At 42.5% G+C, this 72,089-nt stretch overlaps 2 protein-coding genes across 3 annotated transcripts in view; both read left to right on the top strand.

The window, feature by feature from the left end:
• Nucleotides 1–4,050, top strand: part of npm1b (nucleophosmin 1b) — a 13,473-nt gene extending 9,423 nt beyond the window's left edge. The window contains exons 9-12 of the mRNA XM_079268293.1: nucleotides 2–103; nucleotides 202–276; nucleotides 1,642–1,703; nucleotides 1,849–4,050. Of these exons, the coding sequence (XP_079124419.1) occupies nucleotides 2–103; nucleotides 202–276; nucleotides 1,642–1,695 (231 nt within the window). The 3' untranslated portion in view covers nucleotides 1,696–1,703; nucleotides 1,849–4,050. The remainder of the gene's footprint in view (nucleotide 1; nucleotides 104–201; nucleotides 277–1,641; nucleotides 1,704–1,848) is intronic.
• A 15,390-nt stretch (nucleotides 4,051–19,440) lies between these two features.
• On the top strand, nucleotides 19,441–30,124 carry fgf24 (fibroblast growth factor 24; the record flags this gene model as incomplete). 2 transcript variants are annotated; one of them, XM_079268686.1, is made up of 5 exons in its annotated part: nucleotides 19,441–19,785; nucleotides 19,972–20,008; nucleotides 24,927–25,104; nucleotides 28,110–28,216; nucleotides 29,846–30,124. In XM_079268686.1, the coding sequence occupies exons 1-5, from the start codon at nucleotides 19,754–19,756 to the stop codon at nucleotides 30,122–30,124; spliced, it is 633 nt and encodes a 210-aa protein (XP_079124812.1). In that variant the 5' UTR covers nucleotides 19,441–19,753. The 2 variants fall into 2 exon arrangements, with proteins under 2 accessions (XP_079124812.1, XP_079124813.1); XM_079268687.1 differs by lacking the exons at nucleotides 19,441–19,785; nucleotides 19,972–20,008 and adding an exon at nucleotides 21,404–21,493.
• Nucleotides 30,125–72,089: the final 41,965 nt, after the last annotated feature.

Raw genomic sequence — 72,089 nt, 5'->3', positions numbered from 1 at the left:
GACACCTGCCCCAGGAAGAGACAAACCCCAGGCCGGCCCGTCTAAATCTCCGTCTCTGACGCTCTCTGAGATTAAGAGCAAGTTGTCAACGGCAGCCAAAGAGGTACGGCTGTCATGCGCTGTTGTAAAGGACCACTCTTAATTGAATGTGTGACGCGCGGGTAAGCTGATGATTTAATGGACTTTTTTCCTGTTCATTAGGGAAAACCACAACCGAAGACCGAGCAGAAGTTTGAGAATTACGTGAGGAGTTCTTTCAAAATCTCAGACAAAAAAGTAAGTAATCCCGAGCTGTTTGATGTAGCATGTAGCCTACATATCTATTGAATGCACTTGGCTTTGAGAGCCCTGATTACGAGACATCTACGAAGATTTTTTCAAAATGCAGTTTTGTCACTTTCTAGGTTGTTGTTTTTTTGCGATCTATGCATTTAGCCTCATTGACACTGAGCGGCACGTTTACTTCAACCTTCGTTTTTGAGCTTTAAGAGCTTTTTGCCGTGATAGATACGGAGGAATGCGTGATTGTTCTCACTGTGTCCCCGTACCACACTCTGTCCACTCGGCCTCAAACGTCTCTCCGGCGCAGTGAGTTCACTTTGAATTATACTCATTTTGTGTCAGCGGGCTCTTTCGAGATGGAATGGGAGTACACCTGCCAAGGCGAACTCTTTCTCTGATTTACTGGAGTGAGTGTCTGTTGTAGCCTTAATGAAGGGACTGGGGGTATGTGGATGGTACCAGTCTCTTTCACATTCAAGGCCTTTGACCAACCTCTTTCTAAATGCAGGACTTAAATCTTTTCTAATGCTGCTTGTCATTTCAGAGGAAAAACAACGGCCCCTGCACTTTGTTTGGTGGAGCACGAATTAATCACCCAGAACCCTTTTAGATGATCACCACAGACTAAATGATTGCAGGCAGGGTGTCACATGGTAGAGCTGTGTTCTCTGTGTTTGTAAGAAGTCTCTTATAAAGTTCTATTTGAACATTATTCTGTGATCGCTTTGCAGTGTTAAAGCGTTAAGTGTGCAGTTGTGAGAGCAGGTGAAAGCTCTTCAGGCCGGCACTCGGGCTGGGTGGACAGGGAAAAGAGTAGAGGGGGGGGGGGGGTGGAGTTGGGGAGAGCTTGTTGATCCCAGTGTGTAGAAACATCTGTGGAAGTGCTTTGGTTTCATCAGCCAAGGCCTGAGATCTGTCAGACCTGGAGCACCTAGTCATACACTCTGGTATGTGCTGCTGCCCCCGCCCAACCCCTCGTCGTTCCCCAACAGCCCGTCTACGCTCAGCGTTCCCACAGGCGAGACGCACAAAAGCATGCCGTAGTAAAAGTGAGTCATATGTCAAATGCTCTGCTGCACTTCATTTGTAAGATTTATAATTTCACGTCTCTTTTCTTTCCCCTCTCTCTCTCTCTCCCTCTCTCCCTCTCTCTCTATCCCCCTCTCCCTCTCCCTCTCTCTCTCTCTCCCTCTCTCTCTATCCCTCTCTCCCTCTCTCTCTCTCTCTCTCTCTCTCTCCCTCTCTCTCTCCCTCTCTCTCTCTCCCTCGCTCTCTCCCTCTCGCTCTCTCCCTCGCTCTCTCCCTCTCTCTCTCTCTCTCTCTCTCTCTCTCCCTCCCTCCCTCCCGTACCTTCCTCAGGTGGTGAAGGAGCTTTGGGGTTTTGTACAAACACTGAAGATTGAGAAGAAGTAACAAACCTGGTACGTTTTGCGTCCTGCAAGACATTTAAAGGCACAGTCAGCGAGATTTCCTACTATCTTTGAGTGAACAGGAGGGCCGAGTGCTGAAAAATGGGTAAAGCCATTCCTGATGCAGGTGCCATTGTTTTGTCGTTATTTGTTTTAGATGCGAAGCACCTCCTGGAGCTTGTTCGGAACCCACTCACAAAGTCGCTCGTTCCCGTTTAGCAGAGTTTTCCACCAGGGGGATGCTGTCCACCTTCATCGCATGCCAGTCTGCACCACCTACAGGGCAGCGAGGTGATGGCACCAACAATTAGGCCCCGCAGATCCGTCTTGTACAGAAATGTCTGCTGCAATCTTAACACTGCGCCACCTGCAGGCAATAAATGCACCTGCAGATTTTTTTATAGCTGCAGTAACTTAACAGATATGTAAATTGTCAACAAAACAAGTATTCAGAGCAAACGTGTCTTTTTTTGATCAAATCTTACACACGATGTAAAATCCTCAAGCATCAGCTGTAAAAACGAACTGCTGGTGGAGTTACATCCATCCACGGTTACATCCATATATCTACGTACGTACTGTCACACGTCTTCTCCAGTCAATCTATTGAGTTTTATCATATTTTTACTGGAGACACACCCAAGAGTGTTATTTGTCTTTCTCTTCTTTTGTTTATTTTAATCTTTAACACTCTTTCAGATATGACAAACCTGCTGACTCGACTTATTTCGGATGGTATTTCTGCGCAGCGTGAATTCATATCAAACCCGTTAACATCTGTGAGTTTTTATTACATCTAGCAAAAACAATTATCATAAGAGCAGTACAGAAAAACATTCTGAGCTCTATAAAAGCAACACAGCTGGCCCGACTACAACGTGTTCCTTTTAAAGTAACGTACAGTGCATACAAAAGGTTCAAAACAAAGCAAAGAGATTGTTAACTAGCTCCAGGAGTGTGTTGTGACATTAACACCGTTTTCAATGCACTCTAATGCCCGAAAAGCTGGTTTCAAGAGTGTGAACACAGAACAGCTTATTTAAACATAATCATAAAGTCAGAAGATCACGTCACCTTCACAGAAACCCCATAAAGAGCTCAACCCCATAACTGTTAGCACTCTTGTATATCGGTGCTCTGATGACAATAAGCATACAATGGCTCTGTGCTTGTGTGTTTACGATCATGTATCCGGTCCTGATTCTGTATTTACGAGCCTTTTATGAGCCGAGTGTTGGCTGTTAGACTTTAACCAATCAAATTGCTCGGTTCAGCCCTCCTGTCGTCTGCAAAGGATAGTTTAAATTCTTTGGCTCTAAACTTAACTTCTTCAACTACTTCCGGTTTTTAAAGTCACCCTGATAATTCACCTAAATATTACATTTGTAATATCTTTATTGTCCTTTTTGTAGCGAGGTTTCCGTAGGAGCAGGAGACTCCAGGATTTATTGTTGGCGTGCCCATGAGTTTATGATTGAGTCCTTTAATAGTGATTTTTTTTTATCTTATACTTCCCTTGTATCAAACTTAATGTACTTTTTATTTCTGTTGGCGAATCGCTTGCTTTTATTTCACAGTGCGGCAGCTGAACAGCTATATTTGTACGTGTACGCTTAATCCGCCCTCGCTAACAGCTGGTTCTGCAGCTCTGTTATGGTGGTCTTTGTTTGAAGTGTTGTGTTCTAGTTGGGTATAGAAGTGTTTAATGAGTGTAAACCCCCTTTTTCAAATGTTCAAAATACCGTCCTGTTTTTGTTAACTCTTGATTTTAGTCCCACTGTTTGTCCTTCTTTTGATCATGTCATTTTGAAGCCAGTACCTAAATATGTTCACGTGGGGAAAAAACAAAACATTGAGATCTTTGTTGATAACCTGATGTGTGTTTAGGGCTCGTTGGTTTTAGTCATTTCATAAAAATGTGGTTGAAATTTGGCTTTTAAGTAAGTGTCTACTGTAGTATCAGACTAAAGAAGTTCTGTTTGGACCCATGAGTGATCCTTCTGTATGTTCTTTATTGCCTTTTGTCCGACCTGAACAACCTAAAGTAAAACATCATGCGTTAAAAGGCATCTTCAACTTGAATTGACAACAAACAAGGCTCGTACGTATTTACTGCATATGTCGATGCGAATGAAATTGTAAAACACTGAAACACAGTGGCTGGGCTGACTCAACATGTGTTGAAAGAAGGTGCATTTAGTCCATTTAGTCAAACTTTATCGATTAGTTTGTGCATGACTGCTCATGGTGGATATGCATTCATTCATGGTTTGTTGAGATGAACATATCCATCCATTGTTGTTGGTTTTTTTTATTCTATATGTATCATTTGCCTGAATAAAGTAAATCCCAGCTGGTTTTTTTGTGTCACACATTTTAAAGTGTTTTTTACAGGTAAACCAGGGCAAAATATTCGTCCTCTGGATAATTAGACTTTAGTAACATTCAGAATATGTTCAGGCAAAGGGATTACTGACATAATAATCAAGAGGAAGTCTTTTTATTTTGTACGATTATCGATATTGTGAGATGACATCTGAGTGTTCTGGTGTTGCACAGTTTGTCGGCTGCATCTTTCTGGTGGATACACTTTCCACGTTGAGTCACTGTGTGACTGCAGCGTTAAAAAACAAAATGTCAAAAAGCATCCTGGGCAACATTGCCTTCTGATATTGCCTGTTGGATGAGTTGCGAGTAGATTTTGCGACATGGTCATTTAGCTTTGACATGTTTGGCAACGCAGAATCTGTTCTCATGTTCACAGGATTATCGGCCGACATCTGGTCATTGAAGAAGACATTGAAGACATTAAAGACCAGGATGTTGGATGCGTTTCCCTCATCATCAAAATCCAACAATATCCTTTTTCCTCCAATTTGTTGTCAGACAAAACTTGCAAAACCACATGTCCATTGTTTGCCGTTATTGTTCATCAGTGACATCACTTGATGTTTGGTTGTTCTCTGCGAGGGGAAACGTCAGACGCCGACCTTTCATTCTTATTTTCATGTATACAGACGGTCAAAGAACAACTACTCAAAGACAAATGTATCGGTAGAATTGTGTATGAACCATGTTCCTTTCTAAAGCAAATTCAATGCAAGTGATGGGAAACAAAATCCACTTTCAGATAACGATTTGAGGCTTCAACGATTTTGAGTTCAATTCAAGTGTGTCATCCAAAGTTTTCACAGACAGTTTTGCTGAGCTGCGACGCAGGAATAGTAACAAATGATTGCTGTGTCTCTTGTCGCTGGCATTAAAATTGCAGCCACTTTGGACTGGAGGAGCAACAGGCCCCTTTTCACATCATTCATTTTGACATGTCATTGCAGGCTAAACACCGGTGCAATTAATTGCATTAATTAAGGCCTTGTTCCATTTAGGTGGCCCAGGGCCGAGGTAGTGTGCATGCTGGCTCACTGAAATGCTGTGGCACGCTCAATCGAATGGAACCAGAATTGATTTTTTGTCAATTACACCTGTGTTTACCCTGCTGTGTGACATCTCAAAAGTGCTTTCAATCTACTTATGGGCATGTGAGTTCTGTTTAAAGCGTACATGTGAACCCGAACCCTTTGATTGTAACCACCACTGGATGGCACTGAAGGCCAGTCGTTGACTTCAAAGCGACCATTCGTAACGATATGAATTGATTAAGCTTTTACCTGAAGTGTGGGGGGGGGGGGATTCTTTCATCCGTAGTGAATCACCTCTTTTGTTTTGGCACAAACTAAACATAATTTGCGTGTGATTTTTCTTGACATTAAATCATGAAAACTTCCAGGGATGCTGGAAGTTTCTGTTGCTGCCGTTACAAGTTAGATCCAGTGGCGTCAGCCCGCTCGCGCTCGCTGACTTCGACTTCTGCAGGGGTCCAACGGGGGTCCGTCTGCCGCGGATGCGGGTCGTTTCTTGTTTCTGCCATTTTGGATTTAATCCAAGAACGTAAAATATAGGCCGGTGCCACAGTGAACATTCCAATACAGCAGTGTTAGTTTGACTGTATCGAAGAGTTTCAGCAGTTTGGGCAAATTTGGTGTATCCTTGTGTTGCTGTTAGCGGGACTACATGTTGTTTTTGTACATTCAAACTGTTTTAAGAACCTTTACACTTCTTCAAACACTTCTCGGCACTTTATAAAGTTGGTTACACAAGTGACTGAGAAAATATGCTCATCCGAAGTGGAGTTAAGAGTATTTTTTAAACTCCATCCCTCTTCATCACTAAACTTTGTTTGCACCCTGTTTTACACAATCTATTTCTCTAGACTTGCACCTTTCCTCTATTTCCAGCAACACCGTGTTACAGCCTTCACCTGGATTTACCTGGTCAATGAGCCGTGACAGAATTATTTGCAAAACACTGAAAATATGCAAATGTACATGCTCCAAATGTGTTCTATCTACCAGGATATATTTACACGCATTTCTACAGTAGCCCAGAATGGCCATACCAGATGCTCCAGATACAACCATGCATGTTTCCACATCTTCCACATTCTCCTCCTCGATTTTCACACAGAAGAAGTTTCAGTTGGTTGCAATCTGAAACTTCACCACCACATGCCACCAAATCCCACGCACATAAAAACATTAAAACAGTGTTTCTATGCCACTTTTTACCCATGGAATACGTATATTTATGTAGTTTTGGAAGGAAATGTCAATATTAACACCAGAATGAATGTGTCTCATCACCATTCAGTCGTACAATATAGTTTACAGCTTAAAAAACAAAACACATTTAAGTGTGCCCTTTAAGTTTGTATCCAGATCAAAAGGTCATTTATGAATAAAATAATAATAATCTTAGAAATCTGTTCACATGGGCCTAAAGAAACAAATTCAGATTGATGTCAACACTTCATCGCCTCCTTTTGTTGGTACGGCTTGTAGCAACTAGTATCAATTAAGCTACAAATTTCTATTTGATACGATCACTTGTGTTGCTGCCAAGAGTATTACTCCACACGCTTCTCTCCAGACGTCTTGGAAGTGTCAGTACCTCTTTCTGAGAGACCGTGCACTCTTTTTCATGAATCTGAGGCACAGATGATGCAACCTCACCCTACACTGTTCTTTAAACTGCCTTCGGGGAATGCCGACACCACCGTCAGACTGACTATCGCTCCACTCACAACGCCTCAGCCTGCATTTTTACTGCTCCAGTTTTGACAGCGAAAAGCAGTGGCAACTAAACCTAACTATTGTTGTTGTAAAGTAATGTCACCTTACATGTATTTAAGTGTGAGCTCTCTTGGTTCTGGGTTTTTTCACTACACTAGAAGTTCTGCAAAACGTCAGCAAAATCATGTATCAGTCAATTTGTCTTTCTAGGGTTTACCTGCAGGACGTCTAATTGAGGACGATATTTTCACTCTCATCTCTGCTGGAAAGAAATGTAAGGTCATGTCTCTGCAGGCATGTACATTTCCGCCCTCTTTTTTTTTTCTTCTTCTTAGGACCCACGGGGATATGTGATTTTAAACACATCTGTGCATCTACTTTTGAAAGAAAGAAAAAAACTCATGTTATGACAACAGGTGTTGTTAACACGTGTTAATACGATATAATAATTCTGTGGTTAAGACATGTGGTCAGTGCTGTAACTGGTGATAAGCGTCATCAAGACAAAGCTGGGAAGCAGCTCAGTGTTTTTCCTCTGGAATGGGACATGCAGATGTGTTGGAAAAGAAGCATTCTTCTTAAAGCTGCGCTGTCAGATCTGCACTTTGGCGGCTCCAAGTGGCAACGGAAGATAACTTGGATGTTTGAACTTAATTACCCGTTATCGGCCATGTAGTGTGACGTTATTGGGCAGTGACTCACCTGTTTGTGTCCTCAAACAAGCCAGCTGATTTTCTTTAAATATGCAACGAAACTCTGCGTTAAAGCGATCAAATAGTTTTCTCTGCATGCACAGTTTGTGATTTAGACTGATAAAGAATGTTGTGTTTTCATACAAAAACAAATCATGAATCTCTCAGAAAAAGCCTGCCAGGACATCAAAACCTCTGTCACGTTTGATTATGTTAACAATGTCTGTTTCCTCGGGTAGTTTGTAACGCGTCAAACTAAAACTACTGAGTGTGGTCTTTCAACCACCACACACACGCACACACATGTACACGCCCATCCCTCCCATGACAATTGTTTTGACCTTTGCTCTGAGGAAATAAGGCAGTCTGTGCTTGATGTGACAGGTTGGCACATCACCTGGATACAAGCAAATAAACGAGCAGAGGGAAAAAATATCAAGGGAACATTTCAAGCATTCGCAGAGAGCTTTCAAAATGGAACAATGACTTTGCCCTGGGGGGAAAAAGTGATCATGCTGGTATGTTTATATTAGACGGAAAGGAAGCCATCATTGTCATCACCAGTGATTTTCTCTTTCAGGGCAAGATTTTGACAGTTGACTGTATCTTAATAACAATTCCTTATATGTGTAAGTCAATTGTCACGGGTGATGCGCTTATGTAAACATTTTTCTGCACAAAAAAAAAAGCATGGCAATACTTTCCCTGTCAGGATTTGTGAACTCCGTGGCGTTCATCACAGTGTGAATACTCAACAGAGCTATTTTTAAGTCTTTCAGTGGTACACTAAGTCCTTGCACTTTGTTGTTTGATTTCTTTTCATGCCGCAGTCACATTGTTTCTGCTGAAGTCTGCTCTTTGGCATTGTGAGGGGATGACGGGGTGTGTGAGTGTTGTTCTTTCAGCGATTGGGAACATTTCAGCAAAACAGACACCGGGGGAAGTAATTGTGTAAATTAGAAGAAAGAGGTGGGGGGAGTCCATCATCTATCTTCCCGTAAGCAAAAAAACACCCTGGCCCAGTAAAACACAGCCCAGTTGGTACAGCAATAGGACATGCGGTTATTAATACAGAAGAGGGAGGTGCGCTCACCTCGACAAGCGCCAACATGCGAGCGCATTACCTCTACGCCTGCTATGGCAAAGATGTGAGCTGCATTCCTCTGCCCACAAACTCAGAGCTTTTTTTTTTCTCTCTCCCCCGAACATAGAGGAGAGGCTCCTGAGAGTCAGGCTCAGGTCTGGGGGAGTTTCAGGGCTGAAGAAACACGAAAGAGAAAACTCACCGACACTCTGTGGCCTCGTCTCACACATTATTATCTCTCTCTCGCGTTATACTTGCGTGGTGATTTTGGAAAAGTACTTTACATTTTATTCGTTACCATTTGCCTAAATAGTGGCTGAGACAACTGTGTGGAAATGTGAGGAAATATGTGTCTGTCACCGGTTCAGTAAAGGTGGAACTATAGCGTATGACTTAAGAGTGATAATGACAGTTAGCAGCTGATTCCAGTAAAATTCTATAAGACTCTGGTCTGGTTACCATCACAATGACTTGGTGCACTGGTTCAATGTCCCATGCTCTGAAACACTTGACTTAAAACAGATTAAACCAACCCATAGCGTGAATAGTTCAATTCAAGCCAACTAACTGTTCAGAAAGGTAAAACCTGTAAGGAAATCTTTTACGGTCTCGTCAGATTACTGGAAGATAAAACAACTCGTGTTTAGATACAACCGAAATGTCAAAGATACGAGAGCCTCGTCGGATTCTGAGATACTTACTGCCAATCGGTTATCTTGTAAATCCAACCCGATATAAGACTGCAAGATTTTTGCCATGGCCAGTTCACCTCTGTAAATAGAATGCGTCTTCACATGCGTCTCGAGTGACCGCTCCTAAATGGATGGATGTCACCTCCCTGCTCTACATACAAACGTAGACAACATCTTTTCAGTTTGCAAAGACCAAATGTGTTTTTAGACGGTAATATCCGACATCTTCGGGAATTCGGGTACATTTTTATGACCATAAATGTATAAGGTTGTCTAGCGGCCCGTTGCCTGGCGGACGGGGGTCACATCTGTGTGAAAATCATCACAGACAAGCTATGAATTTATGACTATATGTTAAGCTGTTCTGTTGAGTTGCCCCTCGATGCAGTGTCTAGGGGGCTGAAGCAGTTAACAATGCGACCGGATCTCAATGAGTCTTCAATGAGTCTTGAGTGCATTCACACTTGTACTTAGTGCTGTCCACTTGTGATCAGATCACCCAAGGTGCACGTTAATGCCGGGTCGGAATACAGTCGCTTGAACCGTATTTCCTCAACGTCCTTAAGGAATTCATCCTCGCTATTGCCTCCAGCTTGGTCTTAATTATTAACAGTGGCATTATTAAGTCTCTTTAACCAACCAACTAACCACAAGACGCTTTGTTACAAGCTATGTAAAGCACTTAGAATACTGATTTCTGGGCCCTTCCCTGGAGCCAGGCCCACTGAAGCCCAAAGACCCAACAAGGAGCTGCTACCTTGCATAGGCTCACCGACCCCGGGGGTCAGGTGCCGGATTGGTTGCAAATCTGGTAGCAGGCACAGCTGGTGGGCCTTGGTGGTCATCTGGCTCTTTGTAGTAGCTCTGTGTAGTATGTCACCTTTGTGTGAAAGGTTGAGCAACACCACCAAACCAAAGTTTTGGTTGCTTACTGAAGGACTTTTGGTCGACCTCACTGTAGTTCTGATAAACTGTAAGATGGCTACGGATGGGTGGAAAGGTCTGATGTTACGTGACCAAAAGACCACTGTGGAGGTGCAGAGCCAGACGACTGTGGAGAAACCGTGCTCTTCTTTCTGGCGGAGGTCATGAAGGCAGTCCAAATGCTCTGCAGTAGCAAGGTGGCAGTGGTGGATGAGCATCTCCCTGAGACGCTGAAGACTCTGGGATATGATTATTGGTCGACACGCCTTTCCAGTGTTGTAACGAAGTCGGAACAGGGCTCATGAAAGAAGAGGCTATGGTGGTGATTATTATTTTTGTAAAAGGAGTACTTACCAATTATTGTCGTAATACATGTCTGAGCCTGCCCAGCGATCTTGTGCCAGGTCGTATTCAACTGTGACCATGGTAGATTGCCCCTTAAAGAAGAAGGTGCAGGTAGAGCCTGGGCTACCTTGCTAACCCTGCTGCTACGACTCGGACCAGGACCAGGACCAGGACCAGCAGGGGGAAGTTGATGGACACGCTAAAAATAGCAGTTCTCGGTAAGTAATGTTAACTATTGAGATCAATATTTCAAATAGATCATTAATCATTGACGTGTAACTGACATTATTGATGTGAAGGGTTAATCTGCAATCCGTCTAACCGTCAACTGCTCCCGTTGCTGTCATGAAGAACTTTTCAATAGTTGCCAGCAATTAAGTGGTGAGTAACACGTTTTCTACTTGATAGTAATTGTTGACAAATGTATTTTCAGCTACCTTGTGGGGACCACAGGTAGAAGTTTGAATGTATCTTGCATTTGAATATATGACTACGACACAAGTTTACTCTGCTGAACACACATTTATCTGTTTCACACTTTATCTGTCCAGGATCAGCAGCAGCCTGAGGCAACACTTTTATCCGATATCAGTGTGGTTCAACAAGGTAATTTGTCAGTCCCCAAACTTCAAAAAGCTGATATCTTGTAATGACTTCAGCCCCGGAGCTCTGTGTGAGGCCGTTATGCACCTTGCATGTTTTCCCACTTGACATCGTTTACAGCTTTCCTTATTCTCTCCAGTTTAACAAGGTGTAGGCTTCCATTCCAACTAACACTACAGTGCTTGGTTGGTTTTAGAGGGGAAAAGAAACACTGAATGTCAAAATAATACATCATATCCAATTTGTCATTGAGTCCTTAACCGCTCACGTAGGAGGAAGAGCAGGAATAGGATGTTATACACTAAAAATGTTTGAACCTATAAGAAGTTCTAAGTGCCTCTTGAAAAACACACTTTATCTCAACCATGTGTTCCTCCCCTGCCACAGGTAAGCAAAGCTGCAGGGCTACAGGCAATTATGATTCACATTTATAAAATGGATTTCACAAGAGGAGTGCGGAGGAGGGATGACGTACAGCTGGCAATGCAAAACATCCCACGCTTCATTTGGGTTGAGCGAATGCATTTCTTGACCTGCAACACAACGCTGCACTGGGCTACAACCTGATTTACTGGTTTAACTGCTTTCATTTGAGTGCGGCTACTCCTTTTCTGTTTTCTGAACGTATTTATTAATCCTACCGATTATGAGAAGACACAAATTGTGTTCACAGTCACTTATTAACAAAAGGCAAAGCTAAAATATGTGTGAATATTTGACGTGTGAATTAGTATGTGATTATGACCGGTAATTACGAGCGTTTGCTTTCTATCCTATTGACTGCTCAATGCATGAACACTGTCAGGGCGGTTTGATTAAAGGTAACGTCAGTGTTTTTCATTGTGGACGCAATTTCATCGTGTTTTTGTGTCCGAGTGTTATTGTGACAACAATTTTGTGCAAGAGCGCTACAATGTAATCCTTCATCGATGTACGTCCACTCAGTCCTTGATCAGGCCGCCAGCCCAAATCCACTTTTGGGGGATTTTTGCAAATTGGATTCAAACCACATTTGGATGTGTTTTGAAATATGATTCCAGTCATATTTCAGAAGGAGACTTCTCCTTGAGCGGGACTTGGTAAGACAAATCTAACAAAAAGACCGGATCAAGCGAAAGGTAAAGAAAACATTTATTTCTCTGTTTCCGTAATGTTGTGAGACACTTCTGATAACAATCTGCCTGTCGGTGGCGAAAAACAAATACTTTTAGTGGACGTACATTGACTGTGTGCAACTGGATTACATTGTAGCCCGTTTAGGGACTGCAGCGCCCTCGCTCAATACCTGACATTAAAAAAAATTGTTGTCCTCATTATACACTTATAACAAACAAAAGAAACATGGGAAAATAGTGTCCCTTTAACTTAAACGACATCAAAATGTTCTGTTCTTTTGGGAACAAAATAATGGATTTAAAAACAAATAAACCTGTTTCTTTGCAGACGACTGCACCCTAAAGCTCTGTACAATAAACCACCTGCATGACTGACCCATGTGAGTTTTGTTTACAGTCCAGGATTTGTTTATTGTGGTGCAGAGTGAAACTAATTGAACCAAATACACAAGTACAACTATTCCACCCTCGTTAAGCGCGACAGTCACCTAATAAATGCAGACACTCAAGATACCTTCGACCTGACAAACTACTTTTTCAAGCTGTTGCAATGTAATGCATGACTTGAAGCTTGTTCTACGGTTGGACTTATAAGTAGCTCTAGATGAGCTGAAAGAAAAGCACACGTACACAATGCAAAGCAAACCGTTGATCCGTTTTCTTAAGACCTCTGATCCAAATAGGAAATATCATTTCAAGGTTCATGAATAAAAAAGACATTGCTCTGAATTTCTAATAACAAAGCCTTTTTAAAACATCTTGTATCATTAAAAGAGATTCTACGCACTATAAACCCATTCATATGAATATCATAGGAATAAATGATCCAGAAACATTCCCAGGTGAAGTTCAGCCCCGAATGATCCAGTAAGATCTCGGCGTGCTTCGACGGTGAGACTGCATCAATCACATTTTATTTTATCGCTCATACTGTCTAAATGTTGTGTAAGGTGACGCAATGCATCACATAGTTCTTTGAAGGAAATGGCGTAGGCAAGAGCAAAAACATCAGCCGTATCAAAAGCTGGATGGGTGTGGACCGGTCCAGCCCTTTTCTCGGTGGGTGGAGGTACCAGCCTGCCTTCCCTTTGTACATCTTACATCTGGAATGGGCACATTTTTTCCCCTCTTTTTCCAAATAACATCTGCAGCTAAAAAGCCAGACAGGTAGTTAGAGTTGATTGGTCATGGATGGATTTTCTCTCTCTCTCTCTCTCCTCTCTTTCTATGTTGCTCTCTCTCTCTCTCTCTCCCTCCCTCTTTTCTATTCTACAAAGCCCAGAGGCTAGTATTTCACTGATTACAGAGACCCACCATTTGAATGGTCGTTTGTGTATTGTCAGAACAAAGGGGCGAGCGGCCTCTGAAGAGGTGCTAGACAGGGGAATGGATTGGGCTCAGCGATTAGGATGAGTGGACCTGCAGGTTCAGGCTAGCTTTACCAGAGCGGAGACCGCTCAAGGAGGGACTCCACTCCAACTGCTGTGGGACCTTTCGTGACTGGGAAAAAAGAGGACTTTTGTGCAGCAGCTGCACTCCGGTGCGACTTATTGTTGAAGTTAAATTGTAAGGGAGAGCATCGGGAGTTTAAGAGGGGCCCGACTGACCCCTTGGATTGGTGTTGTCACTCTGTCCAGATGCTGCAAAAGAGAAACCTCTGTCTTTAATTCCATGTACAATGCTCATTATAACCTTAAAGCAAACACAGAGTGGCTAATGTTAGCCTTAAACAAGAAGTGGGCCAGCAGTAGAGCAAAACACCTCACTCTGCCTGAATTAGATGCCATGTATTTGTCCTATTAATGAGGCTGTGTTCGAAGGTTTTGGACGCTTTTCATCAAACAGGAAGTGATTGATTAGAATGACTTATTTCTTATTTTCCAATAAAAATGCCTCTAACTTGCTGAATCTAATTTTAAAAACACACACTTTAGTCTGACATATATAACAAATACAAAGTAAGTTTTGAACAAAAAGGGAGATTAATTCCAAAAAGTTGTAATTAGATAGAATGATGTGTTTTCTTAAACAATACATGTCTCCCACCATTTTTCCAAATGCCATTGTTGTCATTAAAATGTTCCTGAATATCATAGAGTTGCACAAGATGAGACCAAACTCGTGTGTTGCCACAGCAAGCACACAACAGACCAGTTGCACCTGAGGAAGTGCTTTCCAGACAGCTCAGTAATCAGATAAACATTAGCCTGACAGGTTTCGCCTTTGAACACTCACTTAGTACCTCTCACCCCTAGCATGAAGGTAATGACTTAAAATCAAAGTCCTCATCAAATTATGCGGGGGAGTCCGGGTCACACTCTTGGTGGGCTTCGACATCCTTTTGATTGTAAAGCGCCACATTTTCAAAGCTGTTTTTAAGCCGATTTTTAATTCACTGTCGAGCCTTTGTGCCGTTAATGAGATCTATAAACGGCCATTCATCAAGGGCTGAAGATGCATTCACCAGAAACACAGCAGCGCAGCTCGGTGTCGTTTTAATAACTGTCAAATAATCGCACATTTTGTGTGAATGAGTCAAACCTTCTGGCCAGTTTGTGAGTCTCAGAGCAATTTTGTGCCACATTACAAACAACCAGCCCCTTAATTGGGTAATTATGGCAATCCAAGAAAACAATTATGGGGTCGTTCAATTCAGGGAGGAAAAACAAATTAAAGAGCTGACAAAAAAACACTTACATCATTTGACTTCCCACTCTTTCACCGCCAGTCCACCCAGCTCTGACGGCTTATTATGTCATTAAGGCACTCACATTGTTCGGCAAAAGTGTGAGAAGCGAGACTTTTTGATTGCCACTGCTCGTCCAAGAGACTTGACATTTATCTGTCAACCACGGGCCAAAAAACCCAGAACACATGGGGTCTGTCGGCTGGTTGTTATTCAATTGCTGCACTGTAACACATTCTGGCAGTTCCTCTGTACTGAGCGACGGCCAAAGAATTCGTCCAAGCAAGAATCGTTTAGTGATGTCTTCAAAACGCATGCAGTCACAAAGTTATTTCACGTGTTAGCAACTAGCAACGAGAGAGCAACAACCCTCGACTCCCCGCTGGACGAGAGGGAGCGAAGTCGTCACTAATGTCAAACAGGCCACCGAATTCAGTGGGAACGTTTAATATGTTCTGCACGCGGTGCGGCGCTCAGAGATGATTTGTCGAAGAGCGACGCTTTCATTTTCACCCTTCACGGCCTCCCCCTCCCCTCCCAAAAAAAGAGCGCCCGCACCCAAATTCTCTGGCTTCCTCCCTCCGAGGCAAAACCTAAATGGCCCTTAATGACTCCGTGCAAACAACGTGTGACGGGGGACAAATTACTCAAACACTTTTTTTTTGTTTTTCTCTCTCCTTCAGGTGATACTTGAAAGGTCTCCGAGGTAGCCGGCTGTAGCTTCACCCTCCCTCCTCTGGCTCCTCTCTCTGTCACCCTCCGCAATGTCAAGGTGTCGCGACCCCAAACCCATGTTAGCCGCCGGACTTCAGTAGCCCGCAGAAGGGCACGGCCGACAGTGTGAAAAGGGATGTGTGTTTGGAGAGAAGGGGGGGGGGGGAGGGGTTGCAGGGTCAGCACATCCTAATGGGGTGAGGCTGATTTCAGTGAGAGGAGAGGAAGAGGGCCGTCCCGTTTGGGTCTCACACGCTTGTCGGCCTGTGACTTCCAGTTGAAAAAGGGCTTCTGGGTGGCTTATATGAGTCAGTGGTCACCCCTCGGCATCAATCGCCTCACCTTGGGAATTGAATGGGACACGCACACACACCCTCTCCGACACACACCACAACTACCCACCCCTGCTCGGCGGCCCTGGCACCCCTCCTTTCCTTTAAGTCAATATGTCCGTGTCAGAGATGAAAGTGCAAAGTGGGAGGGACGCGGAGGGGGTCCTGACACTAATGTCGTACATTGGGCTTCACTTACTGATCTGCCAAGTTCTTTTGTCAAGCCCTAAATGCCTGCTAGGGCCCTTTGAACCGCTGAGCGCTCGCCCGCCTTCAGATGCCTCCTCCTTTAGCTTCAATGAGATATCCGCGGTGACATTCCCACAGTCCCGTCGCTGCGGACAGACACGCATAGCTGCACGGGGACGCGGCAAGGGTTCAAACTCAAAAGGCTTGAAAGGAGCCCCGGAGTCGTCTAAATAACATCATCCGCCGCTTCGCGGCCTCTCGACTTAAAAGTTACATTTCTTTTCATCCAAATTGAAATAGAATTGGCAAATGTGGCGGCGGAGCATCATTTCAGGCCCCGTTTGAATCTGTGGTTCAAAAAGCACTTTCATTGGCTGCCAAGCACATCAAGCCAGGTAAACTAAGACCTTTAGCTTGCTTGCTTGTTTTTCTCACTCCCTCACTCTTGTCAGCTAATCTCTGTGGGTAACCTTATCCCAACTCCTGAGTGGCTGCTCCCCCCCCCCCCCCCCCCCGCTCCCTCCTCCGAGCCTCAGAAACTGGACTGTGAAACAGCTCTCCCCATTCATAAAGCTCACTCTTGTTATTGCTCGACCAGCAGCATACTGCACTTGATTGATTCTTGGTGTTTTATCTTTTCTTTTTTACTTTTTCCATATAGTGTCAGCAGGCAATTTGTCGGAGCACCAACTCTTTTGACTGATGGTGTGAAAATGTAGTTTTCAATCCACATGAAAGATTCTTCCTTTTTAAAGGGCCGGTTCAACCAAATTGAAAAAAAATATATATATATTTTGTCTTTTACCACAACAGTGTTGTGTTGTGTAGACAGTCTGGATTTTAGTTTGGCGGTCTTTGTCCTGCAGAAAAGCGTCAACCGACCCTTCAACTCTGCAATGTGTCCTATTAGACATTTTGTTTAAATGTCTGGCACCTTGCATTAGACCTCGTGCCACTTTATCCTCCACATGCAACACTCACGTGCAGAACCTCAACAGTTTAAAGATTAAACAGAGATATTAACAAGATAAAATGACAAGTGGGTCCTCAAAGTGGTCATTTCATTGAAGTCATTAGAAGTCAGATTAAGTTTTCGGGCTTTTTTGTCCACTTTCCTTCCTTTTGAGCCACTTGTTAGTTTACATTTCTAGAATAAATCTGTCCGCCTGGCTCCTGATTGGCCAACTGCCAACATGTCCAGACAAGTGCATGGCAGAAACCATCCAAAAGGTGGCTTTTAGCCATTGTGTATTTCCCATACTCTTAGGACTGACACAATGATAAAAGTACGGTGATCGTCCCTTTTTGCCACGAGCAGAGATACGTTTCCTCCTCCTCGTGACTCCCAGGTGGCCACGTCAAGCGTGCTGCTGCGCGCTCTTTCCTAGGTTGTGGATTTACAGTCATGCTCCGAGAAGTTTTGTCACAAACACGTGCTTAAGAGGCGATGAGTGACTCCACGATGCTGGCTCCATCACAGGCAGTGTGGTAAATTGCTGTTTATCGTGCTGCTGTCTTTAAATCAGTTGTCAGGTGCTTTTGTTTTGAACTTTCAGAGAAATCTCGATCGGTGGTGAGCGGCAGCTAACCTAAGCCTCGTTTGATCAAACAGCAACCGAAAACCTTGTATTTGTAAAGAAATGATCTTCCGCGATAATTACTATTTGCCAAAGTCTTGCTGTGGTTTCCCTCCCTTAGGCACAGCAAATTAGTCATGCTTTAAATGACATTATACATCGGTTGTGTTACAGGGCTTATTAAAGTGCACTGTGGTTGACAGGATCAAGCCTTCTTGTTAGGCAGACAGCCATGAATCACTGGTAAACCCACATCAACCCACTTTATCCACATTTGTACTTGCTCACAACACAAACGATTTAACTTGTCAGTGTAAATCATAAACACTCAGATTAAGTCTTCTTAAAGAAAAGCCATCAATTCATATTATTTTCGGATACATTATGATTTCTTTTGTTTATTTTTTGGTTGTTGATCTGCAGCTGGAGCTCTTAGTCAAACACTCCCGTTCATTCTCCACTAAACTCACCACAAGAGGCCCTTTGAAATCCCCAACATGGGAAGTTTTGTATGTAATCATGTAGATTCATTTTGAATATCAATGGGACAGGAATGCCGAGGATCCAGTTTTAATGGGACAATAAAGGCGAACCCTCTTTTTTTTTTTTTTTTTTAATGGCAGCGGGGATGTGGACTCGCTTTCCTGCTGCCAGCTCGTAAACACATTCACACCTCTCTTTCATTTAAATGCGAGATAAGTTATAGCACATTATTGGAAAAAAAAATCGAGGTCGACAACAAACTGCATTTGAATGGTGTCTGGGAGAGCCGAGGCCAATCCACAAAGCAGCGGCACTTTAAAAAGCGCGAAGAACAGAGAGAGACAACAGCAACTGTGTTCATATTTCACTCTCATAACAGCAATATGTTCATTGTTGTAAAGGCCGCTGAAGTAATAGAAACTGAAAATGTGGTTTTACGTTAAAGTTAAGGTCATTTAAAAAATGGTGTAATAAAACGTATTAACTACTTTGTTTGCTTATTTCTATAATCCCATGCCTCCAATTATACGTAGCTCCTGTAAATCAGGTTATCTTTGTAAACCAATTAAATCATTTCCCAAACTCTCTTTAGGAAAAATACATTTTATTAATTTCAAAAAGCAGTATCTTGTTCTTAATCGACTTTGCGCCGCGCTTTGCCCTCCGAGAGGAGAGAAGGAAAAAAAGTCTGCAAGCTGATGGTCTCTCCAAGATTACCCTATCAGGTGCAAACCGCTGACATGTTTCCACCCACCAACAACAAAAAAGCCTCTCTGTGCCCAAATCTCCAGCCGCAGACGCACAAACACCACTGACAGGCACTGCTGCGCCATCACCAGCCTCCAAACCTCTCCAGGGATCCGCTGCGATTCTTCAACACTGCTTTTTAAAAAAAAGCACAACTCTTCTGTTTGCCTGGATACGTTTGTTTGTCCACTCTTAGCGACTTGTTGTTCTTGGTAGAAAGGCGTTTAATTATTCAGCGCTTTAACTTTTGCCACCGCAGCACTTGGTAGAATAAAATGACCCACGCAAGGTGTAAAAATCCCCCGCAGGTACGGACGGAGTTGAGGAGCCTGTGATCTCTGGAGCAGCAGGATTTGGATTGTGTGCGCAAAACTCGAAGGATATTGTATTGAGCGAGGGGAACATTTCTTTTTTTTTTTGAGAGGTTGAATTTTGAATCCTTTCCACGCTTGGCACCGATTTACGGAGACGTTGCGGGATATCGGGGAGCAGAGGAGACTGAGATGAGAAAACCCCCCACATCTTCTGGATACTTCCCCGCCAACAAGGAAACACCTAATGTTGCGCTCCGTGACTCTGCTGCTGCTCTCCAGTGATCTATCCTTACGCTGGGATTCAATCTCCTACTTACCCCCGGAGTTGTGTGCGTAAAGGACGCGCGGGGGAGCGAAAGCGAGAGAGGGGGGCGATTTCGCCAACCTTTCCTGGGGCTCTAAATCTGTGGAAGCAGGTGTATTTCTGCGAGTCAAGATGTCTGTGCTGCCTTCGAGGTTCATATACCTGTAAGTGTTCCGCATCTCCGTTTGCCTTTCGCACATTAAACCATGCATTCTTGCCAATAGAAGTCGCCAAAAAGCTTCGTATCTGCGCGTTGCTTTCATCCAGGTAGGCTGCGGTTATTCTTCATGTAATTGCCTGTGTGATTCACTCCCCTCCTCTGCCTTCTCTCTCTTTCTCCCTCCACATAGGTGTTTACATTTTCTGGTCCTCTATTTCCAGCTACAGGTATGTTTACTCCCTCGATCAACTCCATTTGTCTGTGCGTGTGCGTGTGTGCGCATGTGACTGCAGCTTTCTCTGATTTCTTTGTTTAATGCTGATGATGGGTTTAAGGTTATTTTCAATGCGGTCCCTACAAACTCAAATGATTTGCTTACATTAAATCCATATTCATTGATATTTCATTTTAGGAAAGCTTGTGCTGTGCAAAAAAAAATCAACGCTAAAATCAAAAAGGACATTCCTAAAAAAAGGGGGATGACAATAAATGGACAGAGGAGATGTGAGCTATTATAGAGATACACAATGAAAAAAGTACCACAAATGTGAGAAAGAAAGTAACCAAAGTCAGTATTGAGCACTGCAATTCACATTACAGCAGCAACTTCACGAGATACAAATGCAGTTATCGTAGTATATTCACTATAAAATGACTAATTAATGCAAAAATAATACAACCTGCAGTTATGAAGAAATATCTTAGGGAATAAGGCAGTGAGGAAACTCCTATCTGGTGCTTATGTTGCACCCAGGCTAATCAATACATATCCCCAATCAGTTTGTGACTATCTATCTGGCAGATATGAATTAAAACCAGTTGTTTTTAATCTGGAGTTCAAGTAGCAGTTTTGCTGTTTTACAACAGAACAGTGTAATAAATGTTTCGATCCCTGGGGTTAAAAGTTGTTCTCTCAACAGATGGGCTCGTTTGGCGCTCGTTGCCTCGGTTTTTATTAGTCGCGTCTCACTTTGAACAGTAATGATTTGCAGGCATCCACTCACCTAATTGCGCGCTGTGATTCAGATAAGATGCAGAGAGCACGCTCCTTCACTCATGAAGCTATCCGATCACTTTATTGCTACATGACGTGTTTGATCGTAATGTCCCACGTGCTGTTATGTTTTTAGATGATGCTCTCAGTCGTGCTACGATCTTGAATATTAAAACAGCATTGACTGATTTAAAAAAGAAAAAGAGCAGGTTAGGTTTCCATCTCTCTTCCACTTCTGGGACGCATTTTCATCCACATATAGCTGGTAACATGCTGGGTGTAGTTTTTATGTAATTATATCTTGAACAGATTACAAAAAAAGATGAACATTTTTTGACATTTGACCTTGTTCGATGGAAAGTCTGACTATTTAAAATACATTTTATTTGTTGCACCATTCTGATATTTTACTTCTTCAGAGCTGCTCGGATCGCCTTGTCCTGGTCGGGTAGCCAGTACGTATCTCAGCAACAAAATAACTGGTCGAACTCCTGAAGTCCATTTTCTGACCGAGACCTTTTTTTTATAATAATTTCTCAGAGACAAAATATAAAACCCTGAAACCTCCCCCAAAACTAGAAAACTGCAAAGTTATATAAGTTTATGTGCTCCGATTATTCCAACAGAGCTGGCACAAACAAAGCCATAGTGTCGACTGACCACTCCTCACTGCGACAGGATCAACTTCATGCAGAATGTGGCCCAACAGACGTATGAGGTGCACCGATGACCGACGTTTTATGTTTGTTAATATGTGATATGCATGTTTATTGTGGCTTAGAGAAAAATTCTGATCAGATAAAGGCATTTATCGAACAAAGGAAATGCATCGTGGCTCTCTTGAGTGCCACCAGGACAATGATCAAGCTGAAGATATGCAGTAATAGCACTTTACTGCCCTCTTTTCTCATCGCCTCTCCGTGTTGTTGGCCCACTCTGCTTCTCAGCGCCGCTACGCACGGCTAACGGCTCCTACGTGTCGTGCTGCGGTTGTGATTTTCATGAGGAAAGACAACAGAAGCAACCACAGTTGGAAGTACACTTTGAATGCACTGCCAGCATGTGAATGTGTGTCTCTGCCTAGTTGTGTGTGTGTGTGACCCTGTCTGTGTGTGTCAAGCAGATAGCAAGGTGTATCTTAGATGGATGCGACAACTCAGCTTCCTGGGTGAAGATGAGTGCCAGACTTTTGAAGTTTCAACCATATCCGTTTTCATGCTGTGTCTTTGAAGAAAGGCGACAGCGTGATAAAAAAACAAAACTGTTGTCGCTAGCGCTCACCCCGGCCATGTGCTTAGGCTTGCCTTTCCCTTGATGCAAAATGCAACTGTCTCCCAAACACACCTTTATGTTTGTTTAGAGATGGGGAGATTTGGGATAAATCCCTCAGCAGCCCGGTTAGGCCAAGTTATGTTGTGTGTTCAGGTCTTTTTTTGTTTTTTTTGTTCCTTTTCTTGCTCGTCAGCTTTGAGGTTCAATTTGAGAGAAAGTTGACAAATGCTGATGTTCGGCTTTTGAAATGGACGCATCATTTTCAACACATTTGTGTGCAGTTCTGGATGAGCACTTTGCTGTTGCGTGAATGTTTCATTTTAAACCGGCATGGAGTGGTAATCCAGCGTCTTTCCTTTTTTTTTTGTAGTATCTTTGGTTCCAAGCGCTCTAGTCGTGCTCTGTGAAGGCCGGTAATAACTTGTCAGTCATACGTTTAGAGCCTTTTTCCTTGGATGAAAAGTGCTGTAGGTGCTGCTTTTGTCTTTGTTTGTTCAGCCGTTGTGGCTGCTGCTGCTGCCGCCGCTCATGCTAACTGCTCAGCTTTTAAATGCATCATTTTCTGGATCTTCCCTTGGGAGCATTTAATAGATGCTGAATGTTTTAGAGCATCAAATGTGAAAGCTTCCGTGAGTCTCTGGAGCAGAAGTTAAAAAAGGTTTAACCAAGAACATCTCTTTAATTTCAATATACAGCAAATGTAGTCTGGCACATTTTGTCGATGTGCATTTATTGACGGGGCGGGGCGGCTGAGTCTCAGGGGTAAGAGTGGGTTCGATCCCCGGCTTCTCCTGTCCGCATGTTGAAGAGTCCTTTAGCGAGACACTGAAGCCCGAGTTACAGCGTCCCTCTGCTCCTAAAAGCTGAGGATGGGTTAAATGCAGAGGTCAAATTTAATGTATGTGACGATAAAAATGCAGTTTCAGTTACCTGTGAGGTAACACAGATGTGCATTGTTCTGAACACTGGTGTGTTGAAATGACAAATCCTTGAATTGAACAGGTTGCATTGCGTTAACAGTTCCCTGGTCTGATGTTAATGTGCCTCAGTGGAACTGTAAATCTCCTGGTTGAGGCCTGGTTGTCCTGGTCTGAGTTTATAGGATTAAGGATCTGGTTGAGGGCGACTATAGGTATAAGGTGATCTTTTTAGTGCCCCACAAGGTACTGGTCTTGATTTTTATTTTTATTTTTTGCAATGGTTTGTTTACTGTAGTCCAAAAAAAACATGTTTGAGGACAATGTAACATCATGGTTGTCAAGGCTGAGCATTTTCATGCGTGTTGCGTGTTGGAATACTTCCTTAGAATAAAGGAGGAATTGCAGTGACCTAATTGGGGGCAAAGAATGAGCCAATAGAGCTACAACTAATTTTGATACTTTTATTTTTAAGGAGAAGCTTACTGGCCATAAAAAACATCTCCGAATAAAAATCCTGTTGCGTGATGTAAAGTCATCATCGTTCTTAGGTTTTGATGCCTCGCAGTCAATATTAACGCCACAAATGAGTTGCATCAATAGGCATTTCGATATCCAGCCTCTCATTTTCCACACCGCCTGAATCCAAAAGTAACATTATGGGCGTGTTTCCTAAATGTCAAGATACAGAAGCTGTGTCCCAGTTCGGGGGGCTGGATCCTCCGAGGGCCACATTTCTAGACCGAATACGTCACGATGAGGCAACAAGTCCTTCCGCCCAGAAATGCTGCCGATGTCTCACAATCTATTGGGCATTTGAGAGGAAAAATCCTTGAGATGACGTTAGAAGTTGACGTCCAAACTATTGCTTCACGTAGCCCCAACATGAAGGACTCATCTTCGTGGACATTGTTCTTCTCAGGATTATTATATGGCACATCTCTCTTAGTTTAAGGATTTGTTCTTCCAAAGCCACAGTTTCCCATCATGTTTGCTACATGTCGTTAATTCACTGAAGTTAGAATAACAAGGACTCTGGGTATGTAATGTGTATATAATTAGCCACCTGAGAACAGTCACATAAAAAGCCATTACTCTGCAATTACCACACCATACAGCTGGGGAAGTGGGATCTTGGCGTGAACTGAGATTCCAGGGCTTCTGAAAGTATACGTTTCCTCTCGCGCTTCCACGTGTTGGGTGACACGGTTGCTCTCCTGACGTGCCGTCGTCTTCTGCGATTTCCTCTCTTTTCATGGTCAGGTCTACGGTGACTCGCAAACAGCCGGCGAGTGAATTCTGAAAGGTGGATTCGGACGATTTGATCAGAAGGTCCTCCTACAAGAGTGTTCTTGTGGTTCAAGGTGCCTCTTGCCACCTCTCAGTCTTGTCTTTCCGCCTGCTGCATTTCCTAATTTATGGACCCTTCTTGGCCTGCAGGCAGATATTTGTTTGATGATAGTGCAACAGGTCTGGATGCTTCAGGTGTATAATTGCTAGTGGCTTGCTTGCTTGTGGAAATGGAGTAAAGGTTTCTCAATATCGCCGGGGGGCACATAGTATACGGCTGTCTCAATGTGAAGCAACAGAAGGCTGCACTACAGGCTTTGCACATGTTCTGGGGGTTACGGTGACTTCATTAACGCACCTTGTACGTCGTTATCAGCTTGTAAACGCAACGCATGTAAAATGTGCCAGTTAAAAGCGAGAAGAGAAAACACTAAAATGCTTTCCCGGTTGGTATCTCGGATTTGAGCCCTGGAGGCACAATGTTTTCTTGACACAGGGCCCATAAAAGCAACAGCACACATCACTATCAACACCTGTACCGTGACAATCTCTCACTGTCTTGTCTTTCCGTCTCTCTCTCTCTCTCTCTCTCTCTCTCTCTCTCTCTCTCTCTCTCTCTCTCTCTCTCTCTCTTTCTCTCTTTCTTTCCTCCTGTCTCACACCTCTGTGCAGGAATCCCAGCAGACCACTGCTGATTTCAGGTTTTACATCGAGAACCACACGAGGAACCCGGACGACCTGAGCCGCAAGCAGGTCCGGATCTACCAGCTCTACAGCAGAACCACGGGCAAACACGTCCAGATCTTGGGGAAGAAAATCAACGCCAACGGAGATGATGGGGGCAAGTATGGTATGGGAGAACTCCTGTGCATCTCACCCGACACGTTAGCCAGTTTGTTCTAAGAGGATGAGAAATCACCGCCACCTTCCTGCCAGATGTTGGTGCTTCTTTCGATTGTTCTTTCCCTCACTCCTCACTCTGGCTGTTTTCTAACCATTGTGTGGAGGTTGTTTTCCATGCTCTGCGTTTGGCTTGGGCAAAGTGGATGGTGACTTTTGTAAGCCACCAAGTACTGGTTGGGGTGGCTGGAAACATTATGAAATTGCTGACCTTGCAATTGATGTTGACTGTAGCATCTGGGTACCCAGAGCAAGTCTATGTTTACCTCGATGGATTTGTAGGCCAACGGTGTGAATGTTTGCCAGAATGACTTATATGGACCAAAACGGGTTGGTTTGCCATGCTGCAAAATATTATATGTAATATATAATATATATATATATATATATATATATATATATATATATATATATATATATATATATATATATATATTATATATATATATCTTTACTGTTTTCGGTTGTGAGCTTTTAAGGTCATGTAGGATGAAACTCTGTGGTTTTACTCAACTTCATTGTGTCTTAATTTATCTGTAAATGTGGGTGTTTTTCACTTCATATGCGCCCATATTTGGAAATGAAAATTGGTGAAGTCTCAACGGCATTGTCCTTGAACTTGAAAGGCCAAGAGAAAGTTAAATTTACGATGTTTCATTTCCTAAACCACACAGGGATCATTTTAAAGATTCCGTTTTATTTATTTTCAGCTGTGCTCCTATCAACCTGACATATAACATCTCTGTGTGGTCTTGTTGACAATTTGAAATCAAAAACAACACGGCGGATGAGTAAATCGACGGTCAGCGAAGCGCTCTTTGATGCGGCGGCACAAACAGCAGGACTTGTTTTGTGCTTTCCTGCAGGTATGTTGCTCACAACAGCTGACTCACGGCTCTGAAATTGCGGGTCTTGAATGCCTCTGAGTTCGTGTGTTCAGTCACAGATGCGCCGAGGCGAAGTTTCCTCACTGCTTGTTAGAGCTTGAGTGGAAGCAGATCCAATTTTTCCCATGAGGCCATGCCAATTCTCCCCTCCACCCCTCCTCCTCCTTCTCCCATCCCGCACCTCTTCCTCCTCCTCCTCCTCCTCCTCCTCCTCCTCCTCCTCCTCCTCCTTCTCCTCCCTCCTCCTCCTCCTCCTCCCCATCCAGCTGCAGTACCTGGCACCTGTGAACTCCTTTGCACTCTCTAATAACGCTCAGGAAGACACTCTGATCCACTCTCAGTCACTGCAGCTTCACGGAGGAATATATTGCTTGGATGTAGAGCTTTATGTCCGCTCGGTCCGTATCTGCACAGTCAAAGAGCGGGCGTTGTCATTCTTCTTAGGTATTAGCGTAGCACATTCAAACAATCCTTTTCCAGAACAATCTGTCGTAAATGATGCCTGTTGTCCACCCGGAGCAGACGGTGGGTCACTGCAAAGGCTTTTAAACTGAAAAATGCTGCAACATGGAATTAAAGCAAGAGTTTCAGCTATTTTGACAGATGACCCCCATGCTGAGGTTAATAAAAGCCTGTGGCCCCTCATTGTTTATACCGCCCCGAGGAAGAAAACACTTCGCCGGTTAAGAGATCACTGCAAGTGGTATTTAATGAATGCATTGATCAGATGTTCAAACATTTCTGTCAGAATGCCTTCATTTTAATGCCAGCTATGGCTGCCAGCAGAGTCCCGAGCCTGAGAATTGTTTGAAGAAACACACAGTGTTAATATACAAAACATCACGGTGACCACTCACTGACTCCTGAAGATATTTGCTTGTGGATGCTGTTCAGACAAAATGAAATTACTCCATTCCTTTGTTGTTTAACTGACAGTGCGGAGGAAAATGTTGTTTTATCTGCTGTTCTCGGTCGAGGCTTCATCGCTGAGGTTGAATTTTGGGTCTCCGTGCAAAACCAGCAAAGACCGAGAAGGCCAAAATGACTCCTGATGTGACTTGCAGAGCTGACGTATCTTTTTAAACATCATTCACTTTCATTTTCCCTTCGCAAGGACTCCAAAGGGTCCAGACTGGTCTGGATGTACAAACAGAAATCTCTCAAAACAAGAGAAGGAATAACTTCTAAAGTTTCACCTTTTTGAGACAGGTTTTGTTCTTCCCACTTTCCTCCCAAGGTTGGATTTAAGGGGGAGGGAGGAGGAGGAGGAGGAGGAGGAGGAGGAGGGGGGGGGGGGTTACTTCTGCCCTCGAGCCCGTCCCGTCCCCTTCGCCTATTCTTCCTCTGCTCCCTTGAGCGCCACTGAATGGCCCTGTGTGTTAAACAAATGGATCATCTTAACTTTTTGATTGAGTGAGCACAGACTAAAGGGAACTTGAAACCTAATCCTGAGGGGCACATAACCGCTGCACAAATGTTTGGCAGATCTCTTTGCTGGTCGAGGGGCGAGCAGAGACAAAGGTGACCTCGCAGGGGTTAACGTTTTGGAGGTGGGGGGGGGGGGGGGATAAAAGAGCCGCCGGGATGCGTCTCGAGAGTGGATTACTGCTGTGTCGGGCTGAAGTGGCGGTGGCATTGTTGTTTTGGTTCATATATGGTATTGTGTAAAGAAAGTTATACTCTTAATATACCTTAAAACAGAACTATGTGCTCTGGGGTATAGATGTTATAGCCTCGAGTGTTTTCAGCTGTTCAAATAAATGATTTCCCGTAATGCTCGATGTGATTAAAGGCAATCTAACCTCTGGCACAACTAATATTGGGGATTGACTGGTTTGTGATGGTGTATGAAGAAATATAGCAACTTAATAGTTCAATTAAACACAATCATTTGTATGTCTTCAATATGTGGGAACTCCAAAAAATTGAGTGTTGAATAAAAGTACAGGACGTTGTCGACCATTGGCGAGAACAAGTCTTGTGTAAATGTACGGGGGTCCTTGAAGCTGGCGGATGCGAGTGGAAAGACTTGCCCTTAACAGAGGCTTCTTTTCCTTCTCTATTCCAGCTCTCCTCGTGGTCGAGACGGAAACCTTCGGGAGCCACATTCGGATCAAAGGAAAAGAGAGCGAACATTACATTTGCATGAACGAGAAGGGCAAGATAGTCGGAAGGGTGAGTATCTTTTGGATTTCATTTTAGGGATATTGTTTAAAAAAAGTAAGCTCATTATTTTCACTGACAAGAATAAAAGTTGCTCTTTCTAACATCAAAATGAATATCTTAATATGTTAAGGGGAGCTCTTAATCCCGGCGGACTTGAACGCAGCCTCAGATCTGCTTTCTCCTGCTGTTTCTGTACACCCTAACAAAACCCCTTTGATAACTCGCAGCCCTTCTTCCATTACGTAATCGGCCTACTCCTTTGACACCCGATCAGTCAATTACGGACTGCAATCACCACAATGCATTGAGAGACTAATGGTCACTTAGGAGGAATGCCATTGCAATTATATCACTTAGTCACACCAGGTGGCCACAAAGCGCGGGATGACTGCGGACGGCCGGTCTCGATATGGAAAAGGAAGTCGATGTTTGAAAACGCTCACTGTGGAGGCACACGCGTCACCGTGTTGCATTTAATAACTCACTCTGTCGGCATCGGAGGGGCTGCAGCAATTCACACACACACGTTTTCACTCTCTCGTCAAGGCCGTCTGTTAGAAACATGCATTTTTTATGTTGTTTTAGTTGCTGGGGCTTCATTTGTTTCAAAGAATGGTCTTTGACTTCCTCCTTTAAACCACCAAAGGATTATTTTAACAATCGGACAAGACAACGTTGAATTATTGATCGCTGGTTGTGTTCAGCTTCCTTCATAATAACAAATAAGTTGAACTGGAAATCAAAGACATTTCGGACAGATTTGATTAAACTAAGTGTCTTTTCACCCAAATTATGAATAAAAAAAGATTTTCTATTTTCGATGCAAATTGTTTGTTTTCTATGGGTCTATATTTCAATGTGAGATATTTACTGCCACCCTATTTTACAATGTTCAAATTTGGTGTCAAAATCCTCCAAATTTCCATCAGAATTTAACCAGCATGTTTTTGAAAGAAATTGTTTGATGAATTTGTAGCTCAGTTAAAAGCAATAGTTTGACATTTTGTTCACTTTCTTGCTGAGAGTAAGATGAGAAGATTGATAGCACTCTTTTAGCATTCAGTTAACTGTGAAGCCAGTCTTTATACTAAGCTAAGCTAGTCGTCTCCTGGCTCGAGCTTAGCTTAGCATAAATATTTCGCTACATATTTAACATGCAGACATGGAACCTACAATGTCAAACTATTCTTTTACAACCGCTACAACTATTGTAGTGTGGTACCTGTGATACTTTAGTGAACGAGTGTGAAAAGGAGCAACCAGACAGGAAGTAGTTTATATTACAGTATATTACAGTCGTGCAGTAGAGAGTAAAGGTGTGCAGGTGAGGCCACTAGTCATGTTAAAGTGAAGACATTTAACCTTAGTGTGCACTCATGGGAAGACCTTTTCTTCTAAACAGTTTTTATTTTCAATCGAAATGTATCTGTTAGCTTACCTTTTTAGTGTTAAAAAAACATGTTCTTGACACATAACCTTATTTTATTTCACACTAAGCCTGAAAATACAAAACTCAGACAGCAAAGCAAACCATCCTGAGCCCGAACACACTGATTAAATGGAGATAAGCCAGACTGTTAGCTGGAAAAGAGGTCACGCTGCTGTTACGAATGAACTATTTCCTTTCCCGTCTCTCAGCCCGATGGAAGGAAGGAGGAGTGCGTCTTTGTCGAGGAATTCCTGGAGAACAACTACACGGCTCTCGTGTCGGCCAAGTACAAAGGATGGTACCTCGGCTTCAACAGGAAGGGGCGGCCCAAGAAAGGCTCGCGGACCACGCAGAGGCAACAGGAAGTCCACTTCATGAAGCGCCAGCCGAAGGGCAGGCCGGACCCGCTGGAGGAGTTTCGTTTCACCACAGTGACTAAGCGGACACGGAGGGCTCGACGATTAAAACCCAACTCCAAGAAGAACTGATGGGGGCCAATGGGACAGCACTAATTATCCTCGGGGGAGGGGGAGAGGGGGACAAAACAAAAACTAACTGAAAATCTCAAGCTTCTTGTCTTAAAAGAATCACCTGAAAGACTTCACTTCTGTAAAAGTAAGACGGACAAAAATAACAAAACAAAAAAAGTCAAAGATGTTTTATTTTTGTATTTCAGGATGACTGAATATTTCCTAACTCTTGGATTCTTGTGGGTTGATGTCATTGTGCTAACGTGTCCGTCATGTTATTTATACTGGATAAACTAAAGGACCTCTGAGAGAATTCCTGTCGCCGTCGTCCTCAGCGACGTCTGAACTGCAGGCTGAAGGCCTTACTTTCTTTTTGACAATGGGGGCTGAAGCGTGGAGCTGACGCAACGTCATAAAAATCAGCCAACTAGAGATTTATTGGAATACCTGTTGGTTTTTGTTTGTGTTGCCACCTGACAACGAGGATCCCATACTTTCCACTGGAACCAGATGCCATGGAGATGAAACGGACTGAGGTGGCAGTCGCAAGTGACACTGTGCTGCCGGGATAACTGTGTAGCTTTGAGTGCAATATTTTACAGGTCTCTCTCTCTCTTTCTCTTCCTCGCTCCCTCTTTTTTCCCCCATATGTCTCTCAGCTCCACTCGTGGCTCCGGGAATGCGTCGAAGCCTCAGAGTACTGTGTGTGATTTCCTTGACGTTTCCATGCAGCGTGTGATTCAGCTAAAAACACGACATGCTTTGACTAGTCGGGCACCGGCCGGGGCTTTAGTCTTGTTTAAACACCTAGAAAAAGAAAACAATACAAGCGAAAATATTACAGCTCATGTGATTCATAATTCCACAAATGTCTTCCAGCTTCATCACATTTGGGAGACGGATGTTAATTCCTCTCGTGTCCCCTTGGATTTTGTGTTTTTTTTTAAAAGCTCTTCCTCACGCCTGTTAAAGTCGCTCCAGAAAAGGATGCCTTGAACCTTCTGAGTGTGAGCTCGCTGATATTTCGGGGCGGGTGATGAAGACTTCCTCTACCTCCTTGTTCTTCTTTGTTTATCTTCACCTAGTCTGACTGTCTGTGTTCAGTTAATCTCAAGAACTTTTCAGTCGACTCGACGCTGAGCTGAACTGAGCTCTTCTGGGTTTTTTTTTTTTGTTGTTTTTTTCTTTCTTCCAAAATCATCTTTCGACTGTGAGCTCATCTTCGCTCCTTTCACTGTCACTGGATGAAAGTCTCAAAGATGCTTTTGTGGAGAAAGCTTATCCCTGTGCTTTTTTTTCCAGATCAGTGATCCACAGACAGGAATGCTGTCGCTCTGACGACCCCTGATCACTTCATAAATCAACATTTGTGACAATTAAAGACTTCTCCCCAGAAACCCAGATGAGCAACTTGTCCAGGATTGTGGGAACATTTTCAACGACACGAGTTTGTGTCTGAATCGTAAAAAGGGAAAAGTCTGTGCTTCAATCATTCCTTCAATCACTGACGACCAACTGCAGCCTCTTTTCACCTGTAGTATGTATTCACCTGTCCGCTGGCAGGTTTTTGTATGAGTCGCTACTAACAACATGACACATTTATGATTTCTTTTTTTTTTTTAAACAAATGTAAGCAAAAATAATTTTATGACTATTATTAAGATATTTATTGCCTCCCTTTGTAAATAAAATGTGATGAGTTTTATTTGGCCTCTGTTAATAAAATGAGGACTATATTTTAAAAAGGAACTATTCTACGTCTTTATTGCACTGTGGAGTAAAGCGCCTTTATGTCCCTGTTCACACCGGAATTCTTCTGATGTGCACGTTGAATATCGTGCTGCCTAAAATAGCAATTCTGCAGGTAGCGATTGGTTGGACATAGAGTACATTCCCTTCTCTGCATACTGCCAAGGTATGCATTTATATATACAAACCCAAAGTGTGAGGACTGCTTTTAAGGTCAGGGGTTTGCAAATTGAGAAAGGCCTATTGCAACATCTCTGAAGGCTTTTTATATCATTGCAAAAGGACAGCTTGTGCTGTTTGTGCTGTTACATATTTATAAAAAGTTGTTGGCAAAGAAAGTGAAACTTTGTTTTTCTTCTCTTTGTTTTTAGATAACCCACCCCCCCCAAAAAAAAATAAGATTGATATTACTTGTTGAGATTCAAGAGGATGATCTGAGCTGTACCCTCGCTGACCTTTGGAGCACTTAAAACACAACTCACTTTCATGTACAAGATCCGTCCTCCAGACCCGTAAACACGCAATATTTTAGACATTTTTCCATCTTTTAAAAAGCGCGAAAGGAATGTGGAGTAGCATGTCTTATAATGCTGTGTGCTGGAATGATGTTTACAGTAACCGTCAGACTGAAAGATGGCGGCTTTGAGGGAGAAAAAAAAAATACTTTTGTTTAAATTCCTTGCGATGCTATCAGCCCCCTCCACTGCGGTAGTTACCTCCAACGGACCCAGAAGTCCCCCGCTCCGTCATGGGATTTTGGACGTCTGGTCTGCTTTTAAAAGGTGGAAACATAGTGCTTGATGTGTGACCCAGTAATTCACCATTAACATAATGGATCAGCACGGACGGTCCTGCACGTCTGGGGAGGGGGAGCGGCGATGACTGCAGGATGTCCAGGAATGTCCCTTCATCTTGTCATGATCTCTTTCAACTGTTTATCTCCTCTGTACAATACATTACATATTCTCACCCGTGTACCATTTGTTGAGGCAAATCTTCCTTTCCTCTCAATTATCATTTTTTATTAATTGTGTCTTATAGTCACAAGGCAATAAGGTGGAAATAATTACTTGTAGGACACTGTTTTCCATAAGAGTTGCTAAAGTTTTGTCTTGTGCATCATCGTCTACAGATATTTAGTGTTCTGAAATACCGGGAGTTAAAAATCGGCCTCCGTCCAGGAATTTAATCAATGCAACTTTCGAAACCCTCCAAATTTATGTGAGTGAGAAGCTTTTCTTTTCTTTTTTTCCATCCACATACTTCAAACTTGACCAAGCACAGCCAAACTGCATCTGGGTATATTGACATTTAAACGAGCGCCGATGGTTTCCAACGCGTCGGGCCGATTCGCAATAAGGAGACGACATTTTGCATAAGCCTCCCGCTAGGCTTTTCTCTGACTCAACCTTTGATCATTGGAGGCTAGATGGTCTTGGAACTGGACCAATAACTTCAAAATGAAACATAGGATTCCCTTTTTTTTTGCAAAGCCCAGCCCCTTTTGGAATCGTTCATTGCCAAGTAGTTTATATTCTATTATTAGAAAATCTCAGCATGCTCAAACTGTGCACAATGGATACAGTATGACAAGAAAGCAGCGTCAATGTAGAGAAAAACCTTGTGGTTCTGCGTAAGTTATACAAATTTCAGTGGAACCACCAAAAGTGGTTCTTTGGCCTCGAGATCAGCAACCACACACTTTACAATTAGCCCTGTCACCAGAAATGTGTTCTGTTTGAGACATGAAACAAGCTTTGTCTCTCTGAATATCTCTGAAATTGTCCGTCAAGGTCCGTTAAAAAACAAACGTCCAACGCCAAACAAAACAGAAAACAGAGTTTGAGCTGTAATATACCTCATGTCATTAAATGCAGTTTCACGTCACGTAATTTGCTGTCAAAACAGGACCGCTGCTGCCGCCCTTCTAACTCGTGCTAAACGCTCAACCACAGTCGACTGGTCGCCTTTTATGACTGAGCATCGCAGAGTCTTTCCCCTGTGGATCTCACAAAGTATTTCTGAGTTGTGTTTTTACAGGGTTACAAATGTGCTTACTGTACATACAGTTTCTGGAAAGCCAGACCTCTTCTGTGTTCTCCTCAGAACAACATGTGGCCGGCGTGTTATGAATATGGGTCAAAATAAAGGTGGGTAGGTTTAGTGTCTCAGCATTATTCCATTCAACTCAACGTTATATTGTAGAGCCGAGGGTTAAAGCCCCAATCAATAATGTGTTTGATCACATCAACAGAAAGTATAATCACCTCCATAACTGAAAAGTTTGACTTTGGCTTCACCGGGAATTTGCATCTGCACTGACAGTTCCTTGGATTTGATGCAGATTTGTAGCAGCTGTGACAGCAAAGGGAAATTTGAAACTTCTGCAAACCTCTGACACAAAGACTGAATATTCATACTTCTTGATCTCAGAATGGGCAGTCACCACTATGGCTGCACATACAAAGAAAAGACAAGCAGAACATTGAGGAAGCTCCATTCCACATTTAGTTTGGTTTCCAGATTTCTGATATAGATACATATATATATATATATATATGTATATATATATACATATATATACATATATATATATATATATATATATATATATATATATACATATATATATATATATATATATGTATATATATATATATATATATATATATATATATATATATATATATATATATATATATATATATATATATATATATATATATATATATATATATATATAAAGTTATTTAAGGGACAGTTCAAATAAAAACAACTTAACAGCAATGTCTCTTTCCAGAAATTATGACCCGGTTATTGAAGAGAATCCACAGAGCTTGTTGTAAGCAGTGTCACAAAGGAACTATTTTCTTTCTGCCGAACTACACCCTCCAGCCTTATCACCGCCTAGAAGGCAGCTACTGGTGGAGGAGGGGTCCTGACATTAATGGCGTTGTGTGCTAGCTCAGTGGTGCTATAGGTGTTGAGTAAAGATGCATGTCGTCTTCGGCGCGGTGATACCGTTGGGGGATGTAGTTTGGTAGAAAGAAAATAGTTCCTACATCTAACTGCTCACAACAACGTCGGTGGATTATCTCGAGTAACCGGGTCATGATTTGTGGAAAGAGACATTGCTGTTGAGGTTTATTTTGGCGCTTTCAGCACCACAAGCCGATCTAGTTCCATTTGAGAAGGCAGGCAACTCAAACTAGACTAGTCTACATTGATAAAAAGCACTACAGGTAAGAGGACAAAACATGGTGATCACATGGCACAAAAGATGGGGACAAAATCCAAAAAACTTTTTTTATTCTCACCTTTGAGTTATGACTTTCCCCTGCATCACTGTCCTGTCTGTAATGTTGCAGGAAGAAAAAGGGACACGCAGTGATGAACCACATGTAAACATGCATAACCACTTCATCACTCTCGCCCTCGTGTACACAAACACACCAGTCAGGCCTCGTCCCAGGCAGCATCAACAGATGCCAGGTGACATAGCTCATTAACTTCTCCTTTCTCCTGTTCTTTTGGCTCCTCATTGTCTTGAGATATGAGATGAGCCTTTGTTGAGAGTTTTTGCCCCCTTTTCTCTCGGCCAGGCAGGGCCCATAATTAGTGCTTTGCGCTGGGCGTACTTTCTCACAGGGCTACGACACAATTAATCACCACTTTCCCACCAATGGGCAGAAGCCGCTTGATTCTATCAAGGCCACATTTTTAGGTTGCGACGCCTTTTTCCAGTAATAGAAATATCAGGACAAAGCAACGATTTTTTGAGAACAGATGCCACAATTGTAGGATGACAAATGAATGCATTGCACCACTTTATCCTCATATAGTCCGATATCATCTGACAGTACTTTTAATGCTTGTTTTTGTCTAAAGAAGAGCCAGATTTTGGGGTTTGATGCATAAAATAAAGCAGCAAGTGCCAGAAAGTTCGGACTATCACTGGAGATTGTTTTGAAAATCACATTCGTTCAGCAAGCAGCAACTTACCTGACATGTGAACACCTGATCTGGTAAGCTCCAACTGTCTGGAGCTGCACATTAGTTCCACTTTTTGATGCAAATGCTATTTGGCTCAGATGTGTTAGTGACGTATCGCGAGAGCTCATTTTGTTTAGTCTTCTAATTTATAATTTTCTTTTGTTGACATCAATCTGACGAGTACGTGACTCTGACCTATGAATCTATTGGTGGATAAATAGTTTTGCTTTCTCATTATCTTTTCCTTCATCCTGTACTGCTTCACCCTCTTTCGTTGGTTATCATAAGAACCTTCTTTCAAAACGGCAAAATATCACTTAACAGATGAACATTGACAAAACAAAGTAATGTGTGTGTGTGTGTGTGTGTTTATGAATGAAAAAGTCAAAAAAATGAGTGTGTCATATTTTTGCCATGTTTTCCTTTGTTTCATTCATATCATTCACGTTTTGTGTTTCCTGTTATATTTTCGTTACTCGTTTCAGATCACTGTTTTTCCACTCGTTTTAATTGTCTGTCTCGCTCTGATTATTTCACCTGTCCCTCGTTAGCACCGCATTCACCAGACCTCCTGCTCTCACCTGCTCTCACTTCCCCCAATCAGTCATTCACTATATATGTACCAGACCAGTTCCGCTGTTATTTTGTTGTTATGTGGTGTTGCCTGTTTTGTTTCACCTGTCAACTGAATCGTCTAAGTATCCTGCTGCCTGCTCAACTGTCTGCATTTGGGTCTAATCATTTGCACAGTGACAGAGAGAGGATGACACAAACAGTTGTAGATTATAATAAAGACACTTTTAAAAAGATCAAATTGAAGGAAAAGACAAACAAAATGTGACAGAAAACACATTCACGGCTACTAACGACATCAAAAGCGGTGAAGGAGCCAGAAGAAAGTAAAATGTGGCCGTTCTAATTCGTAGCTTAAATCCACAAAAGGTAATGAACTGTAATGGATATAAAATCCTTCATTCCAGACAACTGTGAGGTCGGAATTTTCCCAGTTCAGTTAAACTTTCCTGTAGGAATTGCGAAATGTTGGAGTTCTGAGTTTTTATCACGTTCTTCACGTGATCAAGAGCCAGGAAGGCTGATGTCGTACAAAGAGCGACACACAGAGAGGAGGTTGTGGTTGGTCAAAAAAACACGAGACTTTCACCCAGGAGGTTGCTGTTGCTGTGTAACACCAGAATTCCATGTTGACTTATATATGTCACGTAACTTCCATTCTTAGGTCACGCCTCTTTCGGGATTATTTTAACCCAAGCCATCTTTTCGTAAACCTAACCAAGTAATCTTGTTGCCCAAACACCTTAATGCGCACCGATCGCTCGCGTTGCTGGACATTTGTAGGAAAAAATACGAAAATGACTTTTCGTAAGATATCATAGGAACCGTTGTAGAAGGATACGTTGCTGGAGGGGTGCTGTATGTGTGTACTAGCTAATTAAATGGGTGAGTATGGATGTTAAATCCCTGAGGGAACCTGCAGCCACTTTAGCACACGGTCAAGTCCTGAATCAAACTAAATCTGATTCATGTCATCGAGTCCAATCCGAGCCAGGAATACATTGATCCAGTTATAATTGCAGTCCGGTCAGCGATAACAGTTTGGTCATGTATCAAGATGTAGCTCTCTTGAGTCGCGCTAGATGCAGCGACGGGACAAAGCCATGATCTGTTTGGAGACAAATAACAAGGAACACAAACACGCACATTTCGCTAAAAACAATATCAGTCAACGTCACGTGCTGTGTTTTCTTTTTAACTGCACAGAAACATGTTTCAGCCAAAGGTGAAACAACACAGATATGATAACAGTGGGACTTGCCACGCCAGCCCCATTAACTTCAACAGAACTGGCACCAAAGTCTGGCACAATGCAAAATTGGAATGCTGTCACAATGACGTAATGACCCTTCTTTCTTTAATTTATTCCTTGCTTTGTCCCTGTACATCTGCACATCAATTTAATTCCACATTACAATTAAATGCTAACTTACACGAAAGGCGCGCCCATCTTTTTACTCGTGTTTCATTTGTTTTTAAGTTGCAGTATGATTGGTGGGTGGGTGGGTAGAGGGAGAGGAGGAGGAGGAAGAACAGTAGGAAACAAAAGCAGAAGAAAAGAACACACTCATGCAGACCTTTCACCTGAGGTCGAAACACAGGTCCTCTGCTGCTAATCTGACATATGTTTTCATGAGCAACCCTGCCATGGTGGCCGCTCTCCAAAACTAATGATGTCAAGTGATTCCCTCTCCCAGAATCCCTTTTAAAACGGCACGAAAGAGGCAGAGAGGGATGGAAGTGCGGGGGCTCTGGGGGTCCGGCGAGGGGTTGTCGTTGGAGAAGATGAGGGGGGGGGGGCAGGTTGGAGCAAAGAAGGAGACTGAGAGGAGACCCCACATTGTCAAAAAAACCAAACTCAACATGGTGCCGCTCAAAGACCCTTCCAGCTACTTCCTGTGCCAAATCTTACCCCTCGCCGCTATCATATCATTGTACAAAGAGAGGAGGGCTCACTTTTTATTTACGCCACTGTTATTGCCAGAATATTGCTTTTAATTGCATGTCCTGGATTCCCCGCTGCGATATAGGACGAGTCTGAGACGATTACTCAAAGTAATGGAGCATAATGATGTCCCGGAGCGGCCCCTGAAGCTCAGGTCAGGGGTTGGACAATGTGAACATTCAGCTACTTAGCCTCCTTTGCAACTTTGTGACAAAATCTGTTTGCCCAACACCAATTAAGATGCCTCTCTGTGCACTCTGGTCAATGGGTTTGACGGAGGGGGTCATCCAACGAGTTGACATGTCCCTGAGCACGAACAAGCTGGCCTGTGTCCTCGCCTCAATAATTGGTGTCCCTTGCAACGTGCCGCTTCCCAGGGCTGTCCTTTGTGTCCCCATGGCAGTCCTAAATGAGGGGAGTCAGGGCTTTAATGGGACTCCTGTTGGTTTTAAACAAACACAGGGCGACCCCCTACTGTTCAGCATGTTGCATAGAACAGCTGGGAGTCCACAGGGCTCTCACTCGGGAGCCGGCAACCCCCACGGGGGCCCAAGGGCTCGCTGCCTACTCCCCATTGTGCCTCTGATGACGTCCTCTCAGGAGCTCGACACTAATTCTTTTCAGACACTTTTCAGTGGCCCGATTGCAAGGTGTGGTGCCAACAGAGTCACAGAGAGAGGCTGAACGTCATAGCTGTGTGATTGGCTGCTAAAGGGGAACGTCCACCTGTCAGACAAGGAAAAGGAGGAATGCAGCGAGCATGAGCTGTGACTCCAACTTCATGCTGGCAATGGTGAAGTTTTCGGAATCAATTTCTGACAGGTTTCTCTGTTCTCCCTCTGCCACACATATACAAATATGGAAGAACAAACTTGCTCCAAAAATGCAAAAAGTGTTGAATTCTATATTATTTCAAGTTTAGATTGTAAGCAGCGCAATTAAAGCTGCAGGGCAGGCGGTTTATTGTTATCTCAGTCTCGGTCAAGTTCATGCCGCAGCGTTTGTCAGTCATCCTGATGCTACGCAAGATAATGCGTCGTAAATGTCTCACAAAATAATTTAGTTGGTTATTCACGTAACCATGAGCGAGCAAGTGTAAAGACCGCAAAAGCCCACTTGGGGTAGCGTGGGGGGAGGTGGATCGGTCCATCTTTCTCTCAGGAGACTGCTATTTGTTCTCCATGTGAAACGAGAAGTCGAAGTTGATTTATTTGTCACGTAACTTGCGGAATTCAGTAACGGCACTTCCGTATTGTTTTGTAACCCAAACAACGATATTTTCCTAAGTTTTGTTGCCTAAAGCTAACGAAGCTGCGTCCTGTAAAGACGGAAGTTTATATTGAAGCTTGCATGTATGATACAAGCGGAAATTGACATGTGTTGCTGGCTTCCAGAGGAAAACGAACAAAAATAAAGAGTAACGTTGTGTGAAAATGATAATGACCTGTCTGATTTTAAACATCATCGAGCTTTAGGCTGAACCTGCAACTGTGAGACCAGAGGTAGACACACACTGATATAAGCTTCTTGTTCACTTCTTGTTTATCTGATGAAAACTCTGCACACTACAGCTTCAATCATTCTTCACAGCATCTTGAATTCCAACATTTGAGCTCCTTGATTTGCTGGGAAAGGAACATCGTGGCTCCTCGCCTGAATTTCATTGGGGAGGCAGGGAGGATTTGTCAATGGGCTCTTGAGTGCAGTGTTGATGTTGTGTGGCTAATGTGTTTGCGCTGGCTGTGATAGAGGGGATTAGCTCCTTTGTGGTGGTCTGCTGGGACCGCAGACTACTGGACTTTGAAAGCATACCTGCCAACGTACTCACAGGCAAATCAAAGCCTGTGAAAAATTGTTTCCCCTCAGCACCTAGTTGACTGGTTGACCTCTGTGTCGGAAAAGGCACAAGCGTAAACACACACAGAGCCTCATCAGAGACTGCTCCTCATACTGTTTGTAGATGGCTGAGGGTCAAGGTGACAAATGGCAAACACCAAATAAATCTTCTGCGAGTCGATCACCCGCTAACTAGTCGGCCTACAATTAACCGACCTCCTCTGATAGGTCACTGCTGGAGAAAACATCTTCTCATAATGCGATTTGTATTATTGCCTTACATTTCAAACCAGCATTTACGCTCAGTTTAAAATGGTTTTACAACTGTTGTTTTATGAAAAAATGTCATAAATAAAAATAATAAAGAATAAATAAATAAGATAAAAATAAATATAATAATGATTTATGAAGGCTAAGCCTCATCTTACCATAAAAACGTGTTGATTCACTGTCATGGCTAACTGGGGCACTTAATGGAACTAACCCATTACTAACATTCATGCCGACGATGATAAGTCAAAATGTCTGCCGTGAAAAAGATCGATTGTAAAAACAGGATCGGATAAAAACACAATAGATTAAATAAGAAAGAGAAATAAGAGTAAAGTAACAAAGAAACTGGCTTCAATAATGGAATGCAGCCATCATTAACGTCATTAACGATCCTGCTTTAACGAGTCAAAATATACCAAGAAAATGATCATGAGTACTTTATACACATATATACTGTGATTGTTTCTTATTTAATTCTACTTTTTGTAAAATGTTTATTTTATTTATTCATTTTAATCTCTGAATTTCTTTTTCTTTTTTACACAAAAGGCTTCATAGTTCAATGAATATTGTATTTTTTAAAATCTAAAATAGTTCATAGATCAGTTCTAACACATTGTATATTATTTTGAATACCATAATAAATGTGAAGCACTTCACTTTTCTCCTGGTGTGTGTGTTTATGTTCTGAAATTCACTTTCAACTTTAACTTAGCCATTAGATTTGCCTTTGCTATTTTGTTTAGGTACAGTTTATCTAATTTATGCCACTTAAATATTTTTAATACATGTCTATTATCTTTTTCATACCGGTTTCTCAAATGGTTCTAACTGTTCTAACACAGAGTTGTGTCCACTGTCTTGGAGGTTGTCCTCAGCAGGTAGTGTCGTCATGTCCATGTCCATGTGCTCACTGTCTCTCTCTCGTCCTACAGCTAACATCCACTCTGCATCATTAGCACACATGCCATGCATCCTACTGCCATTTGCTGAAATGACTGCTCTGCACCATCCATCGTTTAGTCTGAATAAACCTTAGTTCATAAACGTTTGTTATAATGTTGTTAATAATGTTTCCTTGCATGGACCCCCTCCTTGTCACATTCCTTGAGCCAGTTTGTGAAAACATCTATTTTGTATGGGGCCCACTACATGTCAAAAATTGAAATATAACCATTTGTTTAAAATACCAAAATAATCCAAATAAATAGAAAAATTAAAACATGTTGAACCCATATTGATCAAACTCACTTACTACATTGAAAATACTGCAGAATCTAAATTCTTCTCTACTTCCCCTCCAGTTTTCTGAAGACAAGTCTTCTTTTCTTCATCTTTTCATCCTCCATCACTGACTGCAACTTAACTCTATATGAAAGCACCGTGACTAAAGCCTCCCACACCCACACACAAACACTCATATGTGACCCCTGCTGAGCCCCTGCCACTGTGTTTACAGTAAACTGAACCAGTCCTAAGTGTACCCCACAAAGGACCCCGCAGCCTTTGTTTTCCAGCACGCTCCCAGGAGACTCCGTCAGGATGAAACGGAGATACGAGCAGCTAGAGTTACCTCTTCATGAAACGTATCGGCACCACCAATCACGGCAACACAGACTGCCAATAGCACTTCGCCACGACTGGACGAACTCTTGAGGGGCACGAATGAGGAAAGTCGGCAACACAACGGAGGAGGTGTTCACCTCCTGTGATCGGTCCTGAGTGAAAAGGTGTTTGAGGGTAAAATGCTGCTTTGTCTAAATATGGACATTGCTGTGCATCAGTATTCATAACTTCATGCACACTTGTTGCTGTAATGTGGTAGATGAGGCTCCATACTGATACAAGGATTAGCGCTTCAGCTTTTTATTCATATTTCAGCTGGGGCAGCCATTTTCAGCAAAAAAACTACTTTAACAAATTGAAATGCCAGCTGCAGCACCAAACAGCAGACAGACAAGGTTAGCTGCAAGCTGGTGAACATTGCATTTAGTAGCTATTTAAGTGAGGTGGTGAGACACGATCTTTTATTAAACCTAGCCAAGTAGTTTTCTTGCATAAACGTATGTGATGCCAAGGGGTACCTGGTGCGTTAAAAGGGTCCTGATCAAGCGTCCGTATGTGGCGAGTTGGGAATGAGAACGGCTGAGGCGACCAATAAATTGCCACAAGGAAAGTGTCTGATGGATTTATAAAAAAGGGTATTTTTGACTACTTGCAACAGTTTGCCACAATAACTTTCTAAGGTGATAATATGTCAGTGTTTGTGTTCACAGTGGATTCTGCTGCCCTCAAGTGGCCACAAAAGTCAGTTAATTCTGCTTTAACCTTCTTTTTTTATCAGTGGACTATTTCAAAATGAGGGTAGCTCTTTTTTTCGGGAGGGTCTTCCCCTAAAAAAAGCAACACAGCTCACCGACTATACATATATAAGAACAGGTGTTACTCATAACACTAATGATGACTGTGTGTGTTTCTCCACGTCAACATATTTGTGTAAAAGGCCAAGAGCATGAAGCCGAGTTGAGTCAGCTTCCCGGAAAGGATGTACATTAAAGCGAGTGTAGGCTTTTATCTACAACAGTTAATCCTCCCTGAGACCCATTTTAAATTTGGATCAGCGACGTCCTCACTGTGGAACCCTGCTGTACGTTTAACGAGATTCATTTCACTCACCTGTGTTGGCCCTCGTTAGTGAGCGTTTGTGCATCAAAGCTGGAACAGATCACTGAAATCCTCTCATTAGAGGGACTTGGTTAACCAAATGGTTTAGGTCGCCTTACCTTCATCATATGCTTTAGTTTAGCATGAGCGAAATAGAAAAACATAATCACTAAATGATTCGCAGCAATGTTCAACGGGAGCATTTTGAACATTTTGTGTGCTGACGTGCAGGAACACATCGGCAGAACATTGTTTACTGTTTCATTAGCACAACTTTATATGCAACTACTTCTAGGGAGAGCAAGGTTGAGGGCCACAATGTCCTGACAAGATATGTAACAAACATTCTTGTGTATAATCATACATATCACACATGGAACACAAAAGAAGAACACCTTGCTCATTTTGGCAGCGTGTGTGGAACTCTAGATAGTGAGATAAAGAAAGGAATGTCAATGTTTATTATTGTAGCAGCTAAATCATCTGAAAAATTGTTTCTACCTTTTCCAAAAGCCAAAGTCTTCGTGAAGTCTTGCGGCTTAATAATATTCCGCAAGATTCTTGAGGGAAATTCCCAAACAATGGTGAAATCACACAGTCTGTTGTAATGGGACAAGGGTTGTTACAGCTATTTTACAGCTTAGGGACAAAAACCACAAAGGAAAGAATGAGAAGAATGCTTTTTTTTTTTTTTCCCCTTAAAGACTACCGGTAGTTTTTGAAATAAATACGGCAGCGTTTCAACAAGTTCCAAGGCCTTGAAGATCACAAAATCCCCTCAGTACATACAAGACCACGTGAATTTACATTGCAAAGTGTCGTTCAGCATTTCCATATGAGCTGAAATAAACCAGGCAGGTGTTCTCCTGCGGTGGCTGTTGTGGATGGATTTGTTTATCTTCTATCGTCTTTCTTCACTGATGTGTGACTCATATTTTACAGCTTTTTAAAAAAATAATATGTAAAAATGTATTTGTCATGGTTGCATCAATGCAATAAATTCAAATTTAAAAATCACTTTTTAATAAATGTTTGGTATTGTCAATAACTTATATGATGGACCTTGCCTTTCTACCAACTTTTTGTCATGACAGCGACCAGTTGCATTTTTAGTAAAGCACAGCTATCCAGTGCATTGTGAGAATAACCGGCATGACTGGAACGCGTCATTGACCGATGACTTCAGTTGGATGTTGCATAATAAGCTGTGTGGTCTGTGTGGTCTGACTGAGCATATTAGGCTTCATAAGGGAGGAAAATGGCTGTGAAAGAATGACAGGTATGATAAGCCTTTCTCTAAATGTAGTCCAGTTGGAATGCAGGTGTAAATAAAACACAGATGAGCATGTTGCTACAGGTGACAAATACAATAAAACAGTGAGGCTTTAACAAATATGAAGAGGTTGTTTCCAAACAGCTCTGTAAGAAGTCATGGTTACTATCACTGGCGCCGACACTAGAAATACCAGCGACTTTTTACAGTTGAAGATGATGATTTCATATTTAACTGCTGGAACTGTTCAACAGTAAAATATCCAGGAGCATCAAGGCAGGTCCTCTCTGTGTGGTGAAGCTCTGAAACAATGCAGGAACCTGAAGTTTCCCATTTCTCAGAAGGCTTCGTCACGACTTCCAGGACCAATCTAATGATAGTACTGTTAACAGTACTTTATATAATACTGCTACTGCAAGTGCTACGACTGAAATCACTACTGCTTATGCTAATACTACTATTTCTGCAACTACCACAACTTGCTACTTTTGCTACAATCATGGTTAGGGTTTTAAAATCTTACTTAAGTCCATGCCTTGTATGTAATCTAAATTTCAAAGCCAATATCACCATTCTCCTGCTCAAGCCATGTTTCTTGTTTGACTGTTTACTGGGAGCTTTGCTTAAAACACTTTGTTTCCATACAGCAGTGTTACAAATAACAAATCTCCCAAAAAACATTGAATAGTAACAAACCCAATGAAAGTAGATCAATATACATGAGCTCCATGCTGTACAGGCAGATAAATGCAGAATGGATCACAGTGCTTTTTGAAATGTCCACAGATTTGTCTCAGCAAGGGGAAGAGAATGCTAAAAGGCCTGTTTGTGTTCGTGCTTTAACACAGACACCAGGTGCAAACGAACAGCCAGAGCACCCATTGGTGAAAGTCAGTCAAATTTGACTCAGATGGCGGCTGACTCCTCCCTGAGACTTTTTTAATTGTGGAATGTTTGAGTCAGGATCGATACACTGACGAGAAATGTATCCTGGCTCTTATATTTACGAAGGCTATATTTTGTATGACTTTGTTGTGAAAATTCTCCGTAATAAGACAGTTTGAAGAACATACATATATATTCTGAACGCTAAATACCTTGTGTATAACATGCATATCTTCTATGAATAGACCAGCTTCCATCGCAAGTTGTTATAACAACGCCACAGGGGTGGAGTTAAAGTATCAAAAGTAAAAGGACTAATTATGCAATTAAGTGACCCAGTCAGTGATGGCAGAGAACCATCATGCGCCATATGAGGGAGCTAGGAGTTGTGTTTTTTCTTATCAATGCTCCATTACAAGCCTCACTGCTGTTACAAAACTGCTACTACCTCTATTGCCACAGCAATACAGACGACTGAAAGTCTCAATATATAGATGACAAATTGAACATTTTGTTGTTGCAAAAGGAACAGTTAAAAAAACAAAAACATCAGCGAGCTATAAAGTGAATTTCAAGGTTCACATAAGGGGAACAGCCTGATTGCATGTCTCCCAGCCAACCTGTGTTCAATGCCAGGACACACATGAAGAGGCTTTTCTTTACTGCTCCAGTGCTAAACAGAAATCCTCAAACCTGTCTGTGTGGGACTTTCCACCGTGACTACAGCTACACTCATTAATCAGCCCCCAAAAAGCAATGTCAAACCATATTTGTCACATTTTGATGATTCATTGCTTTGAGAGAGGAAGAGAAAAACTCTCCCCTGAAGCTGGGATTTCACCCGCAGCAAGCAATTCAAAGGCAATTTGTTGCTTTGTCATGTAAAGGTTGCACAGATAGTGACGGATGACCAGTCAAAAGGTTTTTGTTTGCACAACGGTCGTACAAGAAGTTAGAGGAGTTCATACAGCTGTTGATGTACGACCCTGCAAATGATCTATGATCAGATTACAGCAGCTCCTGCTGACCCGTCAGCTGTTATCGATGGGAGAGCAGACTACCTCAGTCCAGGATGATTTGACCACGCTGTGAGGAAGATGATGAATACCTGCAGCAGAAATAAATAGCAATGAACAAGAAGTGATTTGACTCCATTCCTCAGTGTATCCAGATACAATTCCACAGCTAGTTTTATTGAAGACACTATGTGTAAAATTGTATAGAGAATAATTCAAATGATTTTGATGTTAATTTTGTTTGTTGAAATATTAGAATTGGTGCAAAATTGCCGCAGCGTATTCACGATTCACTGTCTGCCACGGTGCTTTTCATACTACCACTGGGGGGCGCCAAATTAATTGTTGTGCCCCTTTAAAATTTGCTTGATCAAATAGGACATTTCATGCAGTTTGCTGCGTCTTTTTTACGTTTTTGTTGCTAGACAACCCCAAAATGAGTGCTAATGTTAACTCAATACAAACCATAAACTGCACGTTGTCTAATAGTTGATGGTACAGTTTAACTGAATGAAAACAACTTACCGGTACCCGAAATCTCACGTAGCGTTTGCCTCCCGCTGTTCTCTGTTCAGATCATGGTCTGGTTTTAAACTCATACAGCTGAAGGTATCCAGCAAAAGAAAAATGATGATGTCAGCCGCTTTTTCGCTTTGAGTGGCATTTATTCAAGGCCCATGAGGCATTCAGGGCACTCCTGCAAAAAAGCAAGGTGCTTAGAGCGGAAAAAAGTGAGCAGCTCAAAAATGCAAAAGCAGCGAGCAACACACTTCAATCTTCTTAAAATGTTTACAAAAAGCCTGGTAAGACACACTGATCAGGGCCTTCCTCCGCTTCTTACTAAGATCAATGATTTACATGGCTGGTGACTACATGTGTGTTCAAGAATTAACGTAGCTGTCCGCACCCGCACCAGCAGTGCACCAGTAGCAATTAGCAGTGACCACAATGCACCACGGGAAAACAACACAATGCTTAAGACAGTAAGCATGAATATATTCCTGCATGGAAGCTGCAGACAGAATTGCGAGTTAGCCTTGCAGTTTGGGAAATCTCTCAAACATGCATGGAATTATATTTCTTGACATTAACACAAAGTCAAATGACTCCATGTCGCGTGGAATTGTTGCTCCTAGGTCGGTAGGTAGATTACCTCCAATAGAAAAGAAATGGTGATGATGTGGCAGAGGTATCCTGAAAAGATTCACTTTTTATTCACAGCTTTTTTTGTTCTGACATTTGTGGAAAGAAAAGACAGACAGACAGTAGAATGGACCGATTACATTGTTCTCCATCTCATCCACAATGAAACATCATGGCAACATCCTGCATCCTCCTCCTAGCTTGAGAATGCATGTTGAAATACTTTCTCACACATCCTTGAGCATAACTTTAATCATAACCACAACAGTGTTTTAAAAGTATCACTTGACAGTGTCAGGAAAGCTCTGCAGATGTGTGGCTGTGTCAACGTCTTCTCCCCAGGGAGGGAAAATATGATATAGATGCCTTCACAGATTTCTGACCTTTTGTTTTGAATGTGGTCTTCTTTTTATTTCCCACAGATTTTCTTGAACTAAGCGTCTGGTTTACATTGAAGAGTGCACCACACAAGTAAAAAGGGAGCATTTACTGTGTGACCAATAAAAGGAAAGTTATTCAGTTGCTTCCTAAGTGTTTAAGTCTGGTTATTGTATCCGATTTTTATGGATGAGTGGAGGACAGACAAAATAAGTGGAATGTTTTAAAAGTGACAAGAGGTATAATAAAAGAAAATGTCTTGGTCTCAAACAGAGCTTATCTTGTAGATGACGATAATATTTGTCCGTCATCAACCCCAGTGGATTTGTGCTGTTCAGTGTCTGAAGGGACAGTACAGAGGTGACTGGAGGGTTCAGATGGTAAAATGTATCTCCACAAACAAACGTTGATGTAAGTACAGTGTGGTGACCTATAAGCTGTGTTGCTCAGGAAAAGCTGATCCGTTTTTACTAAAACTGAAGCATTTAAAATCGAATAAAGAAAACTATCCATTTGTTTGAAGGAACCTGAAGTGTATGGGTGAGGAAAACAAATAAACTTCTCTAAGTTCTTTCACAACCTCATACATATTACTACAATTTATCACAAACACCACCGGATTCAACAATTTTCTTTAGCACAAATATTTAAAAAAAATTGCTGCAAATAGTGATGTTTTATCACTGTAATCAGAAAGAAATCTATCTAAAAACGAAGTCCCATCGGAGTTTGTCTGTCAGTTTAAAAAGAGCCGCAAAGAGGAACACTGAGACCCCAGAGACAAAGCATCGGATTCCTCCATCGAATAACTTGTGGACAATTGCCAGTTACAGCGTATAGCGAGGGTGATGTAATGTTTATACAATATAGGAATATTTCACTTCCCTGTCAAAGCAGTAACTCACCTGCGTTTATTCAATCTCCAAAGAATCCTCGGGCCGCTGCACAGAGGTGGAGAGACAATGATCGGCCTGTCACTGAGCGGGGTCCCAGCTGAGGCCTGAGCTGGATCCTTCCGTCGCTGATGGTGGGGCTGATGCAAAATGTTTACTACTTAAACCAAATCTGGCCTAAACTGAACTGAACCAAGCTCAACTAAACTGAGCTGAAGCCAGTTCTGTCTGCAAAAAAACATGGGCAGTTTAGAGGTAACCCTCAACACTCTGGTTCTTGAACATGCTAATCATACATTGTGTGGAGGAGCACGTTGGGACGGCTGGTAAATATTGGGCAACTCCACGTGTGTGTGGTTTGACTTTCTGTCTTTTCTTTCCTCCTCGTTGTGTCTCTCAACCTTTTTAAAATCCCAATATTCTACGAGTTCCTAGTGGCAGTTACAAGTGTATGAGTGACTGAAAACGATATTCTGTGAATTCACTGTAGCTACTTCACTTGGCTGCACTCCACCAAAAATATGCAAAGAGTGCGGACGAGAGCGGCATCACTCTTAACAACAGAGCCGATGACAGCGATGGTATTTGGATGTGATTTGATTTGCCGTGATCAAGCCGAGGAGCCGTTTAATGTTTGATTCAATAAGTGACAGGAGAGATGGGGGAGGATGTAAGGGGGGGGGGGGGGGGAATGAGGCGCAAAATAAATAGGATGAAAGAGATTTTATGTCAAAAAAATGTTTTTGAAGAACATTACCAAGCCTAGTTTTAATGTACTTCCTACTTTAACTCCACCAAATGCATTTCACAACTATAATCATAATTCTATGGATTCTACACAGACATGAACAGTTTATGGAATATGACGCATTGTTAAATATAAACCCACAGTTCAAATGCTCCCATAGTACATCCTTAGCTCCTTAGTGGTCTTGCAATGTTTTATTAAGTCAAAGATTTGAATACTGCTTCCACTACTTCTGGATAACATTCATGAAGATCTGAAGAGCAGCCCTCCAAAACAGCCATGTTCAGCCTCGCTCAGCCATGTTCTCGTGGAGCCTCGTTACGATTGGACGGTGCAGAGTCGAGGCTCACGCTTTATGTAATGCTGGAGAGGTGCGGTGCCGAGCTCAGAATTAAACCCGCCTTCCTTTAACAAAACACCCTCCAATCTGTGACGTTGGAATATTCATCCGGCTACGCCATCAGGTCTTCTCGAGGCACCTGAAATGTTTCCACAGATTCCAAATACATCATTAAATCAATCAATCAGACACTTTGATAAGCAGGATGCTGTGATCCTAAATGTTGTTGAGCTGGTCTTCAGCTCTCTGTTATCTGGGCCATTACGTGAGGTGAAGTGTATTTCTTTGCTGTCCATTTGTGCAGATAGTTTTGTTGTTGTCTTTTAATACCAGTGCAGTGCCTGTCCAGCCGATTGCTTGGACCTCCAGTGTTGCTGCTGTCTCAGAGTCACATCCATCCGCCGTGGCCTCCTCTCGAAGAGCTTTTGCAGAGCTACCAACAACATGCTGTTTCTATCTTTGGTCCTGACAGATGCATAACTCAGAAGAGAAGAATTTTACGAGACATAAACTGCACTGAAACAAAAAAAGGCAGGAAAGAAATTTAAAAAAAGGAAAACATACTGTGCAGTGACGAGATGTGTTCGGGATAACAAAGTAGCCCAGTGGGCAGACAGCGTATTTGAGCAGAGCGTTGAGAGTCCCAGTGACGATTCAGCGCACATTCTTTATAGCAGCCATAAAATCCAAGAGAGGATTCTTCAACATATGTTTGTGGACACCGATGGCGTGGCCTTGTACCATTCAGTCAGTGCGAATAAATTACAAATATGAGGCTGACACAGTGGAGGAGCAAGACAGATTGTCTTTCGAGCTCCCTCGTTACCGTGAGTTAGTATCGACACCATTTCCATTTTTCATCACATCCAGCTGGTGCATTGTGGGATTACCGGAGCGGCAGTAACGCATCAGTGACCAATCAGGTGGCTTGGCTGCAACTGTCCGTTGTATAAGAGGCTGTGTGGTCTCATCCATGAGAATGTGACTGAGCATATTAGGCTTCATGAGGGAGGGAAATGTCTCTGAAAGTATGACAGGTATGATAAACCTTCCTCTAAATGTGGGCCAGTTGGAATGCAGGTCTAAATAAAACACATGCAGGAGAGACAGTTGCTACAGGTGAAAAATAAGATACACTGAATTGCATTTCTTAAATGCCATATATCTATTTTTGTAGCGGAAAGTAAGAATCCATTACTCGGACTTCATCTCTAAAATATGTAATCTGTGAAAGTGTTTAGCAAGTCAAGGCCTTAAATCAACTCTTCCCTGATAAAGTACGATCGGCTTCTCAATGCCATTGAGAATTGGAGACTCATAACTTCATCTCATCACTGTTGAATCTCATCACTGTTGCATTGTAACATAGCAGGCCACATCTTCTACTTAAACCCCGTAATCTCAGCCATCAAGCCTTGACAAGGTGTATGCTGCAGCACAAACCTGTGTTGATGGAGAAGAACTCCATGAATGCGGTGGTACTTGTAAACCCCATCATCGGGTCTTATCTCGCCGATAATTTGTTTCTCATTCTGCGAGCGCTTCTTTTTCCTCCGACTGAGATGTTCAGGCACAAAGCTGCAGACAGATCTCCCTCCGATCAAGATAAATGTCATCCCCCATTTCGATGTGTAATTCGTCGAGTGGAGATGTGTTCCCAGGATAAACACTGGGTGATAAAACAAAATAAAACCTCAGCCTGCAAGAATTATGCTCCTCTAAAAGCAGCATACAGCGTTGAGGATTCATCATGGATTGTGGGTGGTTCATAGAGGACCTGAGGAAATAAATCTGGACCGGAGTGACGACATATGCTCGTCCAACGAAATACTGGAACCTTTCACCCTGTTGTGCAAGGGGTTTAAGACACTGACCATGTCATTGTGATGAAGTGATACCTTGACATTCATTTTGTTAAACCGTACCGTATTGTCGGATCCATAATTGTAAGTGGACCCTGAGTTTTATGATCCTTAACTGTTGTTTCTGTCAAATGACGCATCTCACTTTCCATCGAGTCGCGTCTCACTGAGTTTTCATCCATTGCGTCGTTTACAGGCCCGTGTTTTCTATGGGAAGCACTTTGGAGGCTTTTCTGCCATTGAGGTAACTGGTTGGATTCCTCGGCACACTGGCAAACAGTAGCTTTTGTGTTCACCGTGCTGGATCACTGAGCAAGGAGAGGGAGGGAGAAAGTGTATTCTCTCCTCTCCCCAGTTCGTCTCTTTAGCCTGTGTGGCATTCTCCTCGCCACCTCATGTATGGAACCTTTTCAGAGACGAGGCGGCCTTTGCTTTTGGGAAAGACAGACTTGTTTTGCATATTGCACAGCTTCTACCAGACACACAGTCTTCTCACTGTCTCTTTGTGCTTTTCGCTGTACGAAGAACACTGAGTGTTTCAGATTTCTTGAAGATTCCCATAAAAAACTTTAATCTCAGGTCACTAAAGAAAACAAGTTGTAATCCTCAAACAAACCTTTGAAGAGGAAAGGCTCAGCCAATACTTTTTGAAGTATCTTCGCTGTGGTTTAATTAATTAAACCCAAATCGGTCCTTTCAAAGTAAAACACCTACATGCATGCGGTGTAAAAATGTAAACAGTTTATGAAACTATTGAGGGACTTTGTGTACCAGGTGCTTTTCTAACCGTATATTTGTTGTATTTACATATTGACCGCAGTGCAAAGCCCCCCCCCCCCCCCCGCCCCCCCCCCTCCTGGGTTGGGGGGTCTGTCTATCCCAAAAGAGTGAAGCTGAAACATATCGATCGCCCCCTGGTGGCGGGATGCAGTATAGGTCATAAACCCCGCCCCCTCCATATTAGCGGATGGGACAACTAAAAAAAATAAAAGTATACGTCAAATACATTTTTCCTAATTTCCCAATTTGAAATTTTTCTGATGAATTTGGTTTTCATTATTTGATGCTATAAAAAAGGGTGTGTGACGTTATTATTGACAGCTGTGATGCTCTCACGCTAATAAGTTAAGGCCACATTCTGGTCATTTTCTGTCTATGTCGTCATTTTGTGTCTATTTGCAGTTGTTTTGTGTTTCTTCGTGGTTATTTTTGAGTCTCCACTTGTTGGTACTTGTCTCTTTGAGTGGCATTCTGTAGGTGAATGCCACGGCGGCCCCTGTCACTTTGGGCCCCTTGGCCCGTGCCCTGTAGGCCGATCCAGTAATCCAGTATGGCTCAAAATGACGTCAAAAGTGCAAGATGGCAGCCTCTGTGTCGGGAATATTTTGGCTTCATGTCTGTACAGTGGGAGGAAGTGGAGATGCGTTGTCCATTTAAATAGAAAGTCTTCTCTCACACACTGCTCCTCAGGATCAGTTTGGGGTTGAGTGTGTATCGACTTTATGCTTTTATCTGAGAATCAAACCACAGAGCCTACCTTTACAGCGTGACCCGCTCTACTTGAGTGGTTCACCAGTATATAACTTCCATTTTAAGGTGGATGTTTCATTTTGCCGCAAGTCAGGCTCCTCTCTGTGTCCAGTACAGCTCCGGTCCCTGAGTGAATCCTCCAGCGACCCACACTGTATGTTGAGTGGAAGCCCTCTAATCTTGTTGGTCACGGATTAACATCGGCTTCAGATTCTCGATTCCAGCTTTATTTCATTTGGTGACCTTATCACTGCATACTGTTATTCATTCTGTCTCCAAGCAGGGCAGTTCCTGATTAGCTGAGTATGTTTGGAACCCGGCGGTGAACGCCCTTTTGTCCGCCTCCCTCTTCGGTTTGGATTGAACGTGATCTGACAGCAAGTGGAGCACATGTGCCGGCCGTCAGCGATGTCATAATGTGCGTATGTGCAGTGTCACTGTCAAATAGTCAGGAGCTGCCCAGTACTTCAATACTTCAACTCCACTTACAGCTTTCCAACGAGGATCAGATCTTTTTCGAACAGCAAAGGGTCCACAAACGTTTGTCATGTAATCGTCCGTTTCATCAGGAGTTTGCCAGAAAGTTAGTCTTTTTAGGAGTAATATCATTTCACTGAAACTGCCTGAAGAAAACTATATACTGTAGATCACACCTATAGTTCAGCATCCACTAAAATACCTCTTTAAGGCAAAGCATCCCTAACGTAGTGACGTTTCCTTGCTGATCACATGGCCCTGCTTTTAAAAAAAGAATTGTGGAGGAAGAAATATCTCAAGTACATGCACTCTGACTTACGTTTCTGAAGCCTCTGGACAAAATACACCCAGTAACATCTGGCTTTTGTCTGCAGTGGAAAAAGTTGCAATCTGTATTCATCCATAGGACAAATGATTCTGCAGAAGTCAAGAGTAATTATCGTCTCCGTCTCCGATCAGCAGTGTTGAAAACATGACGCCCGACTGGACACGTTCGTAGCCTTTTCAGCGCGATGCTTTGTGACAAGCACGCTGAAATGAATGAGTAATAAATAAAAGCAACAGGGATTTGGACAATCATGATGTATTAACCTACAAAACAAGCAATGTATATGCGCTCCTCTAAGTCCCAGGACTCCGTTGACAGAAACAGTCATTTTACTTGCTGATCGTAAAACACACTTCATTGAAACAAAATGAAACTCATCGAAACCGTCTTTGTTCGTCTTTTCACTCTTTCAACAACCACCAATTCCGGTTTGAGAGTTTGAAAGGGAGACTGAATAAGAAGCCGATAAAAATCTAAGGTAACATCTTTTCATTGTTTACTAACCATGCGTCCAGCTTGCCTGCGACGTCGAACGTGACACACCAGAAAAGCAAAAAAGTGCAACGGCACAACATTCTCGCTGTGGTTAAGAGTCTATTGCCTGTTTTCAGCGGGTTATCCCATCTTTAAAAAACCTTCATGTACGTGCTGATTTGTTTGCTTGAATATCACCAGCAAAATTGATGAAAACAAAAGAATGAATGAGAAATGAATAAGGAAAGCGTGACTTCTATGATGTAAATTGAGATAAGATGAGGTGTAATTCTGCAATACGCTGGATGGAAAAAACTAAAGCAGTTGTAAGTTTTGCACATGACTGGATTAGATTGTTTTTTTAAATGCACAATATAGGGCACATTATGTCTGCAATGTGCAAGTCATTGACAGCAAGAGACCCTAAGCATGCATGGGGAAGTTTGTTAGTGTTTCTGATGTGCAACAGGAGGGTGTGTGCACACATTGTGTGTCTAATGAAATGGGTGGTGGCCATCAAAAGGGAACAAAGTAAGTGATGAAGTAAAAGTTATGCCTTTGATTGTCCTCTATCAGTGTCCAGTGGGAACTGTAACAATCGCTCTCACAGCTTAGGATAGCTTGTATGACACAAACAGTAAAGTCTCCTTTACATTACAGAGATGAGTCAGTGAGAGCAGATATGTTGTGCATTACAATGCAAAATGCTGGAATGAGTCAGCCTCTGTCTGGTTTCCTTTTATGGCGAGAATATTTGATATGAATATTCGATGTTTGTCTTGCTCTTTTTACAGTTACTCAGCAGCTGACTCGATAAGTTGTTTTGTTAGCTGCAGCTTTAACACAGTCAGAGATGGTTCAGAAAGGAGCTGAGGCCCTGAGAGTGAGTTTCCTGTATCTGTGTGACGCTACTGCCTTCCCCCTTTAGGAGACCGGTGGCAGGTCCTGAGTCCATCAACTCCAATGGGAGAAGTGAATGTGAACACAGATTATGACTGATTCTTTCACCACCCAAGTAAACATTGGACACGTGTTTCACAAGCCACATATCTTGCAAGCATTCTGACGCTAAAATGGCATTCTTTTTGAAACAGACAAATCAGGAAAAAATGAACTTTGTCGGAGAACCCGTCTTTGTCTTTGCAAACTAATTCTCGTACAACTGGCCCTCGCATTAACGTGAGCCAAACTGTGTCAAAATGTTCATCAAATCTCAACTGCCATCCGCCAACACCTGCGATAACTAATGATGTCTGTTAGCTGTAATGTTAGCAAAAGAAAATGTAAATGCATTAAACCGCGCCCAGACCCATACCATTGGTGCAGCTTGTAATGCGACGTCTTTGTTTATAGAGGATCTTTCTCTGACACAGTAAAGCCTCCTACAAATGTAACCTATATTATATTCATATATTATTTTTGAGAAGCACCACAACACACAGGAAAACTGCTGATATCTGCAAACCTTCCTCTGCTGTGGTCACTGGCATCAATATTGAGAGAAACTTTACATGGCTGTTTAGATATTGTAGTGTAGTTCGGTGGACGCTTTAATCCAGAACAGACTGACTGCAGCACTGTGGTTGCATACATGTTTTAATATGGGTGGCCACAGAGGGAGTTAAACTCCTAACCTTGGCAGTGTTCTGCTCCCTCTCGTTGATTTATACGTGACATAGAGCTTAAGATAACTTCCTAAGGTATAAGGATGGACTGTATAGGTATTAGACTGCTTATCTGGTGTAACAATGTGTATTCATCCTCTCTGGCCTGCATTAAACAGCATTTATTTTAGGCAACTGGGGAGCGATAGATTTGTTTTTTAGATTGATGTGATTGACAATTTGTTCGTTGTAAATACCACCTACAGTACAGCTCACGCACAACAGCGACGGACCCTTGCAGCCTCGTTTCACTCTTTCTCCCCCTGAAGCACACTGACCATGATTGATTGTTGGGAAACAGTGGTAATGTTGCGGCGCTGGAATGCCCATTACGGCAAGATTCTCGCACCCCTACGAAATTCCACCTCGCCGGTGAGTCGAGACGTCACAGACGGACTTAAAATACGTCCGGAATCTACATTAATTCACCTTTAAAAGCACAGGGAGGACTCGCTGCTCACTGTTTAGAGAACGATCTTCCACGAAACCGTTGCATCTGCTCTCCTCCATTTCTCTGTCTTCATGTCGTCGTCTCTCCACTGCTCTGCTCCAAGTCCATTTAAAGGCAGCAAAGCAAACATTGTCTCTTTCATGTACAAGCTTTTAGGCCTCTGTTCTGGGCCCATCCATCTCATAAAAGGTTGATGACACTTCACGGGCCGCTGGGTCACATGAGAGAGGAGCCTGGAGTGCTGTGCTGCAGTGTAATCAGCTCAGGAGACTGTGGCAGGGATGCTGGGATGTAGCAGATGCTGAAACCTCCTACACTAAGTTTACCCACCTTTTTATTTGTTCATTTATACATCCCATGGGGTTTTCTTTCCTCTTAATTTGCACAATCTGTGATTATTCTCTCTTCTACATCTGCGAATAAACAAACTAAGCTGCTCAGTGATGGATGGTAATGCCCTGAGCTTTGTCCATGATCCCTCTGTCTGGTGTTAATTAGCACTCAGGGGCTCAGGTTGACCATGACGTGATACTGGCTCTGATGTCATGGAGTCCAGCGACCTCGCAGGTCAGACGCCACATTGCACACTGCGGCTTTGATGCTCAGAAATACTGAGTCATTTGTTGCAGTCCTTGGGTGGCATTGGAAATCATCTTCTGGAACGACGATGGAGACGTTAGAATGTTCGTTTGGCTTTGCCAGTTTGCAGGAGTGTGATTCCTAAACTGAACTGACTTTTCCCATCTGAGCGTGGAGAACAACAGGGCGGCTGTAGTCACAACAGAGCTGGGAAACAGTTCTTCATTGTCTTGTGGTGTTTAATTGCAAGACAGAACTTACAATGACATTGTTGGGGTGGTTGCTTAATTTGTATAACACACAAAGCTAAACACAGCTAAGAAATAAAACAATAAAACAACAGTAAACTTGCCCGAATTAATGAATTAAACACTTAATCATATCAAAAAGGATGCATTTCAAAGGTTTTGTAATAATGCATTTGTTATGTTTAAAATGTTCCTGTGGTTGAACAGCTTTTGCTTCCCTCTGTCATTGAGACTCTTGAATCTTTCTCTTGCATGTGTTGTTCTAAAAATGGCTTGTTTCCCACATCCTGCAGTGCAAAACCAGTCTCCCGGAAAATATGTTGGCTTTTCTGCAAACCACGGTAGCCATTGATTGATGTAATTTCTAAGCCTAAAATGTTTCATGAATACATATCATATCAGCCTCCCATAACATTAGCAGAAACGCACAATACCGCACAATACCGCATGGTTATCGTTGTAAAACGATTGGTTAAGTTAGGCAACAAAACTTGGTGACGGTTGCAAAAAAGATGGTTTGTGCTTTATAAAAACAACCAACGTAACAACAGTAACAACATAACTCGTGCAAATACATGAGTGCCCTTAGCGGACTTTCTTACGTAACTGGTGTGACAACCGACAGTCAACATTTTACTTTTGGTTTCACACGGGACACGAACAACAGTCACCTGGGTGAAAGTCCTGTTTGACTCTTTCGCTTGTTATACTTATTGTTATGCCCCGAATCTTTCGTACCATGTATTTCAATAACGTCCGCTCCATATACTACATCATTTGCTCTGCGTGTCACTTGCTCTGACGAATGTGAAATCGTCGAGATTCAATGTATTCGTGCAAAATCGCACAATGCCAAATTTTTTTCCTGCCGACTGGGCTAGTAGTAAAAGTGCAGAATTCTTTTTTCATTTTCTACTTTTCACAAAATCGCCTCTGTTGTTAAGCGTCCTCGAGAACACATTTGCTGGCGCATGCATTTCCCTGTCTACCTTTGCCTTTCACTCTCCCTCCGTCTCCACGCTCACTGGATTCAGTTGCCTCTTGTTTAACCACAAAAGCCCCTCGACTGTGCCGACGAGCCGGCACATATCTGCTTGCAAACTATTTGCAACTTTTTTTTAATCAGGTGTCTGCAGTGACAGCACCACCGTCTCTGCTGGCAAGTCGGCTTCAACGTGTGTCAGGGAGCAAGAACGAGCATGTGCAAAGGTACCTGATCAGCGTGTCAGTCAACTGATGTGTCAGCCGTACAGAAAAGGATAAAAACAATTTGAAAGAACACAAAAGTGGTGTCGGCTTGCCACGTAGGAGCAAGGTTACACGTTGGGCGAGATGATTGACTGAAAGATGGCATATGCATTTGACTATGACAACTCATTTGGACATTTGTATTGTTCGCCTCTGAGACCATTTGTACTGTCAAAAAGCAATGCAGGAACAGAAAACTTGCTGAGAGTTGTCCAACATTTGCCAGGATACGTTTAGTAGCAGCCAGGTATGTTTCACCAAGCAGAAGTGCTTACAAAAACACAGTGAGTAACAGAAGAGTTCAGGGCCTCAGATATGAACTATAAATACTTTTGTCTATCTTATAATCCATTGTACGTGCCATGAAATAGCTGTGAGACCATAATTCTCATTCGTAGTTGTGTTTCTGCATGAAATCCTGGCTGCATATTGGGGTGTGACTTGACTTTTGGAGAGACTTGGTTTGAAAGGTCTGTTTAAGGCTGGACAAAAACTGCAAACTGGTCACTGACGTAAGACAATGGGGATCACCGTCACCCTTATAGTTACGGACAAGATGGAGGAGAAAGCAGATGAGGGAAATGTTTTCACGTTGGAGACATTATGAATGACATTAATGTTGGCGATTTTGTTGCCAACTGTCCAATGCACACATCTGATGCATATTGATGCTGCTAGTAAGCAAGTTCAGCAATAGGCCTACTATAGTTTATATTTTTAAATATATTTTTCTTGCATAGCAATGCTTTGACAGACTGCACTGCATTATAATGGAACAGTAACATAACTTTGACAAAACGTAGTACAAGACTTTGTATTTATTTCCATACTGTATTGGAATGCAGATGCATAGCAGCAAAATAAAACCAAACAATTAAACTGAGATATTATTTGGAAAGGAGTTTTCTGCAAAATATATGGCGCTAAACCAGCTGCTCATTTACATAAAATACCACGTATATGCATTAAAAGATCAACATTCAAATGCAACTGCAGAGTTGATAGGGAATGGGTTATTTAATTAATACCAGCTGCAGCATGTGGCTGGTATTGTGTGAGTCATCATGACAAAATGTGGACCTGGAGACGCCTTCTGTAACGAAAACTACCACAGGAGCCGTTTACAGGTGTGTAGTTGAGATCTAAATGAAGGCCGAGTTGGAAGATGGGTGTGGTCCGAGCGAGGGCGTTGGAAGCAGAGGGGTAGGAAGTGGGGTATAGGCCCCTGCAGGCCTCTGGCCCCATTTGGTGTCGTGGCTGTGATCTCATCCCAAGATGGTCTCCGGTAACCCCTGCTGTCAAATCTTATTTACACACACAATCATACATGTAGGTAATCTGATGGTGGCTAACATGCTAGCTAGTTAGCTCTTAGCTTGGCATGATTAACTGAAGGGAGTCTTCTCAAACTGGAACTCAGTGTTTTGAAGTGGAGAATGGAGGTAAAGTTGAGAGTTTACTGTGATCACCTATGAAGTTTCTGAGTGAAGTCGTGCAGTCTGCAATCCCTCGATGTAACAACTCAACTGACCAAAGGGATGTCAAAATCCGTGTCTGCCTTTTGTAATGCTCTATAGATCATTTCTGTGTGGACAGCTTCTCCAACATGTTTTGTCATTCAGGTACAGTTCAGGTATGGGCTGCATTAGCTGTCTCTACACGCTGACACAAACTTTGGACATCAAAGAGCACCGCGAGGACATTAGATTTAACGTCATCCAAACAAACTGAGAGTTTCTATTTTCCCCCGATGAGCGTGGCAGCCAGCGCAAGATCACTACGGAAATATGTTAATATTTTCTTTAGCAATGGTAAAATATTGACTCCATCCCCACCCATTTTTGATATGACAGTTTAGGTATGGTGTCAAGTTTACACAGCAAAGATAAATGAAAGCATGCTGTGTTTGACAGGCGTATACATTGTTGAGTCTAATTCTGTCAGAGGACAGTCTTGATACAATTGATTTCGGGGGTCGACCTTGACCGACAAAAGTCCCTGTGTTTCGTCGTCTCTCCAGTTACACATTTTCGTCGGCGTCTTCGTGCACATCACCAATGAAACTTCATCAACACACTCACTCCCTCGCTAGGAATTCTCCAGACAATAAGCGCCTCTATTCACACATGGGTTCAGTTGGACGTCACACAGACTTTGTACTCCGGAGCTGGCAGGGTAAAGTCCGTTTCGTATCCAGGTCCAACGGATTCAGACGTTTGCGTTCTCACATATCGCTCCTCGGGGCGATCTCTCAATAAGTTCAGGGCTGTAGGGTATGTGTGAAATGGGCTTTCGAGAGGCATAGCATGTCATCAAAATAGAGTAATTTCATTTCATTCTTTTGTATTGATGGTGTATGAGGAAACATTGGCCAACATTGCTTCACAGCGCTGTGGTGTTCCTGGAAGCTTGGTTAAACTGTTCGACCAATAAGCCAGAGGTATACTGATGCTGTGTGAGAGATTGTTTTGTCATCCTTTTTGAGGACCCAAAACACTTGGTTGGAGAAAAGCAAAACAAACTGCCATGACTGCCTTTTTGGCTTAATACTGCAAGGCATCATCTGGTTGGATGAAAATGTAACCTGACCTTTTGTGTTGTCTTGTGAAAAAGTGTTTTGCTTTCCTTGCAGTTTTTTTGCCTGCCTTCATGTTTTCTTGTCAACTCTAAAAATTACAGGGGTGGAGTTTGCAAAATAAAACTGCTTCTTCATGACCAGCCAAACATTTCCATCATTTGCTTTATACTTTTTTGTGTGTGTTTTTTTTAAGTTTCTCTTTCTTTTACTCCCTAAATCCTTATGCACCATCACTGCCATAGAGTTAGAGTAAATAACATATTAAAGCACTTATTTGGAGTTGCACATTTACAGTGTTTCTGTTGTGTGCATGTTCAAGCCGTGGGAATATAATTGTCTTTCCTTCCATCTAAAACCTTTTAAAGGCGTCATATTTCAAGAGAATATTGACTTTAAGAATGTAACTTCAAATGAAGTTAAAATACCAGGAAAAAACACAGATCAAAGATCAAACCGGCACTCAGTCAAATAGATATAAAACGGAGAAATTGAAACAAATCATAAAGTAATCTCTCGCTCCCTACTCCCTTTTGAAGCAACAGGTGATACAACTGCTGATTTAAAACCCCTGACTGTTGTGGCACCAATTAGTTTGGTGAACATTTACATGTGTCGGGGGCTCACGGACACTCGTAGATCATGCTGACTCAAGTGGGAGCTGTTTGGCCTGGAGCAGCACGGATGAATTATAACAGTTTCCAGCTCTAGCTTGGAGGCCCCCCCCCCGTGGTTTGGGGATGAATCAAGGTCCTACATCGCTAAACTGTCCATCTTAGCAAATCACCTTGTAGTCAGTGCTAATATCATATTTTTCTGCAAACAAGACGTGGGTGCGGTGACACATGCTCATGAAGTTAGCTTGAGCACAGCAAAAATAGAGTCATCATTATTTTAAGATGACAACACTGATGAATATCCTAATTCGAGACTTTAAGTTATTTTGTGGTTTCTCTGTCTGGGAATTGTTTTGTTTTAATTTATGCCTCAATAAGTAAGCATCCAACTTTTAGCTGATTATAGCGCTAGAATAAAACTCACGGGATCACCAAATTTCATGGCAATCAGTCCAATAGTTGTAACTCAAAACCACAAATGTCTGCCTCATGGAGGGGACCACCAAAATCTTTAAAATATATTGAACCAGGAAGGTACCAATCCACCCAATAAATCTTGAGATATTTCATTGGATAAGTGAAAACTATGACCTGCTGGTGGCGCTGAAGCTAAAGGGAAGGGATCACTGAAGTCATTAGGTTTCATCCTCTGGGCACCATGAATGTCTGTACAAAATGTGACAGCAATCACACAGTTGTTATTTCAGTCTGGACAAAGTGGTGGACCCTGCCGTTCATAAAGCCTTGCTGCTAGGGCAGATAAAAGATAATAAACACATGATACCGTAGTTGTCCTGTACCTGACCTCCATGATGCCAGGTGCATGCTGTCTTTTAAAAGAGTCGGCCTGTGTGTGAATGGGTTTGTCTTTGTGTGTGAGCATAGTAAGGAGAAATATGAGCCTCCTAATTGAATGCTTTTGTGCCACGTTTTCAGAGTTGTAGCAATACGAGTTAACATTTCCACAAGTCCCTCATCTTTCAAGGCAAGAAAGAAAGAAAGACCCCAAAAATAGCTAACAACCTAAATGCACTACTTTAAATCGCTGTACTTTCATGTCTGCAACTGGATTCCTAATGGTGGGTGTTCTTTTAAATGGCATACATCTCTTTTCTCAATCAGTCTATGCATTTGTCAAAAGCTCAAACGGGCATCTTGTGAGGGACGTGGCACCATGACCCCCACTTTACTGTAAGCGCCCTCACCGTCACACTTCCAGCACATGATGCAGAACCTCACTAATCAGACGGTGATGTTGAGAAGAAGCCTCAAGACATGATGCGAGATAGAAAAACGCTCTCTGAATTAAACATCTTGCTCTTCTTTCTCTCCTCCACACTATTTGCTAATGAGGGCTTGGGGTCAATGTAATTGTTGCAGGAAACTCTGCGCTGATCAGAGGTGCAATTTGAGGGAAAATTAGGTTCTGTCGGTCGGGCAGGCCGAGCCCCGCGGCTTTTCTGATTCGTCTTCTTGGGTCAGCACCACCACATATGCGGTATGTGTGTGTGTTTGTGTGTTTGTGTGTCGCAGACTGTAGTGATGTCACCACGGGGGGAATGCCAGTGAAGATGAGTCCGGGTGAGGAGCTGAGATGATTAGACCACCTACAGATGATTCAGCGCCCAGTCGGTTCTCAGCGGACCCGCTCCTCTGTCTTATCAAAGCTTTGGCAGCAGGAGAGCCGATTAGGGATCTTTGATGAAACAGGAATGTAACATGATTTAAGTTCAGTTGATAAAGGATGAGTTAATGTAGCGTCCTTGTTGTCTGTAAAGACCAGTAATTGGGAATACGACCAACTCCTTTACCCCAAGCTAGAAATCAGAGATAAACAACACTTAATCACAAGGCAGGAAACCTGATGACTTTTACCTGCGACGTCATCAAAGGGAACTCTTTCTCCAAAACCAGTTCATTTAAGTGAGCATATTGTGGGATCACATGGTGCCCTGCTCACTTTTTAAGGAGCAGAACATACGTTATGGAGGATGTGTCAATATTCTCTGATAATATGATACCATGTGCATAGTATGGCAGGACAGGTAAGGTGGTGGCAAGTCTCATTTCTTCTGTTATTATTATTTACACAACACAATTAACAGTGCTGCAATCAGTGTTTTTTCAAATAGCATTTTTTTTAATTGCTGGTGGCTTGAATACAGTGAAGTAATGCTTGTTATGTATTTTTTTAGCTCTATTAACAACAGAAGGGGATTGAATTTATGTAAAAATAGAACGAAATAAATGAAAAGACTAAAATCATTGAGTAAAGCACCTTTTGTGATAAAATCACTTGTTTCAATACTCAAAGAGGGTGAGCACATACAACAAAACATGTAAAGGAGGCTCCTGAAAGAAGCCTTTGTCCACTTATTCCACATGGAACAGCGTGCTTCAGTTCTCCTTTAATCATATCATATCTTTGATCCACCCGCCTTTTAGAAAATTAAAGGCTCTCACTCACAAATTCTCCATTCGCTGGGAAATGTGTGCAGTGGACTGGTTGTCCACGCCAAACTTCCACCATTACCAGCTGTGGCCAAGCCTCACAGCGAGGAACACGACCAGACAATAGGTAAACACAGTCTGACTCCAGGTCAGAGGCGTGGGTTCAAATCTGGCTCCTTTTGATCTCTATCGGTATCACAGTTTCATATCAAAAAAGGGAACGAGTTTATTTGAGCATTTAAAGTGCCGTAGATGACACGCAACAAAGATCAGAGGTAAGATCAAAACGCAGGATGTTGCGTGTGGTTGCATTTAAGTCATTGTGTTCCTTTTAAGATCATCGTTATGGAATTTCTGCTCGTAGATAAAATGAATGACTTGTGATAAAGATCCAGATCCCTCAGGGCTTAAAGACTCTTCATCAAGACACAGAGGTAAAAGGTCTAATCACCAGGTTAGCCTGCCACCTGATGCATTGCACATCTCAGTCACAAAGACAAACTGCTGCATATTCCAGTTGGACATTTCAGAGTTGCAAAAGTGAAAATGTTTTCTCATCTGACACCGGCCTGGTTGAGGTTTGGTTAAGGTTCGGCACTAAAACAACTTGGTAAGGTTCATAAAAAGATCACGGTTTGGGTTAAAATGCTACTTTTTCAAGGTTTCAACATTAACTGTCCGTAGGAAACACAAAGTGAACCCTGGTCATCTGTGACGCAGCCTGATATTTTGTATCATGACACAGGACTACCACCCCAACCTACTTCAGTGGGCACTGTAACGTCACACTGCTTCCTTCTTTGCTCCAGACGGACAAGAAGTCTTTTTTCACCTGAACATATGTCGTTAATGAGCATTTGTTCGGATGCTTTCGCTCTGGAAGATTAGATTTGGGTATTTCATGCATCTTAAACTATGAAGTAGAAAAAGAGAAAACATAGATTATGTGACTAAGTATTTCAGTGAAGTGTGCAAAAATCATAATTTTACTGACATTACAAACCGTTTAATGCCAGTATTCCAATCATTGACTCCTTCTTGCACCAATGGAAATCGTGCAGCCAGTCTTGCAGCCACCGCAGCCGGCTGACAGACGGGAACATGTCAGTTTACACATCTCAACACTGAACAAACACACAAAACCTGAGAGCCGGCAAAACTCCATCCCCCTTAATCTCTCAGCCTACATCACAGACCAGGAAGCAGCCAGACAACCCCCAACCCAAAGCCAAGGGCAAGCAAGGGAGCACACCTTCGACTGCGGAGAGCAAACAGGGGAGAGGGGAGATCTATATTTCACAAAGCCGGCCCCGGCACTCAGGGCTTGGCAAAAGTAAACAACAGCACTAGCAGGCCCATAATTGATGGCACCGTTCCTTTTTATACAGTAAATAGATGTCAAACAGTGGTGGAACGCAGCGACCGCATTACAAAGGATTTGCAACACCCCAGGATTACAGAAGAATGCCTTCCTTTGATCTTACACCACTTGGCCTTTGATTCCCTGTAATTACTCGAAGCAGCCGCTTTCTTAGGCACAGCCTGAAAAATGATGTATGGCCCTTTAACAATTTCTTAATTTTACGAGCAATTAGTGGCGCTGGTTTGTGCAAATGATGGTGACCAACAAATAAGGTACAAAGTCCATTTTGGTTTCTTTTAAAAAGTTAGAAATGACGTTTAAAACTATGCAATTATTGGGCGGAAAAAAGCATATCTTGGTTTGTGGATATACAGCTGGTTTTTGATGATGTGGAATGAAAATCGTGTGTCTCCAATTTGTCCATTTGTTGAAGAAAAATCTGACCCTCGTGTTTTCTTAGCCATGCTAGCAGCACGACTCAAGGGATGGCAGTCTGTCAATTAATTAGTTGATTCACCACTTTAGTCCAGACTGAAATATCTCAATTACATTTGATGTATTGCCATGATAGTTCACTTTCATACATGTGCATCAAACCCACTGTAGAATTAGAAAATGTCTGAGGTAATACTGTTCATACTGCTCCAGCATTTTCATATCTAACTCTTACTGTTTACTATGAATTACTTTTTTACCACCAGTACATATGAACATTACTTTGCACTTTTCAGCTTTTGTACTTCTGGTTGAATGCTAATCTGCATTTTGTTGTCTCAGCAGCATGTGCAAAAAGTTGAATCTAATATAATCCAAAAGTTTAGACATGGTGGCTTTACATTTTAGATGCCCACTAGATTTTCATTTAAAATTCTGTACCATGTTATTAAATGTCATCTATATGTGCAGCAACTGCTGTAGGTCCCGATGAATGATGTACTCTTCAGCTCCCGTGCTGCCTGTGTCAGTGAATGTGAGTGCTGAGCGTCATCGAGGCGACTTGTGCAGATAGCTCTGCTTCCTCCGAGAGGTGGCGGCGTGGGTCGCCGGTCTCAGCAGTTGCATGCTAGGAAAGAAGATGGCAGAGATAGATGAAAGACCGCCTGCATGTGAGGCTGGAAGAGAAGAAGATGAGACGGGGGTGAAGTCTCCAAAACAATTCCATTATTGAAACAGTAAGTGCAGGCAATGAGGGTCTTCTCTTCTGGGTCCTCATCAAAGTTCTTTACAGGAGGCCAACAGCGGAATAATACGCCAGGAAAGCTTGAACCAAATCACGCTCGGGCATCAAAGGATTGCCATTATCTCACGCAAATGCACGCTCTCGCACACACATAAACTCATAGCATTCTCACAGGCATCTTGGATCAACGTCATGCTTTGATGTGCATTTATCTGGATGTTGCAAACTGGTGTTTCAGGGCCGCCATGTTTGAAGCAGTCGACCCAGTTACAGTTAGGTGATACCGATACTGATATTTGTGTAGACAGCATAAAACGGACAACCTTGTGCACAGCATGTGAACAGAGCTCATCAAAAAAAGCAATGCATATCTTTAATTGTGTCCGCAGGGGGAAAAAATCATTTTCACAGACTATTGTTCTTGGCATGTGGTAGCAGCTATGACATTGCTTTACCATATCACTATTTTTGTAGAAAAGCCCCATTTTGGGGGATGTCCTGGTGGCATTAATCCCCAGTTCAAGTCGGGGACCTTTGTTGCATGTCATAACCATTTCCCCACGCTCGTCTCCTGTTCACTCTTCACTGTCTGTTCCCTGATAAAAGCAATGCAATACTCCTATTTGTTACAGGTTTGCATTTTTTTACGGCAACCTCACAAATATTCAGTGACTCCTTTTTAAAAGTTTCTTCAACATTTTGAGACACTAAATGTCTCCACCAGCACTCAAACTGATGAAACCAGCAGATCACGACCCATCTGCCTGCTGGGTTTTCTTGTACAAAACATTTTTTGTCGTAAACCATTTGCTGAGATGTTTTTTTAAATATTTAAACACTTTTTGATTCCTGAGATATTCCTTTTCGACTCGAGCCTTCAGATGTAGAATTTATATAACTAAACAATAGTTTATCATGTGGTCAAGACCGAATAGTCATTGTACTTTATAACTTGCAAATACTGTATGTCGTGATTTATCACAAGTACAAAAACCACCATATCGGTCTAACCCTGGGCAAGACGGCCGGTAACGGCGGCACTCACCGAGCCTGCATCCTTTTGGCGACGCTTCCTCTCTGTTTGTTATCCCTTTACCCTTATTCTCTTAAATGGCCATGAAGATAAGATGGCTGTGGGATAAGTGAGCGTGCACCTCCCTGAAGATACAGCGGATTACAAGACGAACAAGTGTGCCTGTCCTCTCTGTGTGTCTTAAATATCAAAGCGAGATCAGTATGGGCAGGTGATACTTGCATGAATGGACCGTAACAATATGGTCACATCACGTGAGAGATGAGCAATCTCCAAAATCAGAATTAGATTGTTTATTGTAATTTGTATCCTCACGAAAGCTACTGAAATTCTCTGTTATGCAACATACCCTGATCCATAAATTACACGATTAGCTTCTTGTTATGAGTGGGTGGATTATGAGCACATGCAACAAATCACCTTATCTTAGTATGACTCGGTGTGTGTTGGTGTGTGTGTGTGTGGGGGGGGGGCGAGAGACAGAGAGAGAGAGAGAGACTACTACCACCATTTTGGGAGGTTGAGAGAATTACTCAATGCAGAGATGTAGTACTGAAACCGTGGATTCTGTGCCTTGCTCAAGGGCCCGTCTTATGGGGGAGAACTTGTTCATCCAACCCACTGAAATGTTCCCTGTTTGGTCTCAGGATTCACTTAACAATTCCACAGACCATCATCCTAAAATGTATTTATTTTTATTTCAGAATTAAAGGGCTCATGTTCAATGCAACTTGTGGAGAAAAGTCAAAGTCCTTTGATCATCCTGAGATAACCGAGACGCTTGAAAGTGATCACGGATCGCTGCATCTTTGTGAGTGCATTTGTGTGCACTTGACACACACACACACACACACGCTACACAGGCCTGAACACACAGATACACTCCTCACAAAGCTGCACACGAGCACGTGATTAATGAAAATTCAACAGATGACAGACAAAGCTCTATTGTGCCACATTAATAAGATTTAATTCGGAGCTTTCTTTTCCCCCCGACGCTGGCAGGCCAACTTGTTCTTGCTGGCAAACTCGTCTTATCTCAGCATCTTCCAATCGTGTCATTCATTATTTGGCCTCTAGCTTATTCGAACTGAGAACTACAGTTTTCAAGGAATACTGACTCCCATTTCATATTGTAGAGCAAAACGTTAAAATATATTGTGCTTGTCTTAACCACAGACCTGTTTCAGGCATCTCGCCAAAAACCCATAAAAAGAACTTTGACTTTGAGACGAAGGAAGCGGAGGTTCTCTGCATGGAGTTAATGTGATGACCAAATGCACAGACACAGAACTTCACAGCACAAACACACACCATTCTACATATTGAATTTATCTTGTGTGCATTTAGTTGATTTACACTGTATTTGACTCCTTTATTCATCGTACTGTGTGTGTCAGTGCATGCCATGGAATTCTGTGACTCATCAGAAAATCATGGCATCATTTGCTCACTGAGACTAATTCCTGTGCATGTATTTTATCCAGCTTTCGCAGTGATTCAGATTGTGATATTGGACGTTTTGGGTTTTGTGCCAGGGGGAGGCCTAAGGGCTTGCCCTACATCATTCATCGTGCCCTTGCCCATAAAGCAGGGCTCTCGTCATTAGCTTGCCACTTGGCGGCCAATTGGTGGAGCAAAAGAGACAAAAGCTGCAGTCCACCTCTGCATGCTCTGATTGCTCTGAGAGAGAGAGAGAGAGAGAGCGAGAGAGTGAGAGAGAGAGGGAGGGAGGGATGGGGGCCTCCTTTTTGGCATGGCGGGCCGCATGTCCTAGTAGGGTGGTTGCGTAGTTGTTTTGGCACAGGACGTCCAGGACAGAGGTAAATGGGGTCTCTATCAGCTCAGAGAGTTTTCAGTTGATTCAGACCCTCGTGGTTTAAAGGAGTTTCCTTGTGCGTGATTTCATTACGCGGAGTAACAGTCAACATCCAACCCAAGGAAAGACACAGAGAGGAAGTTTGTAATCCGCCCACGCGTTTTTTATTTCTGTCATTTCTCAATAAAACAATGATCCTCATATTATTCATAATAGTGCCGCCTTTGTAGTTCTGGCAGGTGTTTGATCCATCGTGAGGACATAACTGACAGATTTGCAGGCACTTCAAGAAGATAGGGGTTCTATTGTCCATGATTTTGACATGAAGTAATGACAGCAAATGAAAGGCTTGGATCAGTCTTGATCCTCTCCCTTCTCGTCGCCTCTTTTGCCTCTTCCCTCACTCTCTCAATTCTTCTCCCGGCCGTTGGATTTTGCCATGCTGTGATCCTCCTGCGCCTCCAGGCCCTCAGGTTATTTGGATATCGCGTGGAGTCAAAGCCCTGTCAGTCACATAAGCAGTGACCTCGCGGGCCCAGCAGATAAGACGTTACATGGCAAGAGGAAATGGCGGGGACAAAAGGCCTGACTATGAAGGCTCGGTGAAGCGAGACTGATCACAACGGCTCTTCAAACTAAAAAAAAAGGCTGCCAAGAATGAAAATATATTGCTTGTGCCTTTTTTCACTTTAGATTGACTGAATCTGATTTGGACTTCATTTGGAAGTGCTTGTCTTTTCATCTGAAGAAAAAAAACAACCAAAGGTGTTCCAAGTTTCCTCTCACAAAAGGATGACTGGAGGGAACATTTTAAAAAATGACAGTGTTATTGGGCAGCGGTGAAAGTTCTTACTCCAAAATGTCAAAATCCAAGAATCAATTATGAGTCTCAGTTATCACGGGTAGACACCAATAAACAAACATTCATTCCAGATTTAACAGTCTCAATAAATGACTTGCACACGAACCCATTTTAGCTGCTCCAGACTCACTGAGGTGGTTGGAATCAGACAAACTTGCCAGTCATTCCGTTACACTGGGAAATTACAAAAGGATGAATGAAGGGCGAGTCTTTGTTTAGGACGGCAGCTTTTTGGGTGGTCCACAGGTTGGAAGCCCTCTGGGAGGGATCAAGGAGACCTCCACATATAATACCAATACGTCGACCTGTTCAAACAGGGTATAGGCGCTAATTCAGAACTCAGCCACAACCAAGAATACATTTTCTTCCCCATTTGCAGATTAATTTTTCTGCAAAGCTACACTTTTCATTCTTCCCATGATTAAATAATTGTAAGTAATTTTGGGGTAAACTGGTTTTAGCCCACGTCTGAGTATAAACCTCAGATATATTACTTTTATAAAAGCATAAGACATCTTACAGCCACAGAAGCCTGAATAAAAACTAAAAATACAGCACAACACAATACAAACCGTTGATTTCAATGATATTGTCCCAAAGACACAAGCCACATGATTATCTCGGGAAATGTTTGCGGAGTCCACACACTCTTTCATTTCAACACCCTACTTTATATTAACACATATTTAAACGTAGGTCTGGGAGCTGCCCAGGACAACCACAGGCCTGCTGGCCACCGAGCCAGTGGTTCAGTTCTTTTTCTCAAGAGCCCCTCGATGGTTGTTGTTCAGGGAGGGAAGCTAAGTACTCATTCAACCCAAAAACACTTCAGTCACAAGCTCTCTTCTAAGTGAAAGGGTTACTGCTGCAAAGATAGATACATACAACCAATTAAACTCAGTTCATCTTTTTGTTTTATTGATGAAACAAATACATGTTTAACCTAATTTAGCTGTGAATTTGCATTGTGTTTAATAGGAGCACACTTATATGTGTTGTAACTTTTAAAGAAACTTAAATGCATATGTTTATTTGCACGTTTGTTTTTGTACATTCTGAAGAACGTATTATACCTTTTTCTTTCGATGCTACATTGCTGATTAGCTATTAATGACATCTGCATCAAGGTTTCTGACATAACTTACCAGACCTAATGGGATTGCGTGCAGTGGTGAGAGCGGGCCACCCTCCATGATGCCTGAGTAGTGTAGGACTCAATGTGTCAGAGGACTCAGGTTACAAGACCCACCATGTCGTTGCTGAGGATTGTGGTTGAACGGTGTTTTTCCCACAATTCACCTTTTATCCTGGAACACAGGTATGGTACTATTAGCACTCCTCGCTCCGTGTTATGCAGTTTCAATAACAGGAGTGGTAACATCATGAACAACATGATTTCAATCTGAGCCAGTTCCAAATACATCTGTGCATCTTATCAGCAGGCTTCTAGCATACCGATACATGACCGTATACAACTGTACAGCCTATATGATCCTATAATAAGTGGATTTGC

Source organism: Melanostigma gelatinosum (genome assembly GCF_949748355.1).
Source record: "Melanostigma gelatinosum genome assembly, chromosome: 5".
NCBI lineage: Eukaryota > Metazoa > Chordata > Actinopteri > Perciformes > Zoarcidae > Melanostigma > Melanostigma gelatinosum.
The sequence above is the reverse complement of the archived record's forward strand: the minus strand, read 5'-3'. Positions and strand labels throughout refer to the sequence as shown.